The sequence below is a fragment of the Lupinus angustifolius genome, chromosome LG03 (genome assembly GCF_001865875.1).
Source record: "Lupinus angustifolius cultivar Tanjil chromosome LG03, LupAngTanjil_v1.0, whole genome shotgun sequence".
Classification (NCBI taxonomy): domain Eukaryota; kingdom Viridiplantae; phylum Streptophyta; class Magnoliopsida; order Fabales; family Fabaceae; genus Lupinus; species Lupinus angustifolius.
Window position 1 is genome coordinate 15795942 of NC_032011.1, and position 64741 is coordinate 15860682.

The 64741-nt window shown below is 31.8% G+C and overlaps 5 protein-coding genes across 5 annotated transcripts in view; 4 read left to right on the forward strand and 1 right to left on the reverse strand.

Moving 5' to 3' along the window:
* On the forward strand, positions 5849-10872 carry LOC109343517 (B3 domain-containing transcription factor FUS3-like). The gene is made up of 6 exons (XM_019581854.1): positions 5849-6758; positions 9291-9380; positions 9492-9592; positions 9933-9979; positions 10071-10147; positions 10370-10872. Exons 1-6 carry the CDS (start codon positions 6366-6368, stop codon positions 10643-10645), a joined length of 984 nt encoding a protein of 327 aa, XP_019437399.1. The 5' UTR covers positions 5849-6365; the 3' UTR covers positions 10646-10872.
* On the forward strand, positions 25764-28756 carry LOC109342588 (molybdate transporter 1-like). The gene is made up of 2 exons (XM_019580544.1): positions 25764-26045; positions 27337-28756. The coding sequence occupies exons 1-2, from the start codon at positions 25805-25807 to the stop codon at positions 28515-28517; spliced, it is 1422 nt and encodes a 473-aa protein (XP_019436089.1). The 5' UTR covers positions 25764-25804; the 3' UTR covers positions 28518-28756.
* LOC109343518 (translocon-associated protein subunit beta-like) lies at positions 32441-35163 on the forward strand. The gene is made up of 6 exons (XM_019581855.1): positions 32441-32755; positions 33729-33827; positions 33938-34046; positions 34128-34199; positions 34314-34319; positions 34866-35163. The coding sequence occupies exons 1-6, from the start codon at positions 32565-32567 to the stop codon at positions 34980-34982; spliced, it is 594 nt and encodes a 197-aa protein (XP_019437400.1). The 5' UTR covers positions 32441-32564; the 3' UTR covers positions 34983-35163.
* Positions 49062-52142, reverse strand: LOC109343519 (translocon-associated protein subunit beta-like). The gene is made up of 6 exons (XM_019581856.1): positions 51832-52142; positions 50655-50753; positions 50436-50544; positions 50283-50354; positions 50163-50168; positions 49062-49369 (listed from the first exon to the last, which is right to left on the reverse strand). The coding sequence occupies exons 1-6, from the start codon at positions 52017-52019 to the stop codon at positions 49253-49255; spliced, it is 591 nt and encodes a 196-aa protein (XP_019437401.1). The 5' UTR covers positions 52020-52142; the 3' UTR covers positions 49062-49252.
* The window catches only part of LOC109343520 (omega-hydroxypalmitate O-feruloyl transferase-like), a 4586-nt gene continuing 4300 nt past the window's right edge, over positions 64456-64741 (forward strand). Inside the window, exon 1 of the mRNA XM_019581857.1 lies at positions 64456-64599. Within this exon, the coding sequence (XP_019437402.1) occupies positions 64582-64599 (18 nt within the window). The 5' untranslated portion in view covers positions 64456-64581. The remainder of the gene's footprint in view (positions 64600-64741) is intronic.

Consider the following 64741-nt stretch of genomic DNA (forward strand, 5'->3'; position numbering starts at 1 on the left):
ATTGAAAGTTGGCCATAGCAATAGGTCTAAAGTCTTCAATTTTATCAGCTCCTTTGATTTTTGGAAACAAAACCACAGAATTAGCATTAATGTTGGAAAGCAACCAACCTTGAGAAAAGAACTGCTTGATTGAGTTACGCAGATCAAGATGCACTATATCCCAGCATTGTTGGTAAAAACAGCCTCCAAATCCATCAGGACCAGGGGAGCTGTCACCACTCATAGAAAAAACTGCTTGCTTAATCTCCTCACTTGAAGGCAGCTTAGTTAGAAAAAGATTATCAACATTAGAGACTAACTCAGGGATGACTGATTGAATTAGAGCATTTGTAGATGTTAAGTTGGGGGAATCAAAGAGGTTGGTGTAGAATTGCTGAACATGATCAGCTATATCATTTTTCTCAAAGAGAATGGAGTCACCAACCCTTAACATAGACAAATTCTTTGATTTTTGTCTGATTGAAGTAACCTTGTGAAAATAGGCAGTATTTCTATCTCCACTAATATGTCAGTTGATCCTAGCCTTATCCTTCCAAAAAACCTCTTCCACAATAAGGGCTTTTAGTAACTCATTTTGAGCAAGGGCCTCCTGATCCAGCAAAGTCTCATCAGCACCAAATTCATTAATACTACTTTGAATTGTTTCCATATTTGCTTTAGCCATCTGAACCATTTGATGAATATTTTCAAAGACATTGTAATTCCAATGCTTAAGCTCCTACTTAAACCTTTTAAGCTTTTGGCTCAGAATGAACATAGGACAACCTATAACATTAGTGTGTCAATTATCTTTGATTAGTCGTTTGCCGTATGAGTTTTGCAGCCACATTTTTTGAAATTTAAAAGAGTATATTCTAGGAATGGTTGTAGAAGCAGAGCTGAACAACAAGGGGTGATGATCAGAGGCTATCCTAGGCAAAGTGCAACAGGAAACTTGGTAGCAAAGGTTCAACCAATCCTCATTACATAAAGATCTATCAAGCTTCTTTTCAATTGAAGTATTCCCTCTTCTTTTATTAGTCTAGGTAAATTGAGCTCCCGAAGTTGAGATATTAAGTAGATTTGAATTGTTAATGAAGGAAAGAAACTCATTTGTGGAAGCTCTAGAAGGAAGAGTTGCACTTCTACACTCATCAGCACCCAAAGTGGCATTAAAATCACCAATGCAACACCATGGCTCTTGTTTAGCCAATAAATCAACTTGAATATCCAGCCACAGAGATCTTCTATTAACATGATTTGTGTGAGCATAAACCGCACAAACATTTAGATTCTTATTTTCCATAGACAAGGAAATATAGATGTGTTGATTTGAGATTGCTAATATAGAGGGATCCAAACCAGGGCTACAAAGGCCCCAAAGAGAAGGAATATGATTTTCCCTATTATTAACAACAAATAGCTTGAGATTAAGATTAGGCCAGAATTTGGTTTTAATCACGTTTGGGATAATCATTGGTTCAGCTAAGAAGACTAAATCTGGATAATGAGACAGACACAATTTTTTGAGGGTTAACTTAGTTTTCAAGTTACCCATACCTCTACAATTCCAAAACAAAATTTTCATTTGGGATTGTATAGATAACCACCATTTCGGGTATGATACACCTTTTAAGATTGTTCTTTCTTTCTCAACTTCCTCTTTTGAGATTTACTAAGGACTATGGTGAAGTCCTCCTCAACTTCTTCAGTGGCTTCATCATCAGCCCATAATCTACCAACAATGTGGATGTCACTGGCTGCAACTTGGTTCAGGTCTGCTATTTCTTGCACAATTATGTTCTCATTGGAAGAGTCATCCTCAACCTCCTCATGAATGGAATTTTCCACTCTTGTGGCCAATAGTTCCTCCTCCAAGTGAGTTTCCAAGTTCCCCCTGGCTCTTGTGAGATGGTTAACTTTTCCATATTCTGCACATTATGCTCATCCCCTTTATCAATATCCAGATTGATAACCAAATCATTAATCTTCTTTTCCTTTACAGGTTTGTCCACCAGTTTTATTTTTTCTGGACATATTTAGGGATGATTTCAACCTCAGCTTTATTGCTTGGTTTTCTACATTGATGCATTGCATGGCCAATAACATGACACCTTTGGCAGAAGTCAGGAAGGTTTTCATATTCCATGGAGACAAAGAAAGCAAATCCTTCCCTCTCCACAAGGATCTGATCAGGAAGCTCAACTTTAATGTTAAGTTCCACCATAACTTTAGCAAAGTGACCAAAGGATCTGGTATGTGTGGCTTCATCCATGGAAATTGGAGTTCCTATACCTTCTGCTATGGAGAAAATAATGTGAGGGCTCGAATACTCCTGAGGAAGGTTATGGATCTTGATCCAGCACTGAGTGTGAGATTGCTTCTGCAAGTTTGGGTTAAAATCTGGAGACGAAAGGAAGAGTCTAAGAAAACCAGGTTTGAGGTTCCAAGAGCCAACCGAGCAGATACTTCTCATGTCTTCTAGAGAAGAGAAAGAGAACTCATAAAATCCTTTCCTAAGGGAAATCATTGACCATTTTCTAATCATGCTCCACATTGATGTAGTGTGATCTTTAGCTCAGCAAACTTAAGTGGTGTGTCTCCCTTAGACAAAATAATTCTGCCACGAAGATGACTTTTGCATCTTAGTAAACATGCTTGGTATTCTTCTTGGGGGATTTTGATTACAATAGCATCCCCTTTGATATAGGGTTGAGGTAGTTGAGAGATAGTTATGTCACAAGAGGATTTCAAAGCTTGTGCAAAAGACTTCTTGCTTGTGGTGGCTGGAGGGACGGGTGTTGTTGCTTTCTCAGCTTGAGGGTCCTTATCCAAGTCTCCCAAGAAGCTCTAAGGAATAAGAGGTGTTGTTGAACTTATGAGTGTAACAGAAGAAAGGCTTCCTAGAAGATTGGAGCTATTCCAAGAATGGTGGAGCCGCTCAAAGCCCTAGCAGAGCATTTTTGGAGGTTACCTAATACACATGTCCAAAAAATCATCATGTTTGATTATTCTTCATTATTGAAAATGATATTCGTGTAGTAGCTAAACCACAATAGTTAATATATATTCATTTTTCTCGTATAGTCAAAGTTTCACTTAATTTTGGAGATGATTGAGATTTTTTTCAAATTTGAATAACTAACAACATCAACAATAAAACGTTGAAATTGACATCTCAAGTAAAACTTGTGTTACTTATAATGAAATTCATAGGGTAGAATCTTTGTACAAAAATATATATATTATCGATATATAAAATCCATGGAATCTTATGACTTTTGCTGCAAAGTTTGACAAATGCAATCTATGATCCTATAATATATTTCACAAGTGTAAAATTATTATGAACATCAAATGAAATAAAATTATTATGACCGTCAAATGAAGTAAAATTATTATAAGCAATATCAATATCTACATATATAATTTTTTTTATCTATTATCTGTAATTTTTAAAAACACCACACAATTTGTAGAATAAGTAAAAAAATATTTGAAAAAAGTAAAAAATAAATAGAAAAATTGGAAAAAAATTGAGGGGCGGTTGTCTCCACCTGCCTCAGTAAAGCGTGATCATATCTGTTGTCTCAAAAAAAGTATGTCAATGTACCACTTTATATGATTATTTAAAAAATATATTTTAATTAAAAATATAATAATCAAATGCTTTGTAACCAATCATAGGTAAATAACACATAAAGCAATATATTTTATAGAATAGAAGATGTGATTAAGCTTAAGCTATGCTATCAAGGAAATTGTTAATGTGTACGTCAAGATTATTTAAGTAAGAGAAATGAAGAGTTTATCTTGAAAAGCAATATTTTCATATACTTAGTGTTAAAATTGATTTTCAAGATTAATTTTCTTGTTTTATATTTCCTCTAGTTCTTACTATATGACATATTTTAAAAGAAATTTATGATCATTTTTATAGGATACTGTACATTTTCATGTACAATTTACTATATTTTTAGCTCGTTTGTCCATATTAAATTTTTTGACTATCTCTGTTTTTATAAATCAAATTATCAACTAATAAAAAATATTAAATGAGGGTAGAACCGTAACCTTATAATATTTTTCAAAAAAAAAATTATTTTTATGATCAATTCAATTTTATCTAAAAATATCTTAAATTAATTAAAAATTAGATTAATTCTTAAACAACGTCTAATCCTATAATGCAAAAAAAAAATTACACAATCAGTAAATAATTCACAATATGTTATATCCTATTTTTCTTTTTAATTGGCAATGGTTAGTATATTAGTTGTTGTGGGTGAGACTACATCCTCAACCTCATACCATCTAACCACCTTATAACTCCCATTTTATATTGATGGTGAGACTCGAACCCACAACCTCCTGTTCACTCCATTCCTTACGACCATCCTCTTTACCATCAGACCACCTTATGACTCCCTTATCATATCCTATTTTGATAACACAATGCAAAGGTATTAGCAAAGGCATATATTTGAAGCTGATAGTGTGATCAATTGCTATCTTAAACCCACCTGTGCATGGTGTCCAAGTGTAGTTCAAGCCGAGTTTGGGAATCCACACATATGACTTTAGAAAGAAGAAGCAACTTTGTTTTAAAACAAACAACAATTATTATACTCTGCTTCATACCCCTCACTAAAACAATCACGTTACTTAAATCCCTTCCATCAAATTAAATGAAATCTTCTAAGATTCAAATCATCATTTTGGCTATTCCTCAATGTGTTAGTGAAGCATGCAACACACTCCACCATAACATTGGAACCAAGCTCCAAAACCAAAAGTATAATAACTCTTTTATTTATGAGTTATCCTCAATCTTACAATCAAATTTAACCACTTTGACATATACTGACAAATTAATTAAAAGTCAATTAATTGTTTTTAATTTAATAAAAAATTATAAGTAATTATAATGACTATTTGTATATGAGAAATTTTTTTAATTAGAAGTGACATATAAAATATTTAAATTTGTTTATATTTGAAACAAAAATTGTTGATACTTTTTACCTTATAAATGAGACGAAATGAAGTATGTTTTAAGATGGAGGACAGAAGTTAAATAAATGTAATTCTACATCAGAAATGCTGTTACCGTACCATGTTCCAACAAGAAATTATTCAAATGTTACCTATTTCTTTAACATTTAAGATTATGCATATATTTTAAAAAAATATTAAATAATGTGAATTTTTTATATAAACTAGAATAAACACATTTAACACACATCAAAAAATAAACTGAAAAACTGAGTGTAAAAAATAAATAAATAAGAATATAATTGAAAGTAGAGTATAATTGTCTATTGAAAAATAATTCATTTAAGATTCTTATAAAGGAATATATTAACATTTTATTTTATTTTATTATTCTCTCTCCCATGCACCTCAGTTTTTGTTTTCAACTTTGATTCAAATACAAAGCATCTTCCCATCTTCCTCTTTCCACTTCTCCTCCTAAAGTTAAGAGAGAGAAGAAAAAGAGTGCATGTTTTGTGTATTTCATATATTTTTATATTAAGATGAAAGAAAGAAGAGAGAGTCCAATTTACAAAGCCAAAAAACGCCATTGATTTTTGTTGTAATTTCAGAACTTTTGCAACACCTGTATCTTCATCTCAAACTCCATGTTTCATCCTCTTTCACCATCCATTCGTCACTTCTTTCTTGGCCATTCTCTAACCACTATCATCACCAATATCACTAACCCCTATGCCCCTTAACCCTAGTTTGTTCCACTACCCTATTCATTCATTCATTCACACGCAGCCACATTGAATTTAACTCAATGTTTGAGTTACATACACTCTCTCTTTCTATGTCTACATTATCATAAGCAACCAAGGACCAAAAGTTAAAAGAAACCGTGAATCATGTTTTCACATTTGGTATCCATTGCAAACTAAACTGAACTATATAGAGTGACTAACCCATTACCCATAACCCATTAACACATAAAAATCTGGCAGAGAGAGAGTTTATAACTTTATATTATGGTAAAAGTAAAAAAGAAAAGTGGAAGATGATGGTGTGAGAGAGGCATGAATGTAAGATGAACAAATGTCATAAAAACCAGTCTCTGTAATTACACACAAAAACCTTGCTAAAAATAGCAAAAATCTAAAGAGAGAGAAAGAAGTGAAGTTTAGGGAAAAAGAGAGAGTTAAAAAGAGTCCACCATTGATTTCTTTAGCACCAAACCCCACAACCATTTCGTGATTGCCGAGCGTCGTTTCAATATACCCATTTCTATCTATATCTGCACACACCCACTGAGAAAAAAGAGAGAGAGAAGTAGCTATAATCATTCACAGAAAACCAAAAAGACTGTGTCTGTGTAAGAAAAATAGGAAAAAAAAAACCCTAAGCTAATGATGATGAATCAAGTACAGGGAGAGAAGAAGCAGCTTCAGAAAACCGAGGCCTGTGATTTAAGGGCAGGTGTTGGGGCTGAGCATAGTCTTGTCAATGTTTCAGGGGACAATAATATCACAAGTAATAATCGTGGATCAGATCAGATCCACGATTATTACTATCAGAATCACTGCCACCTCAACCACCACCAACTCGGTTTTGTTCACTTTGGAAATGTGAACAAGAAAAAAAGAATGGCTAGACAAAGAAGATCCTCAACCAACGCCACATTTATGCATCAGCTTAACCCTTTTTCTTCAAAGCAAACACCACCGGTCACTCCACCACCACCACCATTTCTTCTTCCTCCTACAACCTCGCACGTGTCAATACCTCCATCTCCCGCTCGTGTGAGTTTTCTTCTTTTATTCTTCTAATTAATTATTTTAATTTTTTATTTATTGATGCCTTTAAAATGAAGATCTAAGATATATTACGTTGCTTGATTTTTCATAATGTTTTGCTATTTTTTGTCCTTTTTCTAGTTCTCATTGAAAAAATGATATAAAGCATCATCTATCGTTAGATCATCACTGTTTATTTCGCAATATAAATATTATAAATGAATGATAAATAATATATTTCGCAATATATGAACAATACCATGTAATGTATGTAGTACTATATTCATTAAGGAGAGGCTTCTAGGAAATAAATTTTAACAATAACATAAAAAGTATATGCATCTATTTAAGTTTCCTTTATCTGTCCTAGTTGGATTTGGAAACAGTACCTTGTGTTTTCTATAGATGCGTTAGTGTTTAGTGTTTTTATTAGTCTTGTGGTTCTCAAACTTATTCAAATCAATTTTACGATATTTTTCTGATGCAAAATGGAAAGCTTTTCCATAGATGCTCCATTATCTTTTCTTTTCTTTCGTTATATCCTTTATCATTGAGATTTATTGAATAGATAATTAATTTTTGATCTCCAAGTTGTGGAAAGATGTGGGAAGATTAATACGTGTAGAGTGATTTTTTTAAGGAAATAGAAAATATTAATCACAATTGAGAAGAATATCATCCTCTTCTAAAAACAATTGAAGAAACAAAAAAAAATGAAAGTGAAAAACATGTTATTATTTTGAGAATAATGATATATCCTCTTATCCATAAGAAATAAAGTGACATGTGTCACTTATAAACCGATTATTAATAAATAAAATATCATTTTATAATATATGTTATTTTCTTGTGGTGAAGAATTTGGAGGATAATATATTATTTTCATATTATTTTTTGCTCAATTGCATACCTTAGGAAGTGTTAAAGAAAGTGAGGTAGGCTTGTTCTGTTTTTTTAGCATGTGTGAATGTTGGAGGTAGCAACCTTGTGTCTGATTGTGAGACCAAATAATATACACAAACACAAGATAAATGGCCTTGTGTCTTCTTTTTCAACAAAATAATATGGTAAGAATATTGGCTCACCTTATAGTTAACCTATCACACTATATTGACTCAACTTCTAAATAACTTTTCACATTATTTATTTAATATTTACGCACGATTTGTTTAAATTTTTTCATGTCATTACATCATTTATGTTTATATACAACTTTTGTTTAATAGTAAATAATAATTTATATTATGAATGATGGATTGATTGCATAAAAATACAACTAAAATTAAATTCTAATTTTTGCCCACTTAGAACACCCACAATGGTAACATAAAGCTATTCTTAGCGAAATAAGTACGTTCTTCTTTCAAGTTCATCATTGAAGAGGAGTTGTTCTTGTTCTTATTAAGCAACGATAAACTAAATAAGCAACATTCTTAAAAAATGGAAAACAAAATAATATAAGAGAGAGAAATCTAAATGTAAGTATATATGTGAGGTCCAGATAAGAACGAAATAGAGTTGCATCATTAGAGGTGAATTTGGTTTGAGTTGTTGAAAATTATAAACAATTATAAAAAATCAATGAGACTCATTTATGAACGAAAAATGGATTGCACCATTGTGGAGGCTCTTACATATATTAAATTCTAATTCTATAAAATAAAATTTAAATTATTTGGAATGTCAGTAGTATCACCCCAAACAGTAGTATACACAACAAAAATTAATGTTAATTAATGTTTCCTCCTTGGAACCTGAAGTTCCTTCTTTTTGCTGCCTAAACCTTAATGCTTTTGCTTAAAGAAATAGAAAGACACTTGATTAGTGGTAATTGACGGCTTCAAATTTGGGAATTGTGTACTTAAGGACAGGCATATAAGGCATGCTGGACAATGCTTTGGGCACTCAGCCCTCTTTGCCATTGTTAGTTTTAAGTTGTTTTCCTTATGCTGGACATGGTGGCATTCATGTCTCAGTTTCACAATACTCCCTCTAGTTTCAAATATAATCAAATTCAACTATCTTTATAATTTTTCATCACTTATAATTGAAACAATTTCTCATATTTCACAAGCTTAACATTGAGGGTAATTATTTGTATGTTTGTTATTAAATCGAAACAATTAATTATTTTTAATTGATTTCCTTAATATTTGGGAAATTGGTTAAATTTGTTTACAAATAGGCTAAAGAGAGTATTTATTTTTTTGGTACAAGAGTATTCTTTACTTTGTGGGTAATGAACTTTCTTTTGGTGTGTATCTTCTAACAAGTGTCGCTCACAGAAATCGAACATTTGACATTTGGTCTAGTACGACATTGGAAAACTCAGTGAGGCTTTATACCACTAGAACAACGCCTCGTTGATAGAGAAAGTATATGTTTAATCTAATAATGATGCATTAAGTTGTCTTACATTATTATAGTATGCTCTACCTTTTAATGGCATTTGCATGAATACTTTAGTCTATTATTTGTTATTACATGTATGGTATTTTTTACACGTAAATTACTGTATAATACTCTATTTTGCTTTAGGAAACCGGTCATGGAACGTTGAAATTCCTTTTCCAAAAGGAGCTAAAGAACAGTGATGTTAGTTCCCTTAGGAGAATGGTATTGCCAAAGGTTTGTTCTTTGTCAATACATTTTTGCAATATTAAAGACATAAACTTATATGTAAAATGCTGAATCAAAACCTATTAATGAAATAATTGGACAAGTAAATACAACTTTCAGAAAGCAGCAGAGGCTTTCCTTCCAGCCCTTGAATCTAAGGAAGGAATTCTTATCAGCATGGATGATCTAGATGGTATTCATGTATGGAATTTCAAGTACAGGTATATGCTACATACTATGGGTGATTTATTTTGATGGTCACAAAATAAAATTAAAATTAAAAGCAATTTGAATGAATAATAAGCTTCTTTTACTATGAAAATAATTTGTATGGGTTGAATACAAGGTTATTTTTTATTAATTGATAAATTTAATAACAACCTGTGTTTTAATTTGTGGTCGCGGTCGCAGTTGTGGAATTGCAAGAAAATGCATAAATAATATACGAAGATTCTTAAAATCGTAATATTGTGATAGTATTTGTAGTTGCAAAATGCAATTTAAAATATTACTAACAATTCAAATTTATAGGTTTTTATTATTCCTATTTGGACAATGCAGGTACTGGCCTAATAACAATAGTCGGATGTATGTACTTGAAAATACTGGTATATCCTTAACTTCCTGAAACTTCTGCTACAATTCTTGGAGAGAGTAAAATTTTGCTTATATAGTATTTCTAATGCTAATTATTTCCAGGAGACTTTGTTAACACACATGGCTTGCACTTTGGAGATTCAATTATGATTTACCAAGATAGTCAAAACAATAACTATGTATGTGTCCTATAGATTCTGTTTGCAAGTTGAGTTTTGGAATAGATGAAAAGAATATGGAACATTCGAGTCTTTATAGCTTTCAAGCTTTACATTTTTCTTACTTTCCTCTACAACACAACTCACAAACCGACCCTAAATAATTTTGTACGACAATTTCTTTTTCTAATTCTGAAATTATATTAATCTCTTTTTGACCCCCTTTTTGTTATATGTCTGCAGGTTATTCAGGCCAAAAAGGCTTATGAATTTATGGAAGAAACAAGTGATACAACAAATGATATCTTCCTTAATGATTATGAGGTTATCAAACCTGGTAGCTTCAACATAACTTATCCTTTAGTGAATGATACAAACATGTCATTCATATATGATACTACCTTCTCAAATGACTCTCCATTTGATTTTTTGGGTGGATCAATGACCAATTTATCAAGAACCGGAACAGATGAAACCTTTGGGTCTGTTGAGAATTTGTCACTTGATGACTTCTATTAAAAGTGATTATATCTGAAGCCACTAATATGGTAACTAAGACAAGCACTTCTGAGTGTAAGGTCCTTCATTTGGATACTAAAGCAACATATAAAGTGTTTCTTTTCTATCTTTTTATTTTGTCATTATAACAATAAAAGGATTTGTGTAGAATAAAAGACCAGTTTGTATTCCTCTCTCTTAACTACTGGAATGGTTTTTATATATATGTGATGTATTTATTACTTACATTTTTTTTTGCTGGAAAGAAGGTACATAAAGTGTTTAGAATCAATGCAAATAATATGTATAGTGTGATTTTGTAATTGCTAGTGTAGGATGGTACAATGGTGACAATGAGGTTTTGATGTGATCATTTGATTCAAGATAAATCATTAATACCTCCATTTTTGTAATCAGGAAAAAAAAAATTAAAGATGAAAGGTGAAACATAAAAAAAATACTTCAATTGTTTTTGTAACTCAACAACTATTTATGTTTATAAATTTCTTCATTCATAAATTTTATTTACTGTAAATATATTTAATAATTATGTGTTTCTAACAAAATAATGACTCAAAATACATAACAATATATTTTTAAACCTTCAACAATTCAAATTCACTCTCTATAATTATTTGAATAAAAAGACAAATTATTTACAAGAATTAATTGTGTTCATTTGATGACTAGGTATAAATATTCAATTATCAATACTTTTCTCATTACAAAGCATCATAATAAAAGCACCTATCATAATATTCATCAAAATGTCATGACTAAAAGTCATATATGACATGCATTACCTAAAACAACTACATAATAATTATGAGCCAAAATGATTTATAGAAATGCAATTCATATTTAGTTTCTGTTACACACATGGAAATGATATGATGTATCTCAAATTAAAACGTGTGCTCCTGTCAGAGTATTAGGGGTTAATTTCATTCTTATAATAAGGTACCGACAATACAAAAGAAATATAACACATAAAGTAATCCCTTCACCAATCATCCAAAATACTATTTCATCAAAGACTAATACTATATTCCCGAGCTAATGGGAACCTGATCCTCTACCCTATCTTTGGGAGAAGTGTTGCATGCTATTTGTGTTAGGTATCGGTGGCTCAAATACACCTAGAAGGGGGTTGAATAGGTGTAGCGGTCAAAGTATCCGCTTTTCGCAAACAACATATAATGCTGAAAAACCCCTAGTTTAATCGATTAACACAGAACGAATAATCGATTAACTGCAACTGTTTAATCGATTAAAACAGCTCAGATCGCACAAACAGATTCAGTTTCTTGTACGACAAGCAACTGAGATCGAAGCAAATATACAGAGCTAACAGATATATCAGAGTTACAATAGTACAATATAGAAACAGATTATTACAGTTAATACAACTATACAAAGTAATCGATTAAAGCAATAAAGAGAGTAGGGAAAGAAAAGTGTGCAACAAGGTTTTTATCCTGGTTCGTTTGCGGGTCCACTTGCAAACTACATCCAGGCCCCCCGTCTGATCTGGGAGATTTTTCTTCACTATAATAGATATAACGTTTTACAAACAATTCTTTCAATTACAACACTTAGACACTTTCTTGAAAACTAAAGAACCTTATCCCTTGGTTTGACTCACTTCCTACCGCCCAAGAAAACCTTTCTTGCGGTGTAGCCCCAGCCAAGAACCTATTCTTTCTATCAAGATTTCTAAGCTAATGAAGACGCAATTCAATCTCGTTGGTGGTAAGACACCTAGAGATTCCCAATATTACAACACTTTTACAACAAGAATATATAGTAATCTAAAGCACTTACAATGCTCAAATTAAAACAATTAATACTTTACTCTACAACTCTAACACATGTCTCATTTAAAATGATAATGCATGAGTTCAAAACAGATTTTACAGAATATGAATTCTTTCCAAAAACATCAAGAAATGCATGAACATATGAGATGAAATGATGAGAAATTAAACATGTAATGCCTCTCAATCCTAAAGCATAGAATTCTCTCTTTTCTAATCTCACAAATGCAATTTCATGTAGATGCAGCAATTAACACGGAAATATGCTCTAACTCTCTTAAAATCTAACATGCAAGAATGAGCTTGATTTCTGAAAATGCAGTTTATAAAGAAACCATTATGAAGCCTAGTTAATCAAAATCCTTGGTTAATCGATTAACGAGATACAAAATTGTAACTGATTCGGTTTTCCAAGTTTTCTGTTCCAACTGCTTTTCAAAAACTTATGTTAATCGATTAAAACTTACCTTAATTGATTAACTACATATTTCTATGTATGTTTTTAAATTGCAATACTCAAATACGTTATGCACTTAACTTATACATGTTCAACACTAAGTTTATGCCTAAGATGCACAGATAACATGTATATATATTATGCATGAACATATTATGAATGTCATATCTCAAAATAAAATGATTTAATGTATTATGTATATGAGACATGTATTGAGTTTACCTAAGCCTTAGACTCAACCTAAACTAATTACTAGTCTAAGTCTAATACCAATCTTGAGGCTTAAGCACGTTGATTTGTTGATGATCTTCAAGCTCTTATGAAACACAAATTGTCCTCATCAAAACACATAGTGGGCAAGCTTTCCAAAGTGCTCCTCTTTACATGCGCACTTTCAATTTGTATGATCATATCAGATATTAGTGCGCAATATACAAAAACAAAAACAAAGAGAGAGTAAGTTATCCTTTTAAGGCATAATACGTAGAATTATATGGAATATAAGTATCATAACATAACATAAACAATCATATAATAAAATAATCCGGTAACATAACATTTCCCAAACATGGAACTCATTGTGATTAACATGATGCATGAACTACACAATGTATCATAATTAGTTCAATATCAAATACAATGTAAATGGATTCATATTCAACCTTTTACTTTTCAACTCAACTCCCATTATTTTTTAACCCAACTCCTTTCAGAAATCAATCGGGAGTTTAATACATCCTTTACAACATAATATAAATAATCAAGTATACCTATCCGACCAGGTGACTCTCATACTAGGAGCTCTCTCACCGATCTAGATAATTCCAAGGGGTGTTAGAGTCACTTGGTTAAGTAGGGATATCCTGATCTACATGGGATAAGCTTGGACCATCACTAGACTAACCTACCCAGGCAACCGTCAAGGTTTTCATGATGAATCACCCTAATTAATCACCCCTATTCTTTTCCCAATATATTTCTATCCTGAATCTTTTTGTTCCACCACAACCTTCCTCCAATGCAATGATAAACGTATGTCAACCTCATTTATTTTCATGTACCATAACCATATTTACATTATATTTTTATGTACATGTGTAAGTATATATACACCATCAACATCTGTTATTTCATTTCAACTGAACCAACTACAAATCAAGACAACTATCATTGGAAGAAAATGATATTAAATGTTTTGTCTTATTTCATAGATTATTAGGAATGTTTAAATACATGTAGAGATGATACAACCATGATCCTAGAATCATGCTAATAATTACAATTACGATTCTAAATTATGCTAATTATAATTACAATAGTTATTGTATAATAATATAAAGTAAATATATGACGTGTGATATATGCTAAGATTAAGAATTACCATATCATGATAATAGAGTCATGATCCCCTGTAATGTGATATCATAATTATAGGATATTTACTTTCTCAAACTCTCTCTCTCAAATCGGAGGTAACACAATCATTCCAAGTTTGTTTCTCAACATGTTGAATCTTGTGTGAGTGTGAGGTTTAGTCAACCAATCTGCAATATTAATTTGGTCAGTTGTAGGAACATAGGCTATAATGACTTCATTCTTTAGGACTTGATCACATATGTAATGCATATATATCTCAGTATGTTTGGAACGAGCGTGCATAACTGGATTGGATGAAAGTGACTTAGCACTTAAGTTGTCACACCGTAGGATTGCTTTTATGAGCATTGGTAACTTCAGTTATGTTAGTAGTGATCTAACCCAAGCTACTTCTACTTCAAGATCAACCAAGGCCCTGTATTTTTATTATGTGTTTGATCGTGACACTACTTTTTTTTTTTGAATTCCAAGAAACTAATGTTTCACCAAGAAATACACACCGCCCTGCCATGAATTTTCTATCATCAGCACTATTGGCCCAATCTGTATCAGAAAATCCTATTATGTTAGGGTCATTTAACGGTTTTATGTGTAGGCATAAATCTATTGTGCCTTGAATATATCTCAATATTCTTTTTATCCTTGCTAGTGATCCATGGTAGGAGAACTCATGTATTGGCTGAGTTTGATGACAACAAAGGTAATGTCAGCTCTTGTGTTAGTCAGATATTGTAATACACCTATGACATGTCTATATAAAGTAGGATTGGACACTTGTTCCCCTCAGTAGTGAATTGCCTACCAGGTACTATTGGTGTTGGGAAAACTGAAAGTTTTTCCATGTTGAACTTCCTGAGTATATCTCGAATGTAATTTTGATTTAGACACATTCCACTACCATTTTTGTGAACCTCAATGCCCAAAAAGTAGTGTTTATGTCCAAGATCTTTTAGTGAGAAAGCAACATTAAGTTGATTGATGAATGTCTCTAAGAACTTGTTATTGCTACCTGTGACTATTATGTCATCAACATAAGTAAGAAGAAATATGATATGATTTGTACCTCTAAGAGTAAAAAGGGATGAGTCACTTTCGGTGTTTTGAAATCCCCATTTTAGTAGTATGTTCTTTAGGCTATCAAATCAAGCTCTTGGTGTCTTCCTTAGACCATACATGGCTTTGGAAAATCTGCATATTGAAAGTGCAAAGAGTCAATACCTGCACATTTAAGTCTAATTGAAGTTTTGATGAAGCAAACACGCAAACAAGAAAGCTTGAAGATCATACAACAAACAACAAGCCGAAGACTCATAGGTTGAATCTATAGATTTAGGTCTTTATTATATTTACTTGTAATCAGAAGTCTTAAAATGATTGCCTTAGTTTGAGTCTAGGTTAGGTAAACCTAGATGGAAAGTCTCAAAAGAACTAAAATAGATCAAGATTAAAATTGAGACATAACATCTAGATATCTTATGACAAATAGGCTCATGCATATACATACATAGTTTCATGCATTAAAGGTAATATATTTTAAAAAGCTATCTAAAGCATATGCATATCATATAGGTAGTTTACCATAAGTTCCTTACATCAAATTAAAACAATTTTAACTCAATATAATCGATTAAGTAGTTGGTGTAATCGATTATCTAGAATTCAGTTACTAACTGATCTGATGTTGTTAGCACTTTAATCGATTAAATGGAAGGATAATCGATTAATATCAGTCTCACTAGGATTAGTATAAATTCTATAAATCTTGCCAATGTGGCATAACTTGCATATTTTGAAAATTGCTAAAGAGCATACATTTTCATAGATTGCATTGTAGTGAGAAAGTGCATTTAGAAAACATAGGGAGTGAAAGCATTTTGATTTAGGTTTAGAGATTAATATCATTGCATCTAGTCTATAGTTTTCTATGCATCAAATTCTTGCATCTAGTTCTTGATTTCTTTGAGAGATTTATGAGCAAAATCTTTTTCTGAAAAGAGTGTGAATCATTTTTTGAAAATCTAATGCATTAATTTCATTTAGAATTGGGTTCTTGTGGATTTTGTGCTTTATGTTTTAGATTGATTTTTCAATTATGGAATCCGAGTATTAAGTACTAAAGTCAACTCAGTACATTTTGTTTGAACAAGGAAGTTGATCTCTTTGTGAATAATGTCACTAAGAGAGAGATCTTTGTAATCTTCAAGAGGCTAAGAGGTCTTAGTTTGAGCGACACCGAGGTTGGGGCTGATCGTGAAAGGATAGGAGATCCTAGTAGGCGATTTAGTAAGGTCAAAGCTAGGTTGTAAAACTCACAATTGAAATAGTTGAAGAAAAATCTCCCGAGATCAGAAGGGGAGGCCTGAATGTAATTTGTAGTCGACCGCAAACGAACCAGGTTAAAATTCCTTGTGCACCTCTTTCTAATCTCTGTACTTTCCGTCTTTACTTTATTGATTAATTTGTTAATATGAGTTTCATGCTATAATATGTTTACTATCTTTATGTAATCTCATTAATCAATTAACTGTGTAAAGATTTGGTAATCGGTAACTTGCTTTGCAAGAAACCAAAGAGTCAAGTTGCATGTGTCAGGATAATCGATTATCCACAAGCATAATCGATTATATCCGAGCATTGTTTAATCGATTAAGTCCAAGCATAATCGATTAACTGGAGTCTGTTTTATTTTTGCGTAAATATAGGAAAAGCAGAACAAGTGATCTGTAACACCTATCCAATCCCCCTTCTAGGTGTATTCTAACCTGCTGATGCCCAACAAGTGGTATCAGATCTAGTACGAAAGTACTAGGTTGACCGCGTATTCGTTCGATCCTAGAAGATAGTACGATGGGTTCCACAAACCTGTTTGGCGGTGATGTCGTATCCATCAACCGTCTTAATCGATTAAATGGACAACAAACAACAACAAAATAGTTTTAATGGCATGAAAGGCTATGTTCATTCAAATTAAGCATGGAATGATTAAGCATTTGACATATGTGAGCAGTTAGTAATAGGCATAATCATTCAATATAAACACATATACCAAACATGATCAAGATCCATATAAACAAAGGAGTATACTATTTGCAACATAATTAGTACTCAAGCATGAACAAGATAATTCGAAATCATTGTACTGTAATGTCATGTTTTAAAGCAGTAATTCAGCATAAGTCATAGAGTTATTACAATCCAAAAATAAGAGCAAAAGTTGCACATTAAAAGATAAGTTCTCAAGAGGGAAAAAGGAACAACAAAGTCCATTAGCTAGGAAGGATAAACTAAGACTCTAAGGGCTCCTAACTAAGGATGAGATGGAGGATTTTGGTTGTCATGAATCATTGAGCTACTACCATCCTTCATGAAGGTACTCAGCTTGTTGAACTCCACACACAGTCTTCTACTTTGTGAGTCAATAATGGTCTGAACATAGTTTCTCAAAGATTGGTAATGGTTGTCAATATAAGTATTCTGACGCTCCTCAAAATTCTCTAGATCTGTATGATATGAGTCCTTCAGAGACTGAAAGTGGAGATCCATCCTATTGTTGAGACGTTGTTCCATAGCATCCATGTAAGCTTGTCCAAAAGCAGGTTCCTGTGATGCATGTCCTGAAGACTCCCCGTGAGTAGCAGCAAATGGTTCTTGGTTATCATCTTGATCGTCCTCACCTGAGCGGTCAAGATTCACATTGTTGAAGTCCTCTTGATATTGCCATGTGTTATCGTACTTGTAAATACCCATCTTATGAATCAGACTTTCACCAATCAAGTGATCCTTGTCTGAACAATATAGCACTATAGTATCTGAAATATCAATATGTAGATAATCAATAACTCGGGAAATGAAGATACTATAAGGAAGCAACCTTGATTGAGAAGTGGAGACGCTATACATGACCTTCAGAATCTCGTCAGACAAATTAACCATGATGTTATCCTTCACAGCAAATATGAACCTCAAATCATTCACTATAGGTTGTGCATGATTTGTGTTCCTCTGAATCAGAATGTAGGCAATCAAGTAGTGTATGAGCCTATTCTCCATGGACAGCGACCCAGCTTTGGTCAATTCGCCCTGAACATATAATTGAGGTCTATGCAGACACGACTTATACATTTCAACAGCATCAAAAGAGTTGTTGTCTGCCCAACCACAATCACTTAAACTAGCACCAATACAGGATAAACCACCCACGTTCATAAAAATGTCTTCATTAATCTCAAACAGTTTTCCAGCAATCATTGACCAATACTTCCCATCTTTATATCTAAAGTTGGCATAATACTCCCTAACTAGAGCAGGGTAAATGTCACATTTTAATTGCAAGAAGGGGACAGCCCCTTGAGCTTGCAAACCATGCGAAAAATCGAAGTTTTGTTCAGCTAGCAAAGTTATATTCGTAAACCGAATGTATGTGGATTTCCTCCCCTGAAATTTGAGCATTCGGGTTTCTTGCAGAATCAATGAATAGTATGGGTCCCCACGGTCCTGCCTTGCTTTTGGAGATGGCACGGCTTTTGGGACACGCGGTGGACGTTGTGCGGTTGTCTTGATTCTCTTAGCACGTCCTCTCTCCATTGCAATTGAAACTAAACCGTGATGAAGGTTTAATGGGGGATTGAGGGAAACCTAGTGTAGGCTTTTCAATTTGGGGAAAACGAATTTCTTGCAAATAGGAGATGGAGAAGCCGATTTATGGAGTGGGGTGATTCGGTTTGGACTAGGTTAAAGCTTAGGGATGATTTTGGACTTGTTCCTCTGAGATTTGAGAGAAAAGGGGATGAATGGGGTTTTGAAAAATGCCCAGAAACGCTTCTGTTTCTGATATACTGATGTCGTTAATCGATTAACAGCATTACTTAATCGATTAACTTGAGTTAAAAATGTCAGGTTTTAAAATGTTTGCCCATGTAATCGATTAATTGGTTGTCTTAATCGATTAAATGTATCAAATACAGCGTTTTCGATGTTTTTAAAAGCATGAAAGGATTTCAAACTAATTGTTACATCAATTTTACACAATCACATATATTTATAAGACTTTTATACACAGAATCATGGATCATACAAGGAATTATGAGCATTCAACGTGTTTTTATAATAAAGCATACAAGGCAAATAAGTCATGCAAGGCAATTTCATAAGCTCATTCAAGATATTTTTCATCAAGGATTCCTAGTTCTCTTCGAAGAACATAGAAATGATCTCGTGAGAGGGGCTTGGTGAAAATATCTACTAATTTCTTAGATGTTTCAACAAATTCTAACACATAGTCACCATTTTGAGCATGATCACGCAAAAAATGATGCCTTATTTCAATATGCTTGGTTCTAGAATGCAAGACCGGATTCTTGGAAAGGTTAATGGCACTTGTGTTATCGCACTTAATAGGGATCTTTTCTACTATGAACCCAAAGTCCTTAAGTTGTTGCTTCATCCAAAGGATTTGAGCGCAACACACGCCAGCGACAATATATTCCGCTTCAGCAGTGAACAAAGCAACATATGCTTGCTTTTTACTATGCCATGCAACTAAGGAACTGCTTAATAGGTGACAAGTCCCACTAGTGTTTTTTCTATCCAACTTACACCCAGCGAAGTCAGAATCAACATAACCTACCAAGGATATGGAGGCATCCCTAAGATACCATAATCCCATATTTATAGTTCCCTTTAAATATCTTATGATATGTTTTACAGTAATATAATGTCATTCTTTTGGAAAAGCTTGAAATATAGCACACATACAAATGCTAAACATAATATCGGGGCGTCTAGCAGTTAAGTACAATAAAGAGTCGATGATCCCACGATATTTAGTTACCTCAATCGCTTTTCCATTTTCATCTTTGTCTAGATAACATGCAGATGCCATAGGTGTAGGTGCATCTTTACATTGCTCCATATCGAATTTCTTTAATAATTCTTTGCAATACTTTGATTGATGGATGAAGATGTCACTTTCCATTTGTTTAATTTGAAGCCCAAGGAAGAAAGTCATTTCACCCATCATCAACATCTCAAACTCCCCCTGCATCAACTCAGAAAATTCCTTACAAAGGATGTCATTAGTAGATCCGAATCATGAACATATATTTGAACAAGTAAAATATGATTATCTAATCTACGGATAAAGACATTGGTGTCGACCAAGCCTCTTTCGAACCCTTTTTCAAGTAGGAACGAACTCAATCTATCGTACCAGGCTCTAGGAGCCTGTTTTAGGCCATAAATGGCCTTCTTGAGTTTAGACACATGGTTCGGGTATTTGAAGTTTTCAAACCTTGGTGGTTGGTCTACGTACACCTCCTCTTGAATATAGCCATTTAAAAATGCACTTTTCACATCCATTTGAAAAAGTTTAAAATTCATGATTGATGTTAAAAGACAATAGCATCCTAATGTCCTCAAGTCTGGCTACAGGAGTGTAGGTCTCATCATAATCGATGTCATCCTCCTGGTTGTAGCCTTTGGCCACTAAGCGAGCCTTATTTCTTATTATTAAGCCAAATTCATATAGCTTATTATGAGATACCCATCTAGTGTCAATCATAGGATGATCTTTTGGTTTGGGGACCAAGTCCCACACATTATTTTAGCTCAAACTGGTTTAGCTCTTCTTGCATAGTTATACCCTAGTGTACATCCTCGGTGGTTTCATCGATGGTCTTTGGCTCTATTTGAGATACAAATGCAACAAAATTACATAAATTGCGCAAAGAACTACGAGTTATCACCCCCGTAGATATGTCACCTAACACCTTATCGAGTGGATGATCCTTTTTAGTTTTCCATGCAATAGGCATATCCTGATGTTGTTCTTCTATTATATGCTCAACATCTTGTTGGATTTGATTCATGTCCTTGGATTGCACTTGTTCTAGTGTACCTGAAATGTCATCAGAAAAGACCTTTCTCTTCTCTTTTGGAGAAGATTCGTCAAAAAGAACATGAATAGACTCTTCTACTTGCATGATATATTTATTGAATACATGAAATGCCTTACTATGTAATGAATACCCTAAGAATATGCCATCATCAACTTTCGAGTCAAATTTTCCTAAAGATCTTTTTCCATTGTTTAAAATAAAACATTTGCACCCGAATGCATGAAGATGAACAATATTCGGTTTTCGACCTTTAAGAGTTTCATAAGGTGTTTTCGAGAATGTAGGTTTAAGTAGTATTCAATTAATTACATAGCAGGATCTGTAAACTGCATCAGCCCAAAAATATTTTGGAGCCTTGCTCTCATTTAGCATAGTCCTCGCGAATTCCTCTAGAACTCTATTTTTCCTCTCAACAACTCCATTTTGTTGAGGGGTGCAGGAAGTTATTATCAATGCTCATTTTTATCTAGCCCATACTTTTAAAACAATAAATAAATAATAAAAAGTATTAAAAAATATATTTATAATAAAGTGGTTGGCTTTGATAAAAAGGTTTTTAATCAAATATGATTTCATATAAAATTAAAGATACCAACGGACGTTGGTTCAAGTGGCACATGTTTGATTTCCCTTAAGCAAGGTCTCGGATTCGAGTCTTGTGGATGGAAAAAATGTCCACTAGGAGAGTTAGTCCCACGTACCTGTGGATGTTCCCGGCTCGGACAGGAATACCTTCAGTGCGAGGATACTTGTGGGAAACCAAAAAAATATAAAATGAAAGATTTTGATTTGAAAATTTTGAGAAAACATATAATTTCAGATTTTCCACTCATATAAAAATGATTTTAAATGATTTAATGAGCACTTAATTGGCTCAATAATGCTGGAATAACATCTCAAATTAATTTTTCTTCCCCAATTTTTATTTTCTTTTAAATTAAAAAATAAAACGAGTTTTAAATGGTTTAATGACTACTTATTGACTCAATAATGGTGAGATTTCATTTCAAACAATTTTCCCATATTTTTGTTGTTGCCGTTAAATTAAATTAAAAAAAGTTAATTTAACACTAATAAGCTTAATAATGGTGGGATACCTGTGGGAAACCAAAAAAAATATAAAATGAAAGATTTTGATTTGAAAACTTTGAGAAAACATATAATTTCATATTTTCCACTGATATAAAAATGATTTTAAATGATTTAATGAGCACTTAATTGGCTCAATAATGCTGGGATAACATCTATAATAATGGTGGGATACCATTTCCAATAATTTTTCTCTTCTTTTTCATTTTTTATTAAAATAAAATAATAATATTTTTTTAAAAGAACACTTATTATTGGCTCATGAATGAGGTATATCATTTCAAATTCTACACCTAATTTTCATTTTCCCTTTAAAAAATAATAATAAAAATGGTTTTAAAAAGACTTAATCAACACTTATTGCCATACGTGAAAATCTATACACTAACAATATAAAGATTTATATATAATTGATGTATTATTTATGTTCATTTATATTATTTTTATTTAAGAGTTAATAATAATCAGAATGATGGATAATGCAGTGACAATGTAAAAAAATATTATATTGTTAATGCATATATCTTTTTTTCTTTTAGTTATTATATTTTTTAATTTTAAATTAATTTTCACCTTTACTAAAGTTGTTAACATTTGAGAATCTAGATGTATTAAATAGTTGATAAATAATTATGTCATGAGTGTTTCTAAATCAATTAAATTCCTCTATATATAACCATTTTCATATGAGCTACATATCTATTGAGATAGTATGTTTAAAAAAATTACTTCACATCTTAGCCATAAATTTTAGGGGTATCTAATGATTTAAATAAATTTACTAATTCAAATTATTAGATTTTACTAGAATTGATGACTAAGATGTAAAATAAGTTTGTTAAACTTACTCTTGAAGTAAACGGATATCATCTCATATTTGTTTACTTGAATTTTAATGATTTATTCATTTATGCTAACAAGATAATATTTACAAATTGTTAGAATTTTTTCATCTATAATTCATATGTATTATTTTTTATTGAAAAATAAATGATAATTAATAGATAAACTGTTTACTAATAATAGATAAAAATCATACACAATAAATATATAATTTATTTTCTCTTATGGATAAAATATTAAATTTCTTATTGTATGCAACTTAAGATTCAACCGAATTGAGATTATTGTAGGCAACTTAAGATTCTACCGAATTGAGAGAAGAGAACAACACATGAATATATAATATTCCCATCTATCTTCAAATAAATAAACGTCCCCACCCAAATGACTAAGAAAGAGAATTTATGAAGTTGTGGTGATGACGCTATGTATAATAAAACAAATATCTCATGTCTTAAATGATATCAAAAGTTATGTCCCACACCAATAAAAATAAAATAAAAATAGAAAAAATTATAAATTTTTTTAATTGATATAATATATTTTATTAATGCGAGATATGATTAATAATGTAATGTGTAATAACAAATTTTTGTTCACATAATAAGAGGGAATGTTTTGGTTCATTGAAATGATGTACGAACTGAAGTGACTACCTCCTTTGGTGTCACGTACTCGCCATGCTAATATCAACCTTATCATATGTTGAATCAATTTTTTACATAAACAACTTCTTATTTGAAAAATAAAGCGAATCTCACATCCCGTTTCTTACTTGTTCTCTTCTTTATTACCACAAAACTAAAAATGTTTGTCTAAATAATTATATAAATATCTGTTTTGGAATATATTTTTAGAATCTCATAAGAATGGATAGATTTTCATGGGAGTTGATATTATTAATACAGGCGAATTTTATAAATATATTAATTCCAATCAAGATATATCATTAAAAATAATCCCCAATAACTATGTAAGTGGTTATAGAAGCAAATAATTTCTGGACAATTGATTGATTGGTTAAAGTATTGTATAAACTATAAACGAGTTATTATTGATCAGACGAGTGTGTCACTAATTGCTATTGGGTTTATTATCTTGATTAAATTAAAATTCTAATAATCATAATAATAACTAATATTATTTAAAAAATTATACTTTAAATTTAAAAGTATTATCATCATCCAAATATCCAATTAAACAAGCAATAAAGAGAGTTTTACTACAATAAAGATAATATAGTTTTTACACTTTCACGTAAATAAGTTTAAAACATAATTAAACAAGTAACATTTTGATACAACATAAGCTAACAAAGAATAAATATAACTATAATAATAATAATAAACATAATTACAAATAAATTGAAAGCACTAATTTTTTTTCTATAAATGACATTATCTCCAACCATTTGATTCAAAGTTTAATGCTTAAATAGACTTTCGTACATGGTTGGACCAATTCATAATGATTTCTTTGTATATGACCAATCAAATGCATGGTTCAGATTGGTTAGGTACAAATTCATATATTTGAGATAACAAATCCCAATATAGTAATAAATTATTATATTTTCAGATTTTTTATTTAGCCTATTCCAAGTTAAATATGAAATTTATTTACTTCTTTCATTGTTATTGTTTGGTTTCTCTTTTGATGGAAAAAACCAGTGTCCTGGTCTTTTTTATCTCTAGCACCATATAATTATTCACTAGCTTCACTAGCTATAAGTGGTGGTTAGTTAAAACCATTTTTATTTTACAAAGTAATTACTTCAGAATTTGAATCTCTGAATTTTGTAGGTTATGGTAGACTAAATTTTGTACGGTACATATGTTAAATCCGGTTAAAACGGAATAACTCGGGAAATAAATCAGATAGTTTACTAAAAATAAAATAAAAACATAATACTATTTTAATATTTTATTTTACTTTAGTCTAAAAATATAGAAAAATATTACATAAATATTAATTATATAAAATTTTATATTTATATATTTGTAGATAAAAAATATTAATTATATATGAAGTTATCAAGTCCGATCATGAGATTTAACTATCTAATCGGTTAAACCTATGATATCTTACACTTTGATGTGCTGCTCGAATTTAACAAGATTGAGTTTTACTTGAATTAAGGAATTTGAAAATATTTTAGTTTATAAAGTTCTTCTTCATTAATAGAACTGAATTTCCCTTTTCATTCGAATTTTTTTTAGTAAATAAGAATATTTTGATAACAAATTTATTTATTATGCATAAAACAATTGAAAAAGATCATATATAAATTGTAGAGAAAGCCCCCAAAGTAACATATATAAATTGTAAGCTAACATGTTAGCCCTTGAGCTCACAATTTATTATCATCTACTCAAGTAGCTAATTCATTAGTAGAGTTATTCATCTATATCAAGTATTATCATGAAACCAGATTAAAAATATATAATTTTTTTTCCAATTACTAACTATATGAAATATGAATAATCAATAATAATATATCAAATCGTAAATTGTAATTGTGCATTTCTAAATGTGTCAAACTCATTTTATATATATATACCGTGTACGTGTTCACCTAGAGCAACTTGCTCCTAACATTGACTTTACATCCCTTAATCCCAATCAATCAATCTCTATAAATAAAGAAGCAAAACTCTCATTTCCCAATCACATTTCACTCTTTCAATCAAAACTATCTTCCATGGCATACCAAAACCATTCTTCAATTCAAACATTAGATCCTGAAGAAGCCCAAACTGCTCCACCACTCACAGGTTTTTCAGCCAAAGGGGTGGTTCAGAAAGTGAAAAGCAACTTGGTTTTCCGTTCAAAATGGGCTGACCTTAATGGTGCCATGGGTGACCTTGGCACCTACATACCTATAGTATTGGCCTTGACCCTAGCCAGGGACCTCAACCTGGGCACCACTTTGATATTCACTGGTCAGTAATGATATTCTCATGCTCTTATAATTCACATCCTTTTATATACATAGCATATGTTTGGTAATGTAAACAAATGTTTTATGTGAGAAAAATATGTCTTAAATCAACATATAAAGCTCCCCAAAGTTTTGATGAATAATTAAAAAATGAATATAATATCTATGTGTTGATAGTGTAAAAATTTATACATAGTCGATATATCGTTTACTTTTCATTTGTATTTCTTTATTTAAAAGTTAATATTTTTTAAAATTAATAACAGATGATATATTGACAGTGTAGAAACTTATATACGATTAATAGATACTTAACCATTATAGTTTTGAAACGTTAGCTTTCCAAAACCTACTTAGCTTTTGTTCTGAAAGACGAAACTTGACAATAATTAATGGATAAGAATGCACTTAAACTTTTCATGAAATGATAAGTACATCAATAGTTTATCAAATATAATGGTATAGGTATTTTTAAGCCATTTAAGAATGCACTTAAACTTTTCATGAAATGCTATACGTATTTTTAACCCATTTAACAATATAGTTACATTGACTACATCTGTATTTTAAGGGACAACATCTTGTATCTATAAATTATGTCACTGTATATATTATAAGTTTATAATTAGTTGAAAAAGTATTTTTAAGTTTAAAAATTAATAATTAATTATTTTTTAATCAACCACAACTAATAATATATGTAGTGGTATAATTTATGGGACAACAAATATGTACCCGTATTAGGATAATATCTGCTGTCCCATAAATTGTGTCATTATATGTACCGTAAGCCTGCCTATGATTGATTGTAAAAGTATTTTAGGTTAAAATATTAATAATTAACTAATTTTCTAACCAACTATAGCTAATGATATATGTAACGCTTCAATTTATGAGACAACAAACATATATGTGTATTTTAAATTATAGTTGCAGAGTTATATTGATGTAATCGATGAATTTTTCATAAGACTTCTAAAATTGCAATATTGTGATTACAATATTAATTCTAAAATACAATTTAAAATCCTAAATTTATTAAGCAGTTCTATTTTAATCAGTTATGTATGTAATTATAAGTTGAGTAACTTCATACCTATAAACTAGATTTACTATATAAATCTTACTTTATAACATCGATAAACAGAAATAAAAACATTAGTTATGTAAAATTGTTTTAAAAGCGAGTAATTAGATGATAGAAGATATATAATCAGGATTTAGACACAAAAAGTGATGTATGTAATAAAAAAGTGGTTAAATCAGATGAATATTTTGCATATGCATGTCAGGTATCTATAACATCATCACTGGTGCAATCTATGGGGTCCCCATGCCTGTTCAGCCCATGAAATCCATTGCAGCACAAGCCTTGTCCGACCCAAGCTTCGGTGTACCGGATATCATGGCGGCCGGAATCTTAACTGGCGGCGTGTTATTCCTTCTTGGTGTAACAGGTTTGATGCAGCTTGTGTACAAGTTAATTCCCTTGTGTGTTGTAAGAGGGATTCAACTTGCACAGGGTTTGTCATTTGCAATGACTGCTGTTAAATATGTTAAGAAAGTTCAAAATCTTCCACAGTCTAAATCTTTAGGTTCTAGGCCATGGTTAGGGTTAGATGGGTTGGTTTTGGCAATTGTTTGTTTGTGTTTTATTGTTGTAGTGAATGGTGGTGGTGAAAAGAATCATGGGTGTTGTAATACTACTTCTTCAGAAAATGGTGAGAATGATTTGGATGGTGGAACAAGTATTGAAAGAAATAGAAAAACTAAATTGAGAAAGATTATTTTCTCACTTCCTTCAGCTTTCTTAGTCTTTGTGTTAGGTGTTGTTTTGGTTTTTGTAAGAAATCCTAAGGTGGTGAATGAAATCAAGTTTGGACCTTCCTCTATGAAAGTAGTGAAAATCTCTAGGCATGCATGGAAGAAAGGTTTCATCAAAGGTACAATTCCTCAACTTCCATTATCAATTTTGATCTCAGTGGTAGCTGTTTGCAAGTTATCTTCAGATCTTTTCCCACACAAGGAGTTTTCAGTAACTTCACTTTCAGTGACAGTTGGGTTAATGAATTTGTTGGGTTGTTGGTTTGGTGCTGTGCCAACTTGCCATGGGGCAGGAGGACTTGCAGGGCAGTATAAGTTTGGTGGCAGAAGTGGTGGTTGTGTTGCACTTCTTGGTGCTGCAAAATTGATATTGGGATTGGTTTTAGGAACTTCTTTGTCACACATTTTGAACAAATTTCCAGTTGCAATCTTAGGTGTGATGCTTTTATTTGCTGGGATTGAACTAGCCATGTGTTCTAGGGACATGAATACCAAAGAAGATTCCTTTGTTATGCTTATTTGCACTGCAGTTTCATTGCTGGGGAGAAGTGCAGCTCTTGGATTTTTGGTTGGAATGATTGTCTATGTGCTTCTTAAACTAAGGACTTGGACAAATGATAAACCATTTTCTACCATATGGATGCAATAAAACCAACAATATATTCCATGGAATGACACTTTCTCTACAACTATTTGTAAGGTGTAGCCAAAGATGTCAAGTATTTGCTAAGTTTGAATTAGACTCCTTTCAAATATTGGAGAGCAAAATCGTTGATTTTGCTCTTGTTTATGAGAAGAGAAATGTCATATTATTATACTTAAAGAAAAGAAGTATTATATCACATTATTATGTCCTTTGTTTTTTATACTTCTCTCTATTCGAAACAATCAGACCCCCTAAGTTGATACTGCTTGTTTAGTATTTTTTTAATGTAAAATATAAGTATGTATTTTGTTTTTACTTTTCTTGAATGTTTTCCCTTTTCTGGTATTCCTTGCCAAATGAGGACTTTTCTAGGGTTCTAAGATTGTCTTGTTGTAATTGTATGGTGCGGTGTGGTCATGGTATGGCAAACTAGATACAGTATGAACTTTAATATCTTGTTGGATTTTACTCTTTGTTCCTATGTATTCTATTGAGTACCGAGTTTTTACTATAAATAGAAGAATGGAGAAGTTGATTTAGTAAACAATATTTAAAAATATTGAATTTTGTTTTTGAAAACATAGGTCCATGTCTAAATTAAAATTTCAATCCTTTGTTGGATATGGATCATATGTCTCAAACCATGTCTCATTTCTTATCTCAGGTCAATCACATGTTGACACATAAATAAAATAATATTTCTTAAAACAAAAAGTAGTATTTTGATTGACTTGGTACATGAAGTGAGACACCATTCGAGACAAGTGATCTCTATTTTTTTTTTTTTTTGAATCCGACACAACTTATAAATGTAATCTCTCAAATCATGATTTCCTCACAATATGTTTTTAACGCTAAATATATTTCACCATTTAAGTATTTTATTAAATTTCAAATAAAAGTTTAGCAGGTGAAGTTAACTTAGTTAATAGAGCTATGAAACAAGTTCAAACCTCAACAATATCACTCCCGTCCCCATAAAAATACCTTGTTTATAGAAAAACATAAATGGTCAATTTGAAAATTGATAATATGAAGAAGTTATATTGTGAATGCTCACTAACCTTAATCAAAATACTTCTATTATAATTGTGGATATTTTATTATTTCAAGGCAATAGTTTTTAATCAAGAGTGGTACTGGTAAACTAGGTGTAAAAAATGGTATTTACTTCACAATAGTATGAAATAAACATTTTCCATTTATGATTAATGATAAAAAAATGTTTTGGAAAAATCAATGGATTTGAGAATTATGCTATGCGTGAGAAGCATGGCCCTGATTGAAAATAAAATCAAAGCATTGAGAGGTGTTTATTTTCTTGGGAGTATTTTATATACGCTGGGTAATGTATCTTTTTTCTTATCTTATTACTACTATCTTATTTACTTAGGAGTAGATTATTGTAATATTTTGTTAATTTTCCTTATTTTGTATGGTTTTATTTGAATTATTTTCATCATTTGTTGATTTTTTTTACTAGGGTTGGGTTTATTTTACATTACAATTATCAGTAAACTATTTCAGTACTTATTTCGAATGGGCATCATTGAGTGGGGTCTTTGGCAACTCACACAAGTTGTGATCCCGATTCCACTCTATCCCACAATTTCATGTCTCCATATTTTTAATCAATCAAACCTTATAAAATAATATTAGAATATTGTTTTTTATTTTTTATTTTAATTGAATTGAATCTTTAATTGGCTTAAGACACAAAGTAAGACATGAATTAAGATATATTATACCATCCAAACTCATGTTAAAGAACTCTATCTGTTTTAATTTGTTTATCAATTTTATTTTATTTTATTTGAAAAGTAGTTTATTTTATTATTTGTTAGGAAACAAAGCAACTTATCATATGATGAAGAAAGAGATACAATATATTAATAAATATACAACAACTTTATTGAAGGCTGAGATGGAAAAGGAATATGAAAAAACTAAATAAAATAATAATGCTAATAATAAAAATAAAAAATAGAATAAAAAGAGAAAGGAATAAACAAAACATTAATGCTATAAAAGAGAAGAGTAATTATCCATTTTGGTCATTTATTTTTTCATTGATACCAATTTAATCCCTAAAAAATTTTAAGTACCTTTTTGTCTCCAACAAATTCAACATTAAATCATATTAGTCCTTCCACCATATTCGACTCTATTAACTATAACAGATTTACTCGCATAACATGTTAAGTGTTGATGTGACTTCTCCATATTACATCGTAAGAATAATAGACACAAAATACAAACATGCTATATGTTACATGAGTTTCTAGCAAATTTACAGTTTACTAGGACTCAACAAGTCAACCGGCCATGGCAGCCAACATAGATGAAAAGGTTAACAATGATGATCAATGTATATAACACATTAAAGAAAAGGATAATGCGACAATTTTGGGATTAAGTCAGCAATATGGTGTTCTTGTTAGTATAGTTCAACAATCTAATTCAAAAAAAAAGAAAAATGAGCATACAACATGTGACAATGTTGTCAGCATACTTTGTACTATCTATAAGATTGAGATTGCAACTAAGAGGAAGGAGGAGGGAGGAGGGAGATGAATTAGTTGACTTAAAATAATAACCAATTTTTTTCTGCAAAATTGAGAGTTAAAGTACAGCGAAAAATATACGTAGAAAATTAATAATTAAAATGAAAGAGATAAGGAAGAAGAGAAGAGAGTACACAAGGATTTTTATACTGATTCACCTTCTTATCCACCGAAGGCTACGTCTAGTACTCTTGCAGCACAAGAGATTTTTTCATAAAGATTATGAGTTGCAATTACAATATCTCACCCCGAGATTTCTATATACCTTACACACTCTGTAATCCCTATTCACTTTTGGAAAAAACACCCTAATCCTCTTTCTTATCACACCTTGTGAAAGAAAGTATTATGCAATAATAAAGAAAGTATTCCAATTTTTTTATTGATTTGTTTTGGTATATTTTATGTAATTATGCACATAAATTTTATTTTAAATTATGGAGTCTTATAAAACACAATTTGAGTCTTATAAAAAATTGTTAAATAAAATCACTCATAACCACTATGTTTCCTACACAAAAATGAACTCTTACAATTCTCTCCAGAGCATATTATATACTATATACAGTCACTATATTATATATCATTCATTAATATTAACTTTTTGAAAAGTCAATAATGATTAAAAATAAATAATAAATAATGAACTAACAGTATACATTATTAGTGTATACAACATTTTCTCATTATAAATTCAATCTAGGTATATATATTAATTTGGTAGTAATAAAATATTTAAGACTCCATTAAATTCTCATATATTATGCTTATATAAAAAGTCAACTATTTGATTATATGAAGCCATCCTTCTTAGGAAGAAAGGATACTCAGGGAAAGAATTATTTTGGAATAGGGAAAGAATTATTTTGGAATAGGGGAGAGCATAGGAGGGTTGGGCGCAGTAAGACTTGTTTCTTACTCGACCCTAAATATTGATTGAGTCATTTTTTAAAATTTAGATTTGTTCCTAAACCCGTAGCTAATCTGATGATAGATATCCACCAGACCAGCCTAAGAACCCGAACTTAGACCTGATTAAATATAATGTATACTCATTTTAGATAAAACATTTTATTTTCTTGTTTATTATTATGGAGATATATCAAATAATATATATATTTATTTATTGTTGATCATGTATATACGATGAACAAATTAGAGAACAATGACATTTTTGATCAAATAAATATTATTATTCTGTACATAGATATATAGAGATACATAAAAACACGATGAATGCATAACTATGGGACGAATACGAGCTCAATTATGTTTGTTTCATAATCAATCCTAAATATTGGTTGAGTCTAATTTTTAAATTTAAGAATAAACCATATTTCAACATGATTAGTTCAGCTAAAAATGGAATTCCTATCCCTAGCTATAGGTATCAATTTAAGTGTCCAGATCCAAAACACGACCACATAATACAGCGACGAACTCTTCTTTTCTCTTCCAATACCACGCACTCATCTTTCTATCTCCAATGGCTGATCCAATCTCAAAGCCACTGATTCTTCTTTCTTTGTTATTCTTCATTCAATGCTTTTTCTCCAACTCACACGCTTCCTCTGATGTTCCTTTCATCATTGTTCATAAGAAGGCCAATCTCAACAGGCTCAAATCTGGTTCAGAAACTGTCTCTGTCATTATCGATATCTACAATCAAGGATCCTCGTACTCTCCAATCTCTTTCTCTCTTTAATTCCATTTCTTTTTATTTTATTTTAACATTTTCGTTTTCAATGTCTCAGATCCCAATTTTCTATTTCCATGCATGCTCTTGATTTAGTGCTAGAATTGTAGTTTTGGTAATTTTTCCAATTTTGTAAGAAATTTATGCTGGATCTTAGTCTAGTGGGCTTTTCTCTTTCTTTTTTTAGTTATTTATTTGAGTTGGAAAAGTAAGAAAGTTATAATCTTTGATTAGCTGGTAAGAAAACTAAAATAAAGGTAAAAATTGTTAATTTTGTTTGTAAGCTGATTTTTAAGCACTTGGGGCATGATCCTTTTGCTTGTACGAGTTAATTAATGGAAGGAAACTGGCGAATTTTGATCTTGTTGTTGAAGAAATGTGGAGTTCCTGTATAATTTAGTGTTACTTGGAGTTAATGTCGAATTCAATTGAAACTTTTTTGGTTGGTTAGTTCAATTGGAGTTTCAAAATATGGAGAAGTAAATTGCTAGTAACATGCTTATTTTGGGGTGATAACGAATGGTAGCCCACTTCACCGGACACCCACCTAGTCGGGTTTGGGGAGAGTAGATGTACGTAGCCTAAGAGCATCTCCAATGACAAACAACATTTTCATTCTTATTTGGGTCTCTTTATAATTTATTACACTCTTCATAAAATAAGAACAACATCTACTTTTTTCTCACAATGGAGAACAAAGTAAGAATGTTCTTATTATGTTAAGAAGAACCACTATGGTTGCTCTAACCCCTCAAGGCTGCAAGTAAAGCATAATTAATGACATGTCATAATTTGAGGACGGTGTTGTAGGATAAGCAAGTGGTTTTCCATTTTGTTTGTGACTTTGTGTCTAGAAGTGTTTTATGGTATCTAAATCTATTTGTTAACCTTCTTTGTTTCCTATAAGTTTTTACTTATCCTTCGTGCTTACCTTTTTCTTCCTTTTATTCGAAGGACTGCATATGATATAAGTCTGGCGGATGATAGCTGGCTAAATGATGCTTTTAACGTAATCAGTGGTAGCACTTCCAAGTCATGGGAAAAGCTTGATGCGTGAGTTTCATATTATTTGCTATAACTTTTTTGCTACTCTGTTAAACCTCGTTTTTGCTCTTATCCATTTTGGTTCAGTTCATTTTACAAACAAACCATGCTATTTTCAGTGGTGGTGTCCTCTCCCACACATTTGAGTTGGAGGTTAAAACAAAAGGTGTATTTTCTAGTGAACCAGCTGTCGTAAAGTTCCGCATCCCCACAAAGGCTGCTTTACAGGTTTAATTTATGTTAGCATTGTTGTCTATTTTCATTTTGGGTGAGCAAACTTTTCTTATCATAATAGTTGCTTTTTATTAGGAGGCATACTCAAGCCCGATATTGCCTTTAGATGTTCTTGCTGACAGACCTCCCGAGAAGAAGTTTGACTGGGTATGTTTCTTACACACCCGACTTTTACATGAATAAATCTCAAGTGCTTGTGTTGGCTGACAAACTCCATTTTTGTTTTCATGTAATCTCATTTCGCTGGACTTGCTTTTTCAGGCCAAGGTATGACAATTTTTGTCATATGTTCTATGTAGTTTTGATTGTCAAAATCATTATGTGATTGGCATAATTTTGAGTTAGCCCGAATCTGTGTTTTGGTATAGACGAAACTTATGTGTTGTTCTTTACATATGACACTTTTCTAAAAAAATGTAATATGTGTAATAGCTCATAAAAAAAATATAACACGTATAATAGTTGTTTTACTTGTTATGTTTATATTACATAACAAAACCACAATCACCCAATGAAAAGCACCTAAATTTTGCTCTTTTGAAATTCATTTTGCTTGTGAGCAATCAAGTATTATAAGATGGACAAAGTGGATCTCATTACGCATTCTGGCGCAATTTGATCCATTCTTGAGAAATGGTTGGTTTGTTAAGCTTGTGTGTAGCGACAAAATACAGTTAACTTTTTTCTATACTTGTGCACTCTATAGATGTGTTTACCAAGGCAATGCAGCCCTGTATCTGATCCATTATTTACTTTCTAAATGTATCATAGTCTAATGTCGTAACCTTAATGTCGAAATATTTTTCTCCACAGAGGTTGCTGGCTAGATATGGATCTATAATCTCGGTTATCTCCATCATGGTCCTGTTTGTATACCTAGTTGCTTCACCGTCGAAATCTGTTGCCAAAGGAAGCAAGAAAAAGCGTTAATCATGACCAGATCAGCTAGTACTTCGCAATCAGACAATTTTAGGGTACATCTTGAGATTCTCTCAACTTTCTATTTTTAGCTACTTCGAGCATGTGTTCGACTTTTTGAATCAATGGTCAAATGAGTTAGTGAGTGGACTAATTAATTTCTTATGACATAGCTATAGCAGTTGTTTCCTTAGCTTGCAAAGTATATTCATTTACTACTTGATCTCAGAAATTTTGGATTGGTTACCATATATACCCTTTGACAGTGATTTAAAATTGTGGACCGCATTACCTACTTGATGTTGTCGCAATATTACGGTTGTGGTGAATGCCACAATTGCATCACATTGCAATTGCGATGTGACTCCGAATCACAATGATATGGTTGTATCGAGCTACAATGCAGTTTTTTTAATCAAAAATATTTTTTAATCACAATATAATTCACATCACAACCGCCGTAATCTACATTGCAATGACCATAATGACCACAATCACAGTAACTGTTATTGCATTCGTAGTAATTGTTACCGTATCTGTGATTGCAACTGTAATTTATAACACTGTTTTGATGATCTTCAAGTTCCATTTCGATGGATGATGTATAGGGACATTACAAAATCAATCATATACGAGTTTTTAGCTTGCCATGGTAACTTTGCACAGCCTTCTCAACCTCTACTAGGCATTAGGGATTCGCATCCTTAAGAGTTTAGATATATCAATTCCTTTCTTGGTAGTTGATATTTGCAACATATGTGTTCAAGCAATTACAATTACAAAGTGAGATATATTGTTAAGAACTTAAACAGCAAACTCACAAAAGTAAGATAGCAACAGTATATTTAGGAAGACAAACATGGAATAGTGTATTATTTACTAGAAAGATGATGAAAACATTTGCAATAGAAGGTTCTATTGCAACAGAGCAAGGCTCTTAACAGAATGATCTAGGAAAAGATACTCCTCCTTCTCTCTCTTGCCTATTAATTTAGTAAAGTGTGCACTCAATTATCCCCTCATATTTTATCCTTTTGCTCTTGCCACCTCAGGATTTTCACATGTCCCCTTCTTTGCTTGTCTAGTATAGACTTTCCAAATCTTCGGCCCGTTTTCCTCATGTGTCAATCTGTTCTGGATGTTAGCTGAGCTCACCTCTGTATTTGCGATTCTAACATATATGGAATGAATAAGCACTTAAGTGACCTTTCACCCATTAATATCACAATTCTTTCTAGGGGTTGTGTGGTTTCATTTTGGTTCAAAAGGGGAGAGATATTAATGGGAGGGAATTGAGAGGGAAAACATTTTCTTTATTTGGCTAGGAATTGTGTATGTGTAGCTTGATGTTATATATAAATTGCCCTAAGTTTGAATATTTATGATATGAATTAACAATGCGATAATATTAAGAATAGAGTATCATGACCTCTGATCTATTAACTGACTTAATCAACTCAGATTAAGGTTTGGTTGTTATTGGTTGGGTAGGGATATGAGAAGCTTTAAAATGCTGAAATAATAAAACAAATTTCTAAAATTGTGTACTTTTGTTAATTATATTATATTAATTATTTTTTATGTTTTTTAATATTAGATATTATTTAAATATTTAATATACCATGTGGGCACCATCTTCTAGTTTTTTTCCAAGTAATGATGGAACTAAGGGTGCATAATTAAAATGTAAGGGATCTAAAATTGATAATAACAAGGAAAATGTGTTAAAAGTTAAAACAACCCTTAAGGTTAAGGTGAAGGATTGTGTACTTCAAATAATAATTTGTATTCGAAAAAAAATTATTACTTCAAAAAGTGGCAAACTAAGATTTCAAATTTACATTAACTTTATTTTAACCCTTTTAATAAAACCCTACAAACGTTAGAGGATGAAAATAAGATAAAGAATTCAGCTTCAAATAAGCCAAAATAATAATGACAGCAAATCAACATAAAGAGGGACTAAAACTGCAGTTGGGTCAAAATATTCTATCTAGACTCATATATAAGAAAAAATAACTAATACACACTTATTAGGAAGGTTAGTTCACTCCATTTAATTTTCTAAGTCTCAACTATAAAATAAATATTCTTATCTAAATTGCCCTTTTTGATTTTATATGAGAAAATATGTCAGTAATGTTTTTTTCTATTTAAAAGTTATGAGAACTTGTTTCAAGAGCAAATAATTTAAAATATAATTAAAATAAAATTTGAAATTGATTTTGAATATTTTGAGGATTTGTAACATGTAATAACATATAACTGTAAGTATTAGATGACAACTAAGAGGAGAGTGAATTAGTTGTTGGGAGAAATGATTGATTTTTTTGCTTGAGATATCAAAGTGTTTGAGTAGTTCAAGTGATCTTAGAAACTTTAAGTTCAAGTCACTATTTGACAATACCTTACCAAGTGCAATTAGATAATTTGTAAAGTGAGTAAATCTCTTTTAGAGATCTAGCATTTTCTCTTCAGGCTTCATGAGAAACATTTCATATTCCTGAGAGAGAGTATTAAGTCTAGACATTTTCACCTCATCAGTTCCTTCATGAGTGGTCTCTAGAGTATCTCACGTTTCCATAGCGGATTTGCAATTGATACTCTAAAGAATTCGTCAATTCCAAGGGCTGAAGTGAGAATGTTCTTAGCTTTGAGATCATATTACACTTTCTTCTTATATTCATCATTTCAAGAGGATTTTGGTTTTACTTCCCTTACAACGTTAACAACAGCTAAATGTTCATAAGGTCCTTCCTCAATCGTATTCCATATGTCCAGGTCTTGAGATTCTATAAATATTTTCATCCTGATTTTCTAGAAATCGTAACATTCTCCAACGAAGCTTGGAGGGCGACTGATGTTGGAACATCCTCCCAAAAATGATCTCGAGGACATTTGTGAAGTAGGATCAGTTTGAGAATAATTTACCCAAAATAAGCTCTGATACCAATTGTAAGTATTAGATGGCAACTAAGAGAGGGTGAATTAGTTGTTGGGAGAAATGGACAATTTTTCTGCTTGAGATATCAAAGTGCACACAAAGAGAGTAGAAGAAGAAGAGTACATAGTGAATTTTTATACTGATTCACCTTCTTGACCACCGAAGGTTACATCTAGTACTTTTGCCACACATGAGATTTTTTAACTACATAATTTGAGTTGCAATCACAAATTCTCTCCCCAAGACCCTTATACCTTACGCACTCACAATTATCTACCCTTGGAAAATAACATTTCCAAGTGAACTATTTTCCCCTTCTCACCACACCCTTATGATGAAAAGTTAACAACAAGATGAGAATATATCAATGACAGAATTGTCTTTACAAGTTTGACAATTTGCCATAACTTGCGATCCTTTTTGCTCTTAATATATATGTAGTAGACAATGCTTTTATATGTTTGAAACATTAGAACTTAGCACTTAAAGAAACTTCAGAAAATCTAAAAGTTTGGAAACAAAGTTGCAAAAGAGTGTAGAAATTGTTAACTAAGATATGAAAATTCTGTGTATCACTTGTGTTACGAATTGAATGTCTCAATGCCTTTAAATAGGCTTCCAATCAGTCAAAATAACCTTCCATGAAGAGGAGATGCGATTGGAATGAAACTCATTCACTTTGGATGAAAGATGTTCATTTAAATTTGAAAATATGGTTTCCAACAACTATGGGTAATCGATGGTCATGACTGTGTAATCGATTGCCAAAAGTTTCTGTCCAAAGTAATAATCAATTAATACAAGTAATAATCGGTTACTCAATGCCAGTTATGCTTTGTAACTGTTTTCTTAGTCAAGTAACATGTTACTTAGTTCCAGTAACTTGTTACCAACTAGCACACAATTCAGGTAACCTGTTACCCAGATCTAATAACATGTTACTCAGGTCAAGTAACATGTTACTCAGGTCAAGTAACATGTTACGTAGGTCAAGTAACTTGTTACTTAGCATATTTGACATTGTTTCAAGAATTCTTCAATTCTTTTCGAAATAGTTTTGATTTCTTTGAGCCTTGCTACTAATATATAAATTGAGAATAAGGATAGAAGTACCTATTAAAGACTTAAACTCTATTTTTCTTGAAGCTTCAATCTCCTATGTCTTCATAGTCTTCTTCATTTTACTTTTTTTGTGATCTTGGTGTCTTCATCAAAATCGTACCAAGGTCACGAGCAAGATTTTCTTCATAATAACTTGTTAAATTTTAGTTATGTTTTAGATCTTCACATACAAGTTTAAATCTACTTATAAACGGATCAAAAATAAGTAATAATGATAAGATGATAGTTACAAAAGTAATAAAATAATAAGGAAGTCGATAGTTTAAATCTTACTCATTATAAATATTAACATACTAATATCTACCTATAATAAAGTTAGTCTAAAACAAAACACACAAGTTGAGATATGATCAAAGTTATGACTAAAAAATGTAAAATAACATATGAGAGGTGCTTGGTTGCTTTTCCAAAATTAACAATAACCATGAACCAAAAATCATCCTCATCAACTGTAACAACCAAGATAAAATTTTCTGATGGATTCTCCCTCGTTATTATTGGGTTGACAACTCTAATCATCATATGGCTTTGTTTGGTTCATGAAATAAAATGAAAGGAAAGAAAATAGAAATGAAAAGTTGGAAGGAAAAACACAATATGTGTTGTGCAATGGCTCATATCTCTAGATAACAACAATACAAGTATGGACTTGGGCTGATGTAAAGGGGTCGGGATAGAGGACTATATATTTATGTTATGCAAAGCTAATGTAAACAAGGAGAAGAATGATCAAAACACAAATCCTAATTCTCTAATAATACATAGTGGTAGCCTCTCAATGCTCTCGGGGACGTAGGCACAATTGGTCGAACCTTGTTATCAAATCCCTTGTGTTTTTCTTATTTCTCTATACTCTTTTACTATTTGATTGCTCACTTGTTCCCAACAATTGGTATCATATGGCTCTTAACCTAGGTGCCAAATTCGAGGTGGGGAAGTTTAATGGAACTGGTCATTTTAGATTGTGGCAAATGAGGGTTAAGGATGTGTTGGCTCCATAAGGTCTATCAAAGGCGTTGTGTGAGAATAAATCAGATGATATGGATCAACTAGATTGGGAAGAGTTGAAGGAGAAGGCTATAGGAACCATACGACTTTGTCTATCAGATGAGGTGATGTATCATGTTATGGATTTGACGTTACCAATAGAGGTATGGGAGACATTAGAAAAGCAGTTCATGTCCAAGTATAACAAATAAGTTGTATTTGAAACATACTCTATGGCCTGAATATGCAGGAGGGTGCTGATTTGCAACATCTCAACACTTTTAATTAAATGATGAATGACTTGCAGAAACTTGATATGAAGGTTTATGATGAGGGCAAAGCAATAATATTACTGTGTTCTTTACCAAATTCCTATAAAAACTTGGTGACAACATTGACATACGTGAAAGACTCAATCAAACTGGATGAGATCATATTTGCACTTCTGTCCCACACTCAAAGAAGACAGAATGTAGGGAAAGGGTCTTAGGGTGATGGTCTGTATGTGAAAGGGATCCAAACGCGTGGGAGGACAAAAGGCAGAGGAGGTCCTGCCAAAGGGAAAAGACCAAATTCCAGGGGCAGAACACCAGTAGAGTGTTATAAGTGCAAACAGACTGGGCATTACAAGAAGGATTCTCCCAATGAATGAAGTCCTAGCATGACGGTGGGAAAGATGAAGTATATACATCTGCAAATGTTGCACAGAAAGATGACTCTAGTTACTATAGTGAAGTTGATCTACTATCTGTATCATCAAATCATAGTACATATGAGTGGATACTTGACACTGGTTGTTCACACCACATGACGCCAAATAGAGAATGGTTCACCACATACGGGGCAAACAATTTTGGTTTTGTGTATCTCAGAAATAATAAAGCATGTGGAGTTATTGGCATGAGACAAATCAGAATTGTGATGGATGATGGGGTAGTGAAGACGTTATGTGAGGTTAGGCACATACCAGATTTGAAGAAGAATTTGATTTCTTTGGGAACATTACAGGCCAAAGGATTTAGCTATAGAGATGATGGGGACAATGATATTCTTCGAGTATGCAAATATGCTCTGACTGTGATGAAGGGTAAGAGGACTGCTGGGAATACTTACAAACTGTTAGGGAGAACAATTGTAGGTGGAGTTGTTGGAGTGGGTGAAGAGATTTCAGTAGATTCAGACCATGGTGCTACAAAATTATGGCATTTGCGTTTGGGTCATATTATTGTGTGTGGCATAACAAAACTATACAAAAGAGGATTGTTTAGGGGAGTCAGCAAATGCAAACTAGATTTGTGCAAGTATTGTGTACTTGGGAAACAAAAACGAGTTAGTTTCAAGGTTGGCCAACACAGGACTCGGGGTATTCTAGACTATGTCCACACTGATGTATGGGGACCCACTCATAAACCATCCCAAGGAGGTTCTAGGTATTTTTTTGCCTTCATTGATGATGTTTCTCGCAAGGTCTGGATATATTTTATGAAGCATAAGTCATAAGTCTTTGCATAGTTCAAGGTTTGAAAGGTAGAAGTCGAGAACCAGACTGGTAGAAAAATCAAATACATGAGGTTAAACAATAGTATGGAGTACAAAGACTCACAGTTTCAGAAGTTCTGTGAGGAACATGGCATTAAGAGGCACTTTTCAGTGAAGAAGACTCCTCAACAAATAGTGTTGTAGAGAGGATGAATAGAACTCTTATAGAGAGGGCCAAATGTATGAGACTGAATGTTGGACTTTCCAAAGGATTTTGGATAGAGGAACTTAGTATAGCATTCTATGTCATCAATAGATCACCACGAGCTTCATTGGATGGTAAAGTTGTAGAAGAAGTATGGACAAGTAACCCAATCAATTATAATATGTTATGTATATTTGATTGTCCTGCTTATGTACATGTACCTAGTGATGAACGATCTAAACTTGATCCAAAGTCAAAGAGGTGTATCTTCATTAGATATACCAAAGGTGTGAAGGGATTCAAGTTCTAGGATCTAGTTTCCGAAAGGTGGTGCTGAGCAGAGTTGCATTATTTAATGAAGATTTCATGTTGAAACAGTCAGTTGTAACAGAGGTGCCCAGGCCAAATGGAGAGACTTTGATATCAAATATTATTCGAGCGAGCAATGAAACGGTTCAGGAAAATAAAGGCAAGGAACCATGCACTAGTTCAAGTCAAGAACATGATGATTCTCAAGCGTAGAGTTCAGGTGTGCAGGAGTATTTGCTTGCTAGAGACAGAGATAGGCATCCTATCAAACCTCTAGAGAGATATGGCTTTAGTTGCTCTCCATATCAGTTTCGAAGATCCATGTAGCTTTCAAGAGGCTATAAACAACTATGAGAAAGAATAATGAATGGGTGGCATGATGGAGGAGATGGAGTCTCTATACAAGAACCAAACTTGGGAGCTTGTCTCATTTCCCCCAGACAAGTGTACAATTGGGTGTAAGTGGGTTTACAAGAGGAAGCCAACAATATCAGAAAAAGAAGGGGAAAAGTTCGAGGTTCATCTTGTAGCAAAAGGGTATTCACAATAAAAAAGGGATCAACTACAATGAGATTTTCTCCCCAGTGGTGAGACACACTTATATCAAGGTAGTGCTTGCCTTGGTAGCCAGTCGGGATATGCGATTAGAACATATGGATGTGATGACTGTCTTTCTCAATGGTGAATTAGAGGAGAATTTTACATGACACAACCAGAAGGGGTCAGTGCAGCTGGACAAAGTCACTTTGTTTGCAAGTTGAAGAAGTCTCTATATGGGTTGAAGCAGTCTCCTAGATAATGGTACAAGCGGTTTGACACTTATATGTTGAAACTTGATTACAAGCATTGTGAGTATGATTGTTGTGTTTATGTAAGAAGACTTGATGATGGTTCTTTTATTTTTCTGCTACTTTATGTTGATGATATGTTGATTGCTGCTAATCATTTGAGTGATATCAATGAGCTGAAATTCATGCTAGGTAAAGAGTTTGACATGAAAGATTTAGGGGCTGCTAGGTAGATTCTTGGGATAGAGATTCACACGGATAGAGGAGCTAGAAAACTATGGCTCTCCCAGCAAAGCTATGTTGAAAAGATCTGAGAGAGATTTGATATGAGCAATGCTAAAGTAGTGAGCACTCCCTTGGCAAATCACTTCAAGATTTCCCTAGATTAGTGTCCAAAGACAAAAGAAGAGAAGAAGTACATGTCAAAGGTTTCATATGCCAGTATAGTGGATTGCTTGATGTATGCTATAGTTTGTACTAGACTGGACTTGACACAAGACGTTAGTCCAGTATGCAAGTACATGTCGAAACTAGAGAAGCAACATTGGGAAGCAGTAAATATATTTTTAGATATTTGAAGGGGACCACAGGTGTCAGTATCATGTTTAGAAGTCAACAGAGTAAGCCTTCGGTTATTGGTTATGTTGATTCGGACTATGCACGAGACTTGGATAATAGAAGGTCCGCAATGGGGTTTGTCTTCACCCTTGCAGGTGGACCAATTATGTGAAGATCATCAGTTCAGTCTGTTGTTGCTATATCCATAATTAAAGCAGAGTACATGGTAGTTGGTGAATCTTCTAAGGAAGCCCTATGGCTTATGAGGATGGTAAATGAGTTAGGCATTGAGCAAGATGGAGTTCCGCTAAATTGTGATAGTGAGAGTGCTATCTTCTTGGCAAAGAACCAGGTGTATCATGCTAGGACCAAACATATTGATGTGAGATTTCACAAGATTAGAAAGTTGGTAGCTTGTGGCCAGATACTATTACAGAAGGTTCACACTTCAGAAAATGCACCTGATATGTTAACCAAGCTAGTTACTGTGGACAAGTTCAGTCATTGCCTGAGCTTTCTGAACATTCATTGATGTTAGACTATGGAGCGCCCCCAACCCAGTGGCGGAAGATGGAGATTGATGATATTCGCCAAGGTGGAGATTGTTGTGAAATGGCTCATATCTCTAGATAACAACAATACAAGTATGGGCTTGGGCTGATGTAAAGGGGTTGGGGTAAAGGACTATATATTTATGTTTTGTAAACCTAATGTAACAAGGAGAAGAATAGTCAAACACAAATCCAACTAAGTATTTTCATACATAACTCAATAAAGATGGAATTCAGAGTTTAAGTTCATGGAGAAGTGTCAATATCACCATGAATATCAAAGATCCTCATTATTCCTACTTCCTAATATTTACATCTTATTTCCAACTTACTTACATAAATCTACAAACTAAGAAGATTAGAAACTATTCTAAGAAAATACATTGTAAAAAATTCAGTTCCTAACTCCCTATGTACATCTATATTTTCAAATGGCATCTTGGGTATCTTTTTATGTTTCTGAGTCTTTCCCCAGCGTTGAGCGCAGAAATGGTGCATTGAGCGCACCTCCTTCCTTATCATACCCTTCGCATGGCTTCGTCTATGCTTAGCATGGCTTTCCTGTAAGACTGAGATTGCAACTAAGAGGGGTGAATTATTTGACTTAAAATAATGGTAACTTTTTCTGCAAAATCGAGAGTTAAAGTGCATCGGAAAATATATACAGAATATTAATAAGTAAAATCAAAGAGATAAGGGAGAAGAGAGTACACAATGATTTTTATACTGGTTCACCTTCTTGTCCACGGAAGGCTACTTCAGGTACTCTTGCAGCACAAGAGATTTTTCCACTAAAGATTACGACTTGTAATTACAATATCTCACTCCGAGATTTCTATGTACCTTACACACTCCTTAATCATTATTCACTGGAAAACACCTTTCCAAGTGATTCTAATCCCCTTTCTTATCACACCCCGTGAAAGAAAGTATTCTGCAATAATAATGAAGAATGTACAACAATGGCGGAATTGCCTTTTACAAGAATGAAAGTGATGTAACTTGCAATCCAAACAACTCTTTAGTATATTTAGTAATAATTCTCTTTATAAGTTTGTAAACTTGAAAACACGTTCACTTTAAGCAACTTCAGAAAAAATCAACTTTGAAAGTTTAAAAACTTGTTGCAAAAAGTGCAGAGAATAATTTCAAAATAAGTGTAAGAGCTTTTGAAATTTGTATAAGAGTTGTGTATATGTTGTGTGTTGTGATTATGAGTTTCAATGCCTTTATATAGGTTTTCCAATCAGCCAAAATGTCTCTTTGAAAGGGTAGGAATTGATTGGAATGAAAACATGTCTTTTGGATTGAAGGTCATTTCACTTTGAATTTGAAAATCTGATGCAACAGCTCTCAGTAATCGATTACAGCATTGAGTAATCGATTACTCAAGTGTTCTATCCATTGTTTATTTAATTTTGAATTAGAGTAATCGGTTACTCACTTTGAGTAATCGGTTACTCAACTTTAATAACACTAGTAATCTATTACTCAAAGACAGTAATGGATTACTCTGACCAGTTTTAAGTTGAATAACACTTTTCTCACACTTGTAACCTGTTACTTAGATGAAGTAACTTGTTACACACTATTTTTGAAAATTGTTTTAAGTATTTTAAAGTGTTTCAATTTTATTATAAAATATTTTGAGCATTACTACTATTGTATAATTAAGAGTATATGATAGAAGTACATATTTAGACTTAGACTAAAAGTCTTGAATATCTTGAAGCTTGAATCTTCATTGTCTTCATAAGTATTCTTCCTTTTCTTCTTTTTGGTGGTGTTGGTATCTTCATCAAAATCGTGTCAAGGTTAGGAGCAAGATCTTCTTCATATTTCCACGCTTAGCGCCACTGCATTGAGTTCAGCTCTTGCGTTGAGCGCAGTGGAGCTGATCTAATGCTTTTGCTTGCTTATCTTGATTTGGCTCATTCCTAATCCAATTCATCCTTTTTTAGCGTGAAACATGTATAGAAGCTTGGGAAATTGGATTAATATAATTTATCATCAAAATATCAACTATCATGACATAAAGTAAGTATTTAGAATTGAAAAGTGTTAAATTGGCCTTAAGAGTTCAGGTAATTTTGACACTTAACACTAGTGTGTTTCCACTATCAAGTCAAATATTATTTTTTATTGTAATTATTGCGAAGATTTAGAAGTTATCATTTTCTACATAATGTTCGCTTAAATTAGGACAAATATAGGCATATCCATTCTTAAATAGTGCATGAAGTATGATGTTTTGTTCGCCTTAAACATGAATAGAGTAGGCTTGCAAGTCGCCCTAAATAAAATTAAAAATATATGTATAAATATATAAATGTATATAAAATATTTATACAAAATAAACAATACACAATTTGCATACAAATATATTTATCGTAATAAATAGTCATACAAAATACAAATGCAAATATAATACAAAATATACATAGTACATAACTTACATACAAAATACATAAGGAACAACGCATATTGATATATCTAACATATAAAATGCAATTGTATATATATAATAGGAAAATGATAGTACTTTATTATAGTTGATATATAAATGCATGAGTTTAAAATCTATGCACAATGTAAAGTTTTTTACACTATTAGCACATCATCCATCATTGATTTGTATTACTTTTGTTTTTATTGATTTGTATTACTTTTGTTTTAGACTCAATGGTGGTTAACAAATCAATGGTAGATGATTTGTTGACAGTGTTCAATACTCTTACATTATCAATATATATATTAAATCCTAAATGTATATATAACGAATAGAACACATTTTCTCACATATGATGAAATACATATACAGTTGCATATTTGATGTTCAATACTTTCTCTACCAATGTCTATGGGCCACCCGTTTAAAATGTCTGTGAGCAAATAGGGAATATTAGACAAAGAACATTTTAGGACGGATAAACACATTTTTCATGCTTTGACTGTCCAATAAGTGCGGGCGAGCGGACAGACCCCATGGACTTGGCCAAAATTGTCAATGATACTAAAAAACAACAATATGCGAGCCTTAATTTCATAAGATGAGATTACAATATGAATCAAACAATGTTATAATGTTTTATTATAAATCATGGTTATTGACTAAACATTGATCTCAAAGTCTTTCTTAATCATTTCACATGTGATTTTTCTTACTTAATGCATTCATTTCAAATCATATATTGTCTAATATATTCATTTATCCAACACGATATTCTTATTTCTGCTACATGAAGTCTATTATATTGTTAACATTTTAGCAATACAATATTCTTATCTATACTTCATGAACCCTAGGGCAGGGAAACAAATTTAAAAATAAACAAACTAATAAGATGGAATTATCCAATAATTAAATTAAAAACACATTAAACATTCTACAAAAGGAAGAATGAATGGAAATAAATAAATAAAAATTTCACATAATTTCATAGGATAGTGACATTGGAATGATGTCCAGAAGGATAATGTTACTCAAACAAGGTAAGATCAAAATACAAATTGAATTGATTAACACATGAGGCATAAAAGTGATAAATCCACTTTAGATGAAATGCTACGCAATGTAAGCGCGTCAAAGATAGGGACTATAGATAGAAAGATGCATATAGCGTAGAAAATTGTGCCACAAGGATAATTATGTTTTGTATCCACGTAGAAATGGTATTTTTATACGGATATTTCTTGATTTTTTTTTGATAAAAAACTAATTTTTTTTAGCTATATGACTATTTCTCATAAAAAATAAGTATTGTTCTTAGAAATTGAATTTTGATATTTTGGTCATTATAGAGATTTAATGAGATCTTACATCATTATATCAACACTTTGTTAGTCTATATAAAAAATGTTTAGTTGCTCTATAAGTCAACATCCTATCTTGATTTTATTTACATATATCTCATTAATAATCTTAATTTTCTGATTCATTTTCAAAACTAATAAACAAATATAAATAAAAGTCCTATTTTACCATTTGGATATACTCATTTGGATATACTTTTCCAATAGATATTCATGGATATACTCATTTGGATGGATATCCAATCCATCAAAAAATAAAAATAAAAAATAATTTTTTTTGCATTTTCAATTTCATTTAATATTTAAGAAAACTAAATTCAAACAAATTCATTCATATTTCTCACTCTCACTTTTAATATTTTATTAAATTGATATCAATTATAGGAAATGTGTATGTAGTTAATATTAAAATTTTATTGTTAAGTAAATAACATATAGATGTATGATAAAATGTATGCACTAACTAATGTATGAATTTTATACACTGTCACTGCATCATCCACCATTTATATTTAATTATCATTGACTAATAAGAAAATAATCCAAACGAATAGTGAATGATATAATGATTATGTATATATTTGTAAACTGACAGTGCATAAGTATTACACTCTAAAAGTATTTGTTAAATAATTTACACGTAGAACCTTAAATGACACATGCTCATAGAATTTTGAAAAAAAAAACATTTTTCTTCAAAAGTTTAAAAAATAACTTTTAAAAAAAATGATTTTAGAAGTTATTTTAACGGTGATTTTAAAAAATATTTAATTGAAATAACAGTTTTTAAAATAATGATTTTCTTCAATAGATTTTTTTAATTCCAATAAAAAAATCAAATAGATCAGATATCCATCCATCCAAATCCATGAAAAGGGAGTCATGCATAAATTGGATAGATTGGAATCCATTAGATATGGATGAATTGGATAACTTAAAATGTAGATTAAATAAATTTATATAAATGACTTTTCATCCGTCCATGAGCATCCAAATCCAAATTCATCCATTTGACAGCCCTAATCGTGAACATGGGTGGAAGGTTACTTAAGTGCTAATTCATACATGATATATCACTTTGTAATTGCAATTGAACTTAAAAGGAATTGATATATCTAAACTCCAAAGGATGAGAATCCCTATTGCCTAGTAGAGGATGAAAAGGCACAGGAAAGTTACCAAGTCCAAGCTACAAACTTGTATATAATTGCTTCAGTAAAGTGGTCAATATATCATCCATGGAAAAGGAACAAGAGGATCACCATAAGGACGCACATAGTGGAATAAAGACTTAATTGTTGCTGTTGTATACGGTAATCAATCCAAAATTACTGTCTTTGCTAGCACTAATAAAGATCCATTCCATATGGTAAAAACTGAAAACAACTGCTCAGATCATATAATTTGATCATTCATTCAAAAAAGTCAGAACAACATGTGCTCTTAGTAGCTAAAAACAGACAACTGAGAGAATATCATGCTCTAGCCTAACGATGTGTGATTGCAAAGTACTAATATGAACATGATTAACGCTTCTTCTTGCTTCCTTTGGCACCGGATTTTGATGGTGAAGCAACCAGATAGACAAACAGAACCATGATGGAGATCACCGAGATTATAGATCCATATCTAGCCAGCAACCTCTGTAGACAAAAAAAAATTTGACATTAAGGTAATGACATTAGACTATGATGCATTTAGAAAGTAATTGGAAAGAACAAATAATGGATCTGATACAAGGTGATAATAGATCAAATATATGGCGTTTGTCTACTGGTGTAAAACCTCACTAGATCCCTATAAAGACCAAAAGGTTAAGGGTTTAATTCCACTAGATCCCTAGAAAGATCAAAAGGTCAAGGGTTCAATTCCTGAGAGTAACACATGTTGGGAGAGGCAGTCACACTCCCCAAAAGAGATTAGTTTCATACCCATAGGGTGAGGGAATACATTTGGTAGTACCAAAAAAAGATACAAAGTTGCATTTCCTTGGTAAAACAAATCAAAAGAGTGCACAAGTATCGAAAAACATATTAACTTTATTTTTTGTGTCATTATAGACTAAGCTTAACAAACCATCCATTTCTCAAGAATGGACCCATATGCACCAAAAAGTGTAATAAGATCCACTTTGTCTATCTCATCATGCTTGATTGCTCATATGCAAAATGAACTACAAAAGAGCAAAATTTGGGTGCTTTTCAATGGGTGATTGTAGTTTTGTCCTGTAATATAAACTTAACATGTATAACAACTATTATACATGTTATATTTTTCTTATGAACTATTACACATTACATTTTTATTAGAACAGAGTGTCCTACCTAAAGAACAGCACATAAGTTTCAGGCTAACTCAAAATTATGTCAATCACATAATGATTTTGAATTTTTGACAATCAAAACTACATAGAACATAAAATAAAATTGCTCATACCTTAGCCTGAAAAAGCAAGTCCAGTCAAATGAGATTGCATGACAACAAAAAAACAGTTTGTCAGTCAACACAAGCACTTGAGATTGATTCATGCGGAAGTTAAGTGTGCAAGAAACATACCCAGTCAAACTTCTTCTCGGGAGGTCTGTCAGCAAGAACATCTAAAGGCAATATCGGGCTTGAGTATGCCTCCTAATAAAAAGCAACTATTATGATAAGAAAAGTTTGCTCACCCGAAATGAAAATAGACAACAATGCTAACATAAATTAAACCTGTAAAGCTGCCTTTGTGGGGATGCGGAACTTTACGACAGCTGGTTCACTAGAAAATACACCTTTTGTTTTAACCTCCAACTCGAAAGTGTGGGAGAGGACGCCACCACTGAAAATAGCATGGTTTGCTTGTAAAATGAACTGAACCAAAATGGATAAGAGCAAAGACGAGGTTTAACAGAGTAGCAAAAACGTTATAGCAAATAATATGAAACTCACGCATCAAGCTTTTCCCATGACTTGGAAGTGCTACCACTGATTACGTTAAAAGCATCATTTAGCCAGCTATCATCCGCCAGACTTATATCATATGCAGTCCTTCGAATAAAAGGAAGAAAAAGGTAAGCACGAAGGATAAGTAAAAACTTATAGGAAACAAAGAAGGTTAACAAATAGAAATAGATACCATAAAACACTTATAGACACAAAGTCACAAACAAAATGGAAAACCACTTGCTTATCCTACAACACCGTCCTCAAATTATGACATTTTATTAATTATGCTTTACTTGCAGCCTTGAGAGGTTAGGTTGCATACATCTACCCTCCCACCGACTAGGTGGGAGTCTCATGCAGTAGGCCACTCTTCGTTATCAGTGCTAATGAAAATTCTAACAGAATCCTTTAGGACAAAAAGCAAATATTTGCAGGTACCAATGTGCCAAAATGGATCAAAAGGAAGTTCAGCTAAATTGTTGTGTGTGATGGTGCATGCACACTCGCACTACTGAAACCCCTTTGCTTAATGGAGTTCTTTTTATGAATAACGGTATAGACTTAATTTAACAACTACAAACTAAGTATTAGTCTAGTAGTGTAAGGCCCTGCTAGATCCCTACGATGACCAAAAAATCAAGGTTCGATTCCTGTGAGGCTGTGAGCTACATTTGTTGGGAGGAGCACTCACGCACCCCGAGATAAATTAGTTCATTACCCATAGGTGAGAGGTACACTTGGTAGTACAAAAAAAAACTAACAACTCAACAAGTCAGCCAAGGGATTAAAATGCTTGTTTAAACGAACTTTATAACCACTAATGTTGTGAGCTAAACAAAGGAACTATAATTCAATTATCTTCCCAAAATTAACATTTTTACCAAAATTAACAATTTTTACTTCTTCATATTTCAATCATCTTCCCAGATAATAAAAGATTATAACTTTCTTACTTTTCCATCTCAAATCAAAAAATAAAAAAGAAAGAGAAAAACCCACGAGACTAAGATCCAGTATAAATTTCTAACATAATTGGAAAAATTACCAAAACTATAATTCTAGCACTGAATTAAGAGCATGCATGGAAATAAAAAATTGGGATCTGAGATATTGAAAACGAAAATATTAAAATAAAATAAAAAAGAAATAGAATAGAAGAGAGAAAGAAATGGAAGAGTACGAGGTTCCTTGATTGTAGATATCGATGGTGACAGAGACAGTTTCTGAACCAGATTTGAGTCTGTTGAGATTGGCCTTCTTATGAGCAATGATGAAAGGAACATCAGAGGAAGCGTGTGAATTGGAGAAGAAGCATAGAATGATGAACACAAAAACAAGAATGAGTGCCTTTGAGATTGGATCTGCCATTGGAAATAGAAAGATGAGAGCGTTGTATTCGTGAAAGAGAAAAGAAGAGATAGTCAATATATTATGTGGTCGTGTTTCGGATCTGGACAATCTTAATTTGAAACCCGGAAGTTGGTCACAATGAGTATGGTTGGGTTGGGTCAGAGATTCCACCTAAACTAGTGTAATTTATCCAATTGACTAGTAAGTTACATATGCATTCACGTGGTTAATAAAAAACAAACACGTAACTCGTGCATTCATATCGTTAAGAACATATTTGTATTCTATGCATTCACATGGTTAAGAACGAATATGTTATTACTATATTCTCATGGTTAAGAATGTGCATGTTAATATGGTTTAGAACGTGCATGTTATTCATGCATTCACATTTAGAACGCGCATGTTACCTGTGCATTTTCATGGGATTGATTTTGATGAAAGTTTAGAAGCATATAAGTATCAGTATTATTATATATATATATATATATATATATACTAAAACGTGCATGTTACTCGTGTATTTGCATGGTTCAGAACGTGCATGTTACCTGTATATTCTCATGGAACAGATTGTGTTACACTAACATGTATATATATATATATATATATATATATTAGTAATATCGGATAATAATTTGATAAAATAAAATATATAGAAACACAAACATTATAAACTTATTTTATTATATGTGATTTTTGTTGTAACCATTCAATCTCCACTTGTTGTCTATATATTTATCATACACAAAATGTTTTCTCACCTTTTGTATTATCAAGCACAATTATAAAATCCATAAGTTCACCACCAATCTGATATTAAATAAATATGTATTAATTAGTCAAACATAAATTTATAATGAAGTCAACACAATCATATATGCACTTAAAATATTTTCAATATTATACATTTAATTCACATTATCAGGTTAATATATAATTTATAAATAACTAATTAAGAACTCGTTACCACATGTGCAAAAACATTTTATACAAATACCGTCACTGTAGTAATGGAACAAAAGTGATTGATTTTCCACTCAAAATAGTAATAGAACAAAAGTAATTTGAGTGACTTTCCTATATAGTTGTCTACCTATGTAGAAAAGTATATGGAAAAATGTTATTATCTTACAACAATTAATTGAATATTTAATCAACCATATAAAATGAAAAGTCTTGAGTGATAATTTAAATAATGGTACTTTGAATCAATAATGGTTTTAATTTGAAATAATAATTAAAGCAAAAAATGTTTTGATTCCTCCCCTTTGAGAACCAGAATGTTAGGAAAGTAAAAAGTTTTAGAGATAAAAATAATTAATTAAGATGTGCAAATTATTTCGTAACAAAATATTAATTAATTAAAATGTCAAATTTTGTGATATTACTTCTCATTATATCTTCATGTAACTTGTTTTTAATTTCTTTTTTTCCTAAGATATTATTTCGTATTAGTTGTTAATATAATTTGTTTAGTATCTCCTATTTTTTAAAGTATATGAAAGGGGATATTGTAATTAATTACTTAGATTTTTTTTTTCAAAATAAGTACAGATTTAATCATTCAATATAACAACTTCCAATATAATATTTTAATAGATAGGAATGAAATTTTAGTAATAAATAATTTTGAAATAAGAACACTGTAATTAAGTTATACTAAAGAGATATTGTATTTTAGTAATAAATGATTTGAAATTTTAGTAATAAATAGTTATTTATCTTCAATCTCAATTGCATATAACTAAAACAATAATAGCAAGAAAGGGAGAGACCAAGAGATATGGAAATAAAAACATAAAGTAATAAAAGAGAATCAAATATCATTTAATGTGATGTGTCATTACTTTAAATTAGTTTAAAATTCATCAAATCTCATTTAATAAAAGAATTAAATAATTGTTGTAATTATCAAATAATTTTTGTAATTAGCAAATAATGTTACAAACTATTTATTTAATTTCCTTATACGTTTTTAAAAATTAATACCAATTTATTTTCTTATCATATCTTTGAATATTAATCTAGTATGAGTATCTTACACCATAAATGATTTTGAAGGATCAAGTTTAACGATATCAATGGTTTCACAACTTCTCTTGTTACTGTATCATACACCATAAAAGATTTTGAAGGACCAAATTTTATGATACTAATTTTATTACTTTATGATTTTATTATTTCTCTTGTTACAGTTCTACTTAGGTCAAAAATATATTAGATATACTCTAAATTTTAGTGAAATATATTTAATTAAAGCACACATATTAAACATATACTACTATATCTTACTTGGAAAAATTTAAATATTAGTTAGACTAAACAATTGTATGTTGTAAACCAACAAAATAAATCTAACTCTTTCCTAACCATGAACTCTGAATAATAGTTACTCAAATTATTATAAAATGTGACGTATCATTAATTCAAATTAATTTAAAATTCATCAAATCTCATTTAATAAAAAAGAATCAAAAAATTGTTGTTATTATCAATTATTATTGTAACTATCAAATACGAAAAAATCATGTGAATTTCAAATTTCTTCTTTGAGAAAATAGTGATTCATTTGAACAGAAAAATCTATAAAATAAATAAAAGATGCACATAGAGAGAAAACTAACATGCATAAATGCTTCGGTGGAGGAAATAACAATAGTAGGAAATATTTAGAATATTAATATATATATGCTCCATAATGAACTAACACATTAGCGACAAATCCACCAAAAAGGTAGTAAAAAATCATAAAAAATTTGGTTTGTTAAACATATCAACCTAAACACTGAAAAAACAGTAATGGTAGGAGAGATTAAAAATATTATCTACGCACATGCTCCATAATGAACTAATACATTAGCGATGCATCCACAAAAATAAAGAGAAAGAAATGAATGTGAATGAAGGCATAAGAAACGAAGGGGATATGAGTGATGAAGGCATAAGAAATGTGAATGAGAGATGAAATGAATAGAAAGAGAAGATATGGTGTGTGACAATATATTATTATTGATATGAGCGTTTCTGGGAGGGAATACTTTGCGGGAGATGACACATGTCTAATAGGAATAATGTAATGAGTTTTTTTCCTTATATTGTTCATAGATATTTGAGTAATATCTATGTATTGTTAATATAAAGATTTATACACATACAATATATCATATGGCTTGAACATCCACTATCTAAGTACTAGTGTTGTCCCTGAGTTCTAAGGCATACCTCACTCGTGTCATCCGGATCGCTTGTGATGCCAATTTCATGAGTGTTAGTCATTAAGCACAATTTGGCGGTTTCCTCTTCATCGGATGTGCTACTCGTCATTTCGTCCTCCGGAACATCCCATACAATGTAAGCCTTCTTGGATTTGAAGTCTCGGGGTTGCTTTTACCGTGTTCAACCTTCTTGAGGTGACTTGGGCATTTGTATTTCATATGGCCCGGTTTGTCACATTTGTGGCATATGAGGCAATCTTTGGGAGTTTTGTCATGTCTGGTTGAATCAGTTGCCTCCTTCTTTTGAAATCGCTTAAATATTCCTTTCTTCTTGAGAAACTTGCCAAACTTTCTAACTAGAAGATTTAACGTTTCATCATCTAGTTCAGACCTTCAATCATCATCGTCTCTCTCTTCTTGTGATTGAGAAGATGTAGCTTTCAGAGAGATGGCCTTTTTCTTTCGATCTGAATCTTCATGCATTGTTAAGCAGCTCAGCTCCATTTCGTGTTCTTGAAGCTTGCCAAAGAGAGTTGCTAGTGGCATAGTGTCTAAGTCTTTCAACTCCATAATTGCTGTTATCTTAGGCTGCCATTTCCTATCAAGACAATGCAACACTTTGTTAGTAAGTTCACCAATATCAAAAGTCTTATCTAAAGCAATTAAATGATTTATTATATGAGTGAACTGTTTTTGCATTTCACTTTTCGATTCATTTGGAAACATTCTAAGCAATTCATATTCACGAGTCAAAGGATTTAATCGAGCACACTTAACCTCACTTGTGCCTTCATGGGTTACTTGCAAAGTATCCCACATGTCCTTTGCATTTAGGCATTGTGACACTCGAAAGAATTTGTCAGAAGATAAGGTAGACGTTATAATGTTCTTTTCCTTGAGATTGTGCTGGACTTTACGTCTTTCATCATTAGTCCACAATCCCTTCAATTTTTCTTTGGGTTCACCATCCACTAAGTGAAGTGGAGTGAAAAACTCGTTGACAACAAAGTCTCAAATCTCTGTGTCTATAGCCTCTATAAAGATTTGCATGCACACCTTCCAATAGGCGTACCCTTCGCCACTAAAAATCAGAGGGTGATTAATGGATGCACCATCACCGTCGAAGGGGTTTGTGGAACCCATAGTGATTAATCCCTTGGGAACCATTAAGGTATGATTACACCTAGAGGGGGTGAATAGGTGTCGCGGATCACCACTCCCGCTTTTCCGATATTTGCACAGAATACAAAGCTACTGTAGTTAATCGATTATCAACAGGGTTAATCGATAAAAGACAATTCACTTAATCGATTATTATCAGAATGTTAATCGATTATCCTGATTGTTTTGAAAATCAATTTTCTCGCTTCGTAAAAACCATGATAATTCTATATCTTTTCTATCTTAAGATTGATTCTTGACTAACATCAGATTAACACAACAAGCAATTAAGCACACTAATCTAATCAAAACAGAAAGCAATAAAGACAGAATTATAAAGAGATAGGGATAGAGAAAATGTGCTCGAGGATTTTTATCCTTGTTCATTTGCGGTCCACTGCAAACTACATCCAGGCCTCATTCTATATGATTTTCTATTTTAGACTTTTTGTGAGACATTTCCATCTTGGGTTTACCTAACCTAAGACTCAATACTAGGCAGTCAACTTAGAACTTTAGAATATAAAAAACAATCCTAGACTCTATGATGTTGACCTTGAGTTCTTGGTGTGTTGTTTGTTGAGATGTCCAAGTCTTCAAGCTTTCACATTATACCTTGTCTTCATCAAAACTTCATAGATCGGTTATAATGGCATCCTTTGACTATTTGCCATTTCATAAAAAAGGGAGATTGTAAATGCAAGCATGCATCAATGAGCAGATTGTATATGGAAGCTAGATGATTTTAATCAAGATATTTTTCATCAAGGATTCCAAGTTCTCTTCAAAGAACATAGAAAGTATCTCGTGAGAGAGGCTTAGTGAAAATATAAGCTAATTGCTTAGTAGTTTCAACAAATTCAAGCATGCAATCGCCTTTTTGAACATGATCATGCAAGAAGTGATGTCTAATTTCTATATGCTTGGTTCTCAAATGCAAAGCGGGTTTCTTGGATAGGTTTATGGCACTTGTATTATCACATTTAATTGGGATGTTTTCTAGTTTAAGACCAAAGTCCTTAAGTTGCTGCATCATCCATAGGATTTGAGTGGAACACTAGTGCTCTTCCAGCAAAGTCAGAATCAGAATATCCTACCAAGGATAATGAGGCATCCTTAGGATACCATAATCGCAAATTTATTGTTCCTTTTAAATATCTCATGATACGTTTAACAACACTATAATGAGAATCTTTAGGTAATGCTTGAAATTTAGCACACATGCAAACACTAAACATAATATCAGGGAGGCTCACAATCAAATATAATAAAGAGCCGATTATCCCTCGATGCTTGGTTACCTTAATAACCTTTCCCTTTTCGTCTTTGTCTAGATAGCAAGCGGACGCCATAGGTGTAGAGGCTTCTTTACATTTTTCATGTTGAACTTTTTGAGTAACTCCATTGCAATATTTTGATTAATGAATGAAGATGCTACTTTCCATTTGTTTAATTTGTAGCCCAAGGAAGAAAGTCAACTCACCCATCATCGTCATCTCAAATTCTCCTTGCATCATCTCAGAAAATTCTTTACAAAGAATATCATTAGTAGATCCGAAAATTATATCATCAACGTATATTTGAACTAATAATACATGATCCTTTAATCTACGGGTTAAGAGGGTAGTATCAACCATATCCTTCACGAACCCTTTTTTTCCAAAAGGAAAGAGCTCAATCTGTCATACCAAGCTCTAGGAGCTTGTTTCACGCCATAGAGAGCCTTCTTGAGCTTATATCCATGGTTCGTATATTTAAAATTTTCAAAGCCAGGAGGATGATCAACATACACCTCCTCTTGAATGTAGCCATTTAGAAAGGCGCTCTTAACATCCATTTGAAAGAGCTTAAAGTTCATAATCGATGCAAAGGATAAAAGCATCCTAATGGCCTCTAATCTGGCTTCAAGAACATAGTCTTCCTCCTGGTTGTAGCCTTTGGCTACTAAGCGTGTCTTATTTCTAATGATCAAGCCAAATTAATCTAGTTTATTTCGGAAGACCCATATAGTACTAATCACTGGATGTTCTTTTGGCTTAGGGACCAAGTCCCATACATTATTATGCTCGAACTGGTTTAGCTCTTCCTACATAGCTATATCCTAGTGCACATCCTCAATGGCCTCATCAATGGTCTTTGGCTCGATTTGATATACGAAAGCAACAAAGTTACACAAATTATGTAAAGAACTACGGGTTACCACCCCCGTAGAGATATCACCTATAACTTTGTCAAATAGATGATCTTTCTTAGTCTTCCATGCGATTGGCATGTCCTGATGCTCATATTGGGCAATTTGCTCTACTTGTTATTCTTTGTCCTGGTCCATGTCCTTAGAGTATGCTTCTTCTAAAGCACCTGCAACATCATCAGAAAATACATTTCTCTTCTCTTTTGGAGAAGATTCATCAAAATGAACATGTATAGACTCTTCTAATTGCATGGAATATTTATTAAACACTCGATAAGCTTTACTATACAATGAGTACCCTAAAAATATACACTCATCTTCTTTTGAATCAAATTTTCCTAGCGCTCTTTTTATATTATTTAAAATAAAGCATTTACATCCAAAAGCATGAAAATGAGCAATATTAGGTTTTCGGCCTTTTAAAAGTTCATAAGGAGTTTTCAAACAAGTAGGCCTCAAGAGTATACGATTTATCACATAGCAAGCAGTATGCACTGCATCAACCCAAAAGTACTTAGGAACCTTGCTTTCGTTTAGCATGGTTCTAGAAAGCTCCTTTAGAACACGATTTTTCCTTTCAACAACTCCGTTTTGATGAGGGGTACGAGCAACCGAGAACTTATGCATGATACCATGTTTATTACAAAATTCAACAAACTAGTGGTTTTCAAACTCTCCACCATGTTCGGATTGAATGAAGACAATTTTCAGATTAAACTGATTTTGAATTTCTTTGGCAAGGATTTTGAAAGATTTAAATACATCACTAATAGAGGATAAAAATAATGTCCATGTGAATCTAGAGAAATCATCAATAATTACCAAAGCATAGAAACTACAACCAAAACTCATTATTTCTGAAGGTCCAAACAAGTCCATACGGAGAAGCTCCAGAGGTCTTGTTGTGGATATTACATTCTTTTTACCAAAAGAGTTTTTAACTTGTTTACATTTTTCATAAGCATCACAAGTTTCATGAGTTTTAAAATCAAGTTTTGGTAGACCCTCAACGAAATTATTTTTAGATACTTTATCTAGATGTTTTACATGAATATGAGCGACGCGCCTATGCCAATGCCATATATAATTTTCTTTAGACACAAAACATTATGAAAATAACGTCGTTGCATCTTCTAGGTTAACCATATAGATGTTGTTAACAATGTCCGACAAATTTGACCTTATTAGGTAAATTGTCACGGATTATGCAACAATCAGAGTCAAAAGATACACGATTACCTTTATCATAGAGTTGGTCGATACTAAACGGGTTGTGCTCTAGGCCTTCACCATATAGTACATTTTGGATCACTGCCTAGGTTGAGTTGCCAATTTTCCCAGTATCAAGTATCTTTCCTTTGTTGTTGTCTCCATACCTGACAAACCCTTTTTCTTTCAAGGATAGATCTAGGAATTTTGATCTATCTCATGTCATATGTCTCGAGCATCCACTGCCAAGATACCAATGTTGTCCATGTGCTCGTAAACATACCTGCAAAATAGATCACTTTCCTTTTTCAGGTACCCAATTTATATTGGATCATTTTCTGTTAGTAACCATGGAGTCATCTTCCTTTTTCATCCAGACATATACACCACTAGGTATACCATACTTCTTGATATAACAAGAGTAGGAAGTGTGGTCATGTATCTTCAATCATGAAGTAAGGGGAAGAACTAAGTGAGGGGGAGTTGTGCTATATTTACACCGCTTAGAAAAAGAAATTGATCAAAATCAAGCTTCAAAGTGTATAGCAAGAAAAATTTTGTCATCATAAAAGGGGAGATTGATATTGCAAAAGGAGTCAAAGTTTTCAAGTATGATCTACAACAAAGTTTTGATGAAGACAACGAAATTGGTAAAGCTTGAAGATTGACTCAACTTATCAAACAACAAGTCAAAGACTCAAGTTTATTTAGAATTATGAAAGTCTTTTTATTTTTAGACATCCTAAGATGAATGTCTAGTTTGAGTCTAGATTACATAAACCTATGATAAAAATCTCACAATGCTTAAAAGGTAAATAAAACTTAAAAATGAGAGTCGTCCATCCTTAATAGATAGTATGTATGTACTCCACTTGAGCATACATGATTTCAGCGCATTAAAACTGAATATGTTTTTGAAATCATTTATTGCATGAGCATACATCATTTAGAAGATTTTACCTTTCATAAGTGGAATCTAAACTTTTAGTTAACACTGATTAATTGATTAAAGATACAGTTTAATCGATGAAGTAGTCTTTAGAACTCGTTAATCGATTAAATGTTTTTATGGATCAATTAATTGAATTACAGTAGCTACTGGTTTGAATCTCTTAGCCTCGTTAATCGATTATACTAGTGCTTAATCAATTAAATATACTTACTGAAGAAAACGTGTTATTTTTTAACAAACATTAATCGATTAAGTTCAGTGATAATCGATTAAGATTAGTTAAATTCAATTTACCATAAAAGCTGTAATTTTACTCATAAGCAGAGAGACAGAGATTCAAAAAAATTCAAGAGTTCAACCGGGAAAATAGTGTTTTCCAAAAGTTTAAGTGTTTCTTGTGCATAATAGGGTTAGAAGAAAAAGCTTCTTAGGAAGTAATTTTTTAGCATTCAATTGTAAAATTATTTTTCATATGAACCGTGCACAAATCCACATTTTCTATTAGGTCTTGTGAGATTTTATGATTAGGTTTGAGATTGAGTGTTACTTGTTCATATTGGCATATTTAGGTGTTTGTAACTTCAAAAAGTATTGAGACAACAAATTTAAAGAGTTTAAAAGAAAATTTGTCCTAAATAAGGTTAGGTTGTAGAGTCTTCATCATTTCGCAAAGGTCTTAGTTGAGAGCAATAATCGGATGGGACTAGATAGCAAGTAAGTGTGGAGTATCCGAAAGAAGCCTGTCGGAAGTCAAACCGTGTAGTTTGGCTCTAGATCTAAGAAGGAAGCGTTTGCGAAACTGTAACTGGAAGTGTGCTCGTAATTGATTATTACTTTGTTTCTTAGTGAAGAAAAATCTCCCAAATCAGATGGGATGACGGAATGTAGTTTGCAAGTGGGGTCAAACGAACCAGGATAAAAATTTGTTGTTCTTGTTTCTCTTCCCTTATCTTTTTTACATTTCAACTTGATTCTTGAATTGCTTAATTTTTTAGATTAATTGTTAATAATCTGATTAAACTATATACCTTTGTAAAGATTGAATTGTTCGAGTTTTCTGTTAAAAGATTCTGATTTTCAAGAATCCTAACTGTTAGGGTAATTGATTAAAATAGACGTTAATCAATTAAGACGTAGATGTCAATAATCGATTAAGTCATTGATTAATCGATTAAAAACCAGAAAATTGATAATTTAATTATACTACACCTATTCACCTCCTCCTTTAGGTGTGTTTACATTCTGATTATACCCAACAAATTATTCATTAGTGTTATTATGATAATCAGCTTATATTGCATTATGCTCTTAATTCATTCTTGTCCCCCTATGATTAAGTTGATTTTAGCTTCATGCTGAGAATTAGATAATAATCGATTATCAATTTGACTATCTAGTTGGATAATTGACCTCACACTCTACATAATCGATTATCAATTGATTAATAACCATAAATAGTTGTTGCATAATTTATTAAGTAAGATGAATTTATGTGTGTAATAAAGTAACGAAGTAACCACACACTTATTTAACCCTCTGTGTTTAGAGCCTTTGTTCATCTAAGATGTTGCTTAACTAGCATCTAATCTTCCAACTTTTAATATTGTTCAGCATAAACCTTTGTTTGGTAACTAGGGTTGAAAACCAATTTTAAATAAGGTTAAATTACTTTCCCGCACTAGTGTCTTTAATATTATCAAGTTGGCTAGAAGTTGGAATCCTCATTTTAGTTCCTCATATTTTTTGGTTTTTTTAGTTTGATTTCTCAAAAATTGAAAAACTGAAAATAATTTCCAAATATTTCAAATATGAATAAAAATAATCCTTTTATAGAAAAATTATTCCATATCATATGCTATAAAATAAGCTAAAATGGCCAAAATTCCTATTGGTATTTGGATGTTTTAGTTTTTTTGTTGTTGTTTTAATTATAGGCTGAAAAATGAATCACTGTCGCGAAGTCCATTATTTTTAAGTTTCCTCGACTATAATGAAACTTTTGTTTTTTATTAATCCTTTTGATAATAAACTAATCCTTTTCGAAATGTATGGTTGTATTTCTTAATAAGTATTGCTCTCATGAATCAAACTCTTGATATTATGATCATCTTGGGATCATCAACTCTTTGTTATTAAAATTTCCATATGAAAAACTTTCATGACTAATTTGAGCCATTACTTTGAAAATGGGTTGAATGGATAAGTTATGAATTTTGTACAAGAAAAGCAAGTTCAGAGAGGATGTCTTAGACATGTAAGAAAACAATGAATGAGTAATAATATTGTGAATCAATGTTTATTTAGAAACATGGAGAAACCATTATAGAAGGTGTTGGAACTATTGAAATTCTTGTGGAGGTTCACGTGTCAGCAAGCTACATATAAGGAAGGATGACTAAGCTAGCATATAAATATGTATTCATAAGGGTTGTGTAAAAAGCAAGTCAGATAAAAAGAAGAAGAAAGTAAGGCAATATACTTATATAGTGCTACTATGTGTAGATCTTTTTTATTAAATAAAGTTATTATTTTGCTAATTAAATTTTGGATGAGAGAAATAAAATATTTTAGAATCATATCATAAGTATATTTTATGGTTCTTAAGTCTTTTCTTTTTCTTCTCATTTAAAATCGAACTTGCAAATAGACTAACCCTTAAGGTTATGTTTGAAAGTTATGAGAAAAAATGAATTACAAAGATCAAATGGCTATAAAAGAGAAGAAAGGGAAAGGGAAAGGAATGTAATCATCTCTTATATATGAGAGTATGAAGTTTAGATGGAGAGGGTAAACTAACGATAATGTCGTAATATTTTTTTATTTTTCTTTTAAAAATGTAATTAAGAATTAAAAAAGACAATAATATATAATTATATAATTTTACTAAAAATATTTAGGTATTTTACATTTTGTCTCTACAAAAACCTCAAATTTAGAGAACTACAGAAATAAACACGTGGATGGTTTTTAGTTTGAGAAACCTTCTACAACCTTTCAAAACTTTCATATATCTTTCATCAAATTTCTAAATAAGGGGAAACTTTCTAAAATAATCTATTCTCTTCTATTCTTCTCCAAAATCACATTCTCAAATTCGAAATAAACATGCCCCAATGATAGAAATTGAAATTATATAAGTTTGAATTGAATAATACTTTTTATGTGTACGGATTAAAACTAAACCATAGTGGAACATTTCCAAAAGATGCTGATGTGGTCATGGAACAACTAATTAAACAAAATATTAGGTAAACAAATGTTGGATACCAACCTTACCAAACAAGCCCAATATTGCTTGCTTCTTCTGGCTAGGTCCTTTTGTCTTTGGTCTATTTACTAGTGGCCTACCTTGACTCATTTTATAGAAGTATCCCTTAGTTTGTAAGTTGATTATTTGGGATGGAGTCTCAAATGGTGTCCCATTCCATATCTCAAGCTAATCAAAAAGTTCCATTTTATTATATTTTGTTTTTAAATTTTTTATTTTATCCACATATTGACTTAGGATAGAGAATGAGACAATGTTGAGAACATGCGAACCGATTATTTGATAGTAGTAAAGAAAATGAAAAATTAGACAGGCACTTGAAGCTTTTTATTTTTATTTTTATTTTTTTCTCTTACAAAATAAACTTTAATGATGAAAGGGAGGAAAAATAATTTTTTTATAAAGTACCCCTCATATTCCTAAGAGTTTATAGCTTGCACCATTGTCTATAAGCAACTACCTCTCACCTTCACAATTAATTCATTTTTTGCCACTGCTATATTTTCAACATCCAAAACTTCATCCTTATCATGCATATATATCTTGCAACTTCTCTTTAACAGAATCATACCCATATCATAATGTGTGAGGAACACCAGGTATGAAAAAACACAACCCTTGTATTCCTGATAATATTTTCAACATCATACACTAGAGTTTCAGCTTTTCATGAATATGGCATCACTTTCTGTTTCACATTTTGAAATATATTGTAAAATTAGTTTAGATATATTATATATA

What these genes read in the sequence shown, in the direction of transcription:
- LOC109343518 (XM_019581855.1), top strand. Translation starts at nt 32,565, where the DNA reads ATGGCTGATCCAATCTCAAAGCCACTGATTCTTCTTTCTTTGTTATTC. An exon ending in TCATGGGAAAAGCTTGATGC is followed by an intron (nt 33,828 to 33,937) that starts GTGAGTTTCATA and finishes TGCTATTTTCAG; the next exon opens with TGGTGGTGTCCTCTCCCACA. An exon ending in CCACAAAGGCTGCTTTACAG is followed by an intron (nt 34,047 to 34,127) that starts GTTTAATTTATG and finishes GCTTTTTATTAG; the next exon opens with GAGGCATACTCAAGCCCGAT.
- LOC109342588 (XM_019580544.1), top strand. Translation starts at nt 25,805, where the DNA reads ATGGCATACCAAAACCATTCTTCAATTCAAACATTAGATCCTGAAGAA. An exon ending in CACCACTTTGATATTCACTG is followed by an intron (nt 26,046 to 27,336) that starts GTCAGTAATGAT and finishes TATGCATGTCAG; the next exon opens with GTATCTATAACATCATCACT.
- LOC109343517 (XM_019581854.1), top strand. Translation starts at nt 6,366, where the DNA reads ATGATGATGAATCAAGTACAGGGAGAGAAGAAGCAGCTTCAGAAAACC. An exon ending in GGAGAATGGTATTGCCAAAG is followed by an intron (nt 9,381 to 9,491) that starts GTTTGTTCTTTG and finishes TACAACTTTCAG; the next exon opens with AAAGCAGCAGAGGCTTTCCT. An exon ending in GTATGTACTTGAAAATACTG is followed by an intron (nt 9,980 to 10,070) that starts GTATATCCTTAA and finishes AATTATTTCCAG; the next exon opens with GAGACTTTGTTAACACACAT.
- LOC109343519 (XM_019581856.1), bottom strand. Translation starts at nt 52,019, where the DNA reads ATGGCAGATCCAATCTCAAAGGCACTCATTCTTGTTTTTGTGTTCATC. An exon ending in ATCTACAATCAAGGAACCTC is followed by an intron (nt 50,754 to 51,831) that starts GTACTCTTCCAT and finishes TTTTATTCGAAG; the next exon opens with GACTGCATATGATATAAGTC. An exon ending in TCATGGGAAAAGCTTGATGC is followed by an intron (nt 50,545 to 50,654) that starts GTGAGTTTCATA and finishes TGCTATTTTCAG; the next exon opens with TGGTGGCGTCCTCTCCCACA.